Source organism: Amblyomma maculatum, chromosome 1 (genome assembly GCF_055883805.1).
Source record: "Amblyomma maculatum isolate TAMU_Amacu chromosome 1, ASM5588380v1, whole genome shotgun sequence".
Classification (NCBI taxonomy): Eukaryota; Metazoa; Arthropoda; class Arachnida; order Ixodida; family Ixodidae; genus Amblyomma; species Amblyomma maculatum.
Genome location: NC_139344.1, coordinates 418,377,033 through 418,446,236, shown reverse-complemented (window position 1 = coordinate 418,446,236; position 69,204 = coordinate 418,377,033). Strand labels below are relative to the sequence as shown.

General features: G+C 46.7%; 1 protein-coding gene across 2 annotated transcripts; it reads left to right on the top strand.

Annotated features, from left to right (window-relative positions):
* The first annotated feature begins 9,653 nt into the window (after nucleotides 1-9,653).
* LOC146209186 (protein SpAN-like) lies at nucleotides 9,654-42,445 on the top strand. Of its 2 annotated transcripts, XM_084596886.1 has the most exons (11): nucleotides 9,655-10,094; nucleotides 10,773-10,838; nucleotides 11,119-11,284; nucleotides 12,458-12,584; nucleotides 13,706-13,772; nucleotides 15,160-15,357; nucleotides 16,441-16,570; nucleotides 18,033-18,152; nucleotides 40,195-40,301; nucleotides 41,381-41,502; nucleotides 41,870-42,445. In XM_084596886.1, the coding sequence occupies exons 1-11, from the start codon at nucleotides 10,026-10,028 to the stop codon at nucleotides 42,006-42,008; spliced, it is 1,311 nt and encodes a 436-aa protein (XP_084453012.1). In that variant the 5' UTR covers nucleotides 9,655-10,025; the 3' UTR covers nucleotides 42,009-42,445. The 2 variants fall into 2 exon arrangements, with proteins under 2 accessions (XP_084453020.1, XP_084453012.1); XM_084596894.1 differs by lacking the exon at nucleotides 15,160-15,357 and having other exon boundaries at nucleotides 9,654-10,094.
* The last annotated feature ends 26,759 nt before the right edge of the window (nucleotides 42,446-69,204 follow it).

The following is a 69,204-nucleotide window of genomic DNA, read 5'->3' as shown; positions in this document are numbered from 1 at the left end:
TATGATCATCAAGTCACACACAAAGCAAAATTACCTTCTGTTAGAAACTAAACAAGCTCCACACTTCAGTACATGAAACGGGCAGGAGCTATACCCACGAGACATGGTCTCAGAAAGGGGGCCATGGAGACCAGGTTCGCTGAACTTGCCTAGACGCTTATGAATGGCACAGTCTCTGATGGCACGCTTGAACCCTGTCTAGTCATGCAGTTTCCTAAGGCTTGCGAACACTGAGAACCGCTATGGGAAAGGATCATCTCGCCACGCTAAGTGGTCCATCCTACGCAGATCGACCGCGGCAGCAATTTACGAAACGTATGTGGTCTGTTTCCGGCACATACGTGAAAGCAAATAAGGCAACCCGTATTCGAAGTTCATGCAAACTATTTAAACAGCATACGAAAATTAAAGGCCCTATACAAAGAGTTTCGGGTAGTCTTGAAGATATACTTTTTTTTCCTTAAAGTCAAAAACTGGAACAGTACCTTCATTATTGGAATTTTCGAACACTGGCCGATCTCTATTATGTTACCCATTGCCAAAGATACATGTTATGATAACGTTTTGTCCAACCTGGTTTTAGAGAAGAGCCACCACTATCCCTTCGAAGGGAAGGTGGTTCTTGAGCCGATAGCTTCACTACGGCGAGGTAAAGCCAAGGTCACCGTTTGCTTCGGATGACCTTGAAGCAAATTCGAGATTAAGAACTTAAGCCACAACCATCATCATTATCATAGACTGCAGGGCGAAGGCTTCTCCCATTTTTCTCCAATTAATGTAGTCCTGTGCTAGCTGCATCCACTTGACCCATGCGAATTTCTAAATCTCATCCACCCACATAATGTTCTGCCACCCCTACTATGCCACCCTTGAAATCCAATTCGTTACTCTTTGAGACCACCGGTTATCCTCCCTTCGAACTACATGTCTTTCCAATGCCTACTTCTTCTTCTTAATTCTGACTAGAATGGTAGTAACTTGAGTTCTTTCTCTGAACCACTATGGACGCTTCCTATCTCTTAACGTTACACCTACCATTTTCCGTTCCATGGCCCTCTGCGTTGTCCTCAACTTAAGTAGAACCCCTGTAAGGTAACGCGAAGGTCGGACTTGGGGAATCAGGCTTTATTACAGACCTGAAGCCTTGGTCGCACACTGCAGCCAAACACACTCCGCGATGACGATGGGTATCTACAAGAGGGAGCAGGATGAAGATGAAGCAGCACGTTCAGCAGTGTGGAAGATGAAGCGCCACACAGTGCTCACACCCCTTTCGTTAACCTCCTTGTTTCAGCCCCATAGGTCAGTGCCGCTAGAATTCAGCTGTCAAAAACTCTCCTCTTGAGTTATACCGGTAGGCTGGTAGTCGTTATGCTTGAGTACCTTCCAAATGCGCTCAATTCTAATCTCATTCTCCTAGTTATTTTTCGTTCGTGGTCCGGGTCTCCTTAAACTTATCTGCCGACCTCTTCCAAACCTTGACTACCTATTTTAAACTGCTGTTCCTTTCCCAGGCTTTTCACCACTACTTTAGTTTTCTGCCTATCAATATTTAGGCCTATCTTGCTGCTTCTCTTCTCTAGATCATTTATCATTAGTTGCAGTTGGTCCTTGAGCTACTTAACAAGGCAATGTCATCAGCGAATCGCAGATTACTGAGATGTAATCCATCGACCCTGATGCCTAGCTGCTCCCATTCCATGCCTGTGAATACAATCTCTCAGCAAGCGATAAATAGCACTAGGGAGATCGTGTCCCCTTGCCTAAACCTAAATGGAATTTTATCACTTTCTTTATCCAGAACTAAAGTTGCTGTGCAGCCACTGTAGATATCTTTCATTACTTTCACATGTGGCTCATCTACACCCTGATCTCTCAATGTGGGCATGACCGCTAAGATTTCGACGGAATCAAATTTCTCGTTGTCAATGAGTACTATGTATAGGGACAGGTTATATTCCGAGCACTTTTCATCACCCGGTTTATAGCGTGGATATGGTCGATGATTAAAGTCGATGACTGTCCTGATCCTATTACCGATTGCCTTGGTAAATACATTGTACGTAACTGACACAACCATTTTAGAGTTATTATGTTCCCATCAAATGTGAAGGTCAAATTCAAGGTCAACTACAAAGGCAAACTGACGTGATAAATTGCTTGCATGGCGAGTCACAGCATCATTGACGTCATGCTCGAGTAGATACAGAGGTGCGCCGCGCGCCTTGGCCGGAGCCACGCTATGAACTCGGAGAAAGAGCAACTGAGCTGGCGAGCTCGTTACGATCGTCGGTTAGCTGCATCGGATGGTCGTTCCGAGAGAAATTGCATTGCGAGCTGAAAGTTTCTGGGGTAGAAGATAAGGAGCTAATGCCAAAAAAGCGGCGGAAACGCCGGAACAGCGTGAGTAGTGTCTTGTAAAATGCCGCCGCGGCATGCTGCACGGCACGAGCGACGAGCAGCGCAGATGCCGCGCTCGCAGCCACTTCTGTATCAACACCTACAGCAACGACAATGGCCGATAAAGAATAAAAGGAACAACTTTCATCGATTCGATGAGTAACTATGCTTCAGCTATCGCTTTACACTAGATTTAATTAAAGCTAAACCTCAGCCATTTTTTTAACGTGCCTAAAGCTTTATATGGCTGATACATAACAGAAACGGGCGTAGTTGAGCGCGGACCTAAAAAACCCTGGTACCGAAGCCTCAGTTTCGTCAAGCAGGACTAGGACGTCATGGCACCAGACACCAATCAAGTTCTGTTTTGTTCGCATTTTTATATTACTGATCACTGTAATAATTTGTTTTTAGTCCGCTCCTGCCTGGGCCTCACGGCCTGCCGTATGTAATAAATTTCAAAAAAATGAATATCCGACACCGGATTTAAAATAGCTTCTCTGAATAAAAAAAAAACGTTTCATTAGATTAAAAAAGATCCGGTTGGAATATGGTAGAGTCAGAGTGGATTACGCATATGGTATGATTGAATTGTGCTGGAGGAAGGGTGGTTTCTGGTGGAGCGCAATAATCGTAGATTAAATTAAATTAGGTTAGATTGAAGTTAACTGAGGTGGATTAAGTGTGTATTATCATGAACTGTGGTAAATTAAAATACCATATGTTTGATTATGATGAAATTATGGTGCAATGCGTAATAATGGCGATAGTTGTAAATTGGATAAAGTTGCATAATATACGATTTGGGGTGGGTTGAAAGGAGCTCAGAATTGTATGTTCTGTGGATAAAATGTACATTGTTCCCCTTCACGGCAAGTATGTAGTTTTATGCGCCCTCTGTAGCTTTTTGAGCCAGGTCTTTTATTACTCAGTACAATGTCTTTGCAGCAGAATCTTGTTATGTCTAGGCTATAGCAGGGTGCATGTGAAAAAGTCTGCGCTAAAGCGATCATCTAGGTCGCTTTAGCGCGAACACGTAGGGACTAATGTCATAAGACCACGATGAATCGGGCAATACGACTGTGGAGACGCTGTCAATTGCGCCTGCTACCCAGCAATTCGCTCACCTTCAAGCCCTACACACCATTTAGCGAGAGCAAACCGGAGAGAAGAAAAATACTCTCCGACCAAGTTCATTGCGCAGGCCCACTCTTACAGTCCCAAGTTGGCTGTGCATTCGCACGCGTTATACATAGGAATGGAAATTTGCCGACAATTTTGAAGGTTGTAAAAAAAAAAGAAAACAAAAAAAAAAACAATATGTTTTTTTTTTCCTGACATATTGGAACAATTAGAAAAATATCAATTATCTTTAATAATCAAGAAGTGTAGCTGCATTAAAACACCAAACAGTCTTTTTTTTTTCAGCAGAGTGCTGCTCGTGCAAATTTCGCGGTGCTTTCCGACGGTTATAAAAAGACAAATGTCACCTGTGTTAGTTATAGAAGATTGCTGACATGTTTGTTGTAGCCTCCACTACCGCGTGTCAAAAGAAGTGGTCAAATTTAGTCTGTATGCATGCCTAGTGCAGGCAAAAGCCCTCGGAACATAGATCACAGAAGGTGTGTTCATTCATTCCAACATACAACTTAAAGTGTCTAGTTTGATGAGCGGGGCCGGAAAAGAGAGGAGCGACAATTCGTTGTAGTGCGTGTAAGCAAAGTTCTGTGTTGCCATGATTTGTTATTTCTAGCAAAATCTTATGCAGAGTTCAATATATATATATATATATATATATATATATATATATATATATATATAAATGCCCCCCATTCCCCCCCCCATATATATATATATATATATATATATATATATATATATATATATATATATGGGGGGAAATGAGGGTGCTCGTTATAATACATGATATGCTGCAAACATTGATATGATATATATGCTGCAATGAGAGTGCTCGTTATAAGGTTTGCAAACAACAAAGAAAAAAAAAGACCTAAAGTACCATCCCCAACGCTTTCCTTCGCCTCGCCGAATGTTGGCTTCTTTCCTTCAGATATATATATATATATATATATATATATATATATATATATATATATTTTTTTTTTTTTTTTTTCGCTGTAACCTATCATGTGGCGGTAAAATCTGGCGATGTTTCCGTGCTTTCTCCTTCCTGGTACTAGTCTAGCCTTTCTGTATTTTCATTCGAACGCGCTTATAGTCCTGTGAGTTACCTTGTAAGTTTGAGGTTTATCTCATTTTTCTTTACATTAAACACGGAACCATATCTACATGCAACATTTCTGTATGTTCATCGCGCTTTTCTATATATGCTTTTTCTTGCTCGTGTTTTTATTTTTCTCGTGCAAATGTTAACATGCAGTTCAAAGTTTACCACATTTATCTCCGAATAAGCTATACGCATAAATACGTGTCGAACCATTCTGCACTTTAAGCTGTACTCTACTCCTCTAATATCAATGGCTCCTTTCTTCATTTAACAAATCTTGGTAGTTTAACGTCTATCGTATTTCACGTTAGTACATTAAGGAATCTCACAAAAACAAATGCTCTTTTGCGTGTGTTCCCAGTTTATTCTTGAATTCAATACAAGCACGGGAACTGCCAGTTCTTTTCATTTTCTTGTAATGTTTGGTACACAGATTAAAGTTCATTGCATTTTTAATCAGATCATTGACAAACCAAGGCGCTCTAGTACTGGCGATGTGTTCGTGCTCTCTTCTTCGTAGATTGTTCTAATCTTGTCATGATGAGTTTCGGACCTTTTGTCTTCCATGTAATTTGTAGGCGATAAAATTTTATCATGTTATTTTTAAAAGGGCTTTGACACCGTGCTTTGAGGATTTATAAGCATGTTATGGGTTTTCTCTGAAGATGAGGTCACTCAGAGCCAAAATCTGAACGCAACAAATCATATATCTTAGTTCAGCTGCAAAAAGCCTTTAAATGCTCTTTCGCCCGATCGAAACGCATTGTTAATGCCATTTAATTTAATGATATATGAAGCTCATAAGTGTATCACTGAATAATAGTGACGTCACATCACAGTAACGTGACGTGCGTTACTGTGAATGGCGTAACGACGCGCGAACCCTGCCAGCTGCATTGGTAGACAATGGCATTATCGTCAAGAGCTTTCGCTGTTGGGTCGGCATCGGCACCCGAAAAGGATCTCCTCACCAATGAGGCTATAACTTGACTAGATTTTCTTTCTACTTTATTGAAAATTCGAATAAGAAGCAAATCAAGACTGCTCGCGTTTCGACACCCAGCGGAAGAGGAAACAACAACAAATTTGCAGCATTTCGGCATCTGAAATTGTTTTAAAAGTACTGAGCACGGAACGTTTTGAAGTAAGTCTAATTTATGCAACCAAAGCTAAATAACAGCAAATAAATTATATTCTTTCTGCAACATTTTCAGTGCTATTTCCTACTTAGAAGCAGCCACCTATCAATTAACTGAAATTTTCTTGTTTCTTTAAGGGAATCATGATTTATGGTTGCTTATTTCGGTTTTTCATGCCTCGAGAAAAAGGGAGAAAAAAGTTTTTTTTCTTTTTTTCAAAGTTTCATGATTTTTTTTCGAGCCCTCCCATTTCTAGTTATATATAGCAGAGCGGCCTTGCTCCTCAGTATTTTGCCATTAAAATGATCTAAATCATTTCATTAGTGCCGTGCTTGGTGGCAACATCATTGGAGAGCAATGCATGATTTTGGAGGGCACAAATAATCAAAGAAATCGAAGGCTGATTGCCGAGAGCGTATGCGGGAAACTGCAACTACAGTCAGAGCGAAACTTACATGTTGTTGCTTCACCGCTTTCTAGTAGATCCTCCATTAAATCACCTATGAACGTTTTCTGTAAACCGACCAGTGTCTTACCAACGACGGACACACTAATATGATACCCATTTCACTTCCTTCACCGCCTTAAATATGTACAGCGCGGTGCGACGGCCGTGCCTCCTGCAAGCCCCGCGCCAACGATAGGGTGCGCCCCTTGCCCAGGGTCAGAAGGGCGTGCTCAAATTTGTTATTTCCTTAAATAATAAACCGACGGCCAAAACCTAATCACCCTGGAGGGGAGTTGGCCCTTACGGTGTTGTTGATAGCAGTGACAAATGTAATACAAGGAAGTGTCTGCTCCCAGGAAGCTGCCGCCGTTACGCCGTGGCTAGTCGTTTGTTTCCACTCTGGCTCCGCTACACTGAATCGTCGACGATATTAAACGTATCTTTCTTTTATTACATGAGACAACGGTATTGAATGACAAGCATTTACTCTAGTGCTGAGCAACTCTAACGCACCATCCGATCTGCCATGCGAAACAGATTACGCCTAACGGCGACAAGGGAATAACGCAGTGCACGGCGAGAGCACCGTCCTCGGCCGTGCCAGCGAGCGGCGCCGCTCTAGCTCGCGGCATCCGCTGCTGTAAGCGTTCGGAACTACTCGCTTACTTCAATAGCGCAGCTAAGACCGTTCGTTTTTTTTTTTTTTTTTTTTTTTTTTTTTTTTTGACGTCCAGCTCAACACACGCCGCGGAAACGATGCTGCAACGACGCTACGGGGCTGCGCTGTTGCCGTACAGTCGTGCATATTTGAAGGCTGAATAAAACCACCATCGGATAATAAGCTTGTTTTATGTAAGGCTCTTGAAAAGTAATTTAGCGCAAGAAGTTGTCAAAGTGTTCGCACTCGGACCCCGACGAGCCAGAGATGCCAACACATCGCCAAGCTTGGTTCGGGATAGCAGCACTTAGATTCGTAACCGTGGGAGAACACTGCCCATTTATAACAAGCCCCAAATTTTTTAATGCGACATGAAGGAAGCGTAATGTCTAAAATGCACTTTCGAAGGAAAGAACAAGGCAAGATATTAAATCGGTCACACATCACGGTAAATAAGTGTTACAATAATTCGATAGCATCTCTCGTAGTAAATCCTGCGTTCGATAGCCGCCGTTCACTGTACGTTTATGTCTAAAGTTACCATCACAGTTGTGAAATATAATATGGAAACGGACACATTCCCATAGGTAGCTGTGACACTCATCACAAATGAAAGTTCAGCCTACGGAAGCGGAGCACAGTTCCTCGCGTGGCCGCTACTGCTTGTGCCAACAGTTTTCCGCCATGCATTAAGGACGGTGTGGTTTGGTGGTGCGCTCAAACAAAACGCGAGAAATTGTGAGGTACTTTAGCGACTAAAGCTGGAAAGGCGAAAGCCTGAGTGCCGCATTCTGCAACACAACTGCCACTGATTAGTAATTAATTATTCATTTTGATTAGTCAATTGTTAATCAATCAGTCATTAAGTAGGGAACTGATTATTTACTTGATCATTCAAATAATCAGTCAATAATTAGACAATTATAAATAAGTTAATTCGTCATACTTAGTGATTACCTAAATATTTAGTAATTGATTAGTTATTGCTGCTTGATTGGTAGATGGCCATATAAGGCACGCATTCATGAATACTGTGGTGGTACTCTCTGATTGGTCGAGACCTCTATGACGTCCTCCCGCCTCGGCCAATCAGAGCCGCCGCAAAAGCCGGACACATTTTGTCCACGACCGCATAAGGCTTTCGCCTTAAAACAGCACCATGATGCCGGACAGCTTACACGCGAAGTAGCCGTTGTATACACTGCCTCTACCATAACACCAATGGCGCACGCACAGCCCAAGATGGCGGCGAGTGGAATCTGTGCGGACTTTTCCCGTTTGGCTCATACAGGGCTCCACGATAAAATGAATATGGCTGCACCTAAGCACCAAAACTAAAATCGTCTATAGGATGTCATGTACACTCACTCCCAGGCCTCTCTCTGAGCATTATAAAAGCGAACCGTATGATAGCATCTATATTAAGACATGATTATGGAAGATTCTTCTAAAATCATACCGAGAATTCTGGAGAAGACGATTCTATGAATGAAAGAATTTTGTCGCCTATCGTAAATCTACTACATGACAATTGAATTTCCAGATAACTGATCAGTACGTTTACATTTTGCTGCTATGTTAGTGGCAAAATGATTTAAGGCAGTACAGAATGCTCGGTGCGAGTGAAGCACAAGCTTTCACAGCAAAATTTCAAAACACATTGAAATATTTCACTATTTCTATTTATATAACTCGCAACAGCAACTACGAATATTCCACAGAGGTATCCCAGTTAAAAGCAATCTCTAAGAAAGCTGGACGTGAAAATTTGTTGCGTCTATATGGAACAGACTAAACAACATGAAGGAGGCAGAGAGAGACTGCGCTCGCGCCTGTGAGCTAGGGCAGGGAAATTTCAGGGCGACACAAATAAATGAAAACAAATTTTCGATGTCGCAGTAGGAAAAAATTACAAGGATTCAACACTGCTGAACCAAATATTAAGCGCAAGCATTAGCTGCGGGTGACCGAGCATTCTTCTCTTTTTCTTCTTCGTCAGCCCACATATAAAGCCCCGCTTTAACCAAGCCGTATGAACGTGCCTTAGTGGCCTATAGGAGTAACGTGAATGCCAGGGTCTTAGCAGGCTGATTCCGACATAACCGTCCCATGTAAAACGAGAGACCCAAGTATAGGCAGCTCCTGCCAACCGCTTGAGTTGGTAGCCCAGCTCTCACCCTAGTGTCACGGGGGGTGTGACGTCACAGCGTCATGTGGGTAAGACGTGGCTACCGGCCGCGCTAGGCGGAAAGCTCGAAACCTTTTTATTTATTGCTTTCGCAATAAAGCAACTTCAGGGCTAATATTAAACAATATTTGCATCGCCTGTAGCATAGAGGGGCCTCAGTCTCACTACATACAGGTTCGTACTTCTGCTAAAAGGGTTGGCTTAGTGGTACCACCCCCTCTGTATTGAAAGTTACGTTTATTTTCGGCAGTTGTAGCATGGCCGTTGTAATGGCAGAAACAGGACATAACCCTCAGGTCTAGCGAAAGGCCACACACACACATAGCTCCTGCATGCAATCCCTCGACAAAATTTAGGCACTCGAAACGAGGCATTATCAAAGTGGCGAAATACTGGAACTACTAGCAGAAAGCAGCAGAGCTTGGCCTCCTCCACAACCAACCACTCGCCACTTATGTTCCGTCCCGACTTCCTCTTCTCGTCACCGGTTACTTTCCGGTGTGCCGAGACACCGCCCAGGATATCAGAGGGCTGTGAAGCTGCGTCGTCGGTTATCATCATCCTTACCATGTGTCTCACAGGAGGAGAAATATCGTTCCGGTCCCGTCTTTCGGGGTTCGATTCGCGGTCGCAACCACTCCGACATTCGCTTCCTGATGGACACTGTTATAAGGAGAAACCGACCGATGCCTGCAACGCCACTCAGCTTGATGAACGCACGCCTCGGCAGCGGAAATAAGCCAGCCGTTACCAAATACGGCTGAACGCTTGCTTCGGACAGCGCGTTGTTCTAAAGTTTGCATCAATATGTACATGGCTACTTGTCTTTTGGTGCTTTAGAAGTAGAGTATTCTTCCCCTGCTAACACCGACAGACTTCGCCTTCTCGTGTTGCTGCCGTCGACTGAGGATTTTACCCTCTGATAAAAGGCGCACCTTCCAATCATGATGGTACCGAGAGCTTCAGTCCTTTTACCCCTGTTATTAGGGTTGGCGTGGGCGCAGTACGAAGAGGTAAGCAGCTTTTTGCACAGAATTGCTCCTTTTCGAGGTTTTTTATTTGTTAGCAGCATGGTCAGCAAGCATGGCATTATTCTTTAACAAGCGCACGCAATGCGTGCCGAGTTTCCATGACATATACAGACAACCATATAAAATACCTCAAAGCTTTATATCTATGAGATATGACAGACGAACTCGCTTAAAATAAATGGCTCAGTGCACCAAGAGAGCCTAAAAGCCGAAGAAACATACGGTGGGACTGGGGTGGTTCTTCTGAGGGCAGTGCCACAACCTTCCCTCGTTACTGTTGGTATCTACAACCCTCGAAGTATCTAACAGGAACGATTCCCTTGACAATATTAGTTGTGAAGATTTTAGGTGTTACAATAATGTCCCCGTTTATTAAGGAGGGGTGATAAATTGTTTAGCGTGACAATCATTTCATAATAAGCCTTGAGAAGAAGGTGTCAGCTCAATAGTGATCTTTCACTCTCTCAAAGTAATGTCCCTGCTGAGAACCCTACACCAAAAACAAAACACAAATTTTCTAAACTATGATGGAAGGATTTGTAGGTCAGAATACTTCTCTACACAATTATTTAATGAAACAAAAGAACCTAAACGATGTTTCTTACCCACTGCTTTCAGTGAGAGCTAATGACATTACTTTAAAACATTTGCCCCCCGCAGACTATTGACCACCTTTTCCCAGCGCAGTCAGAAGTTATTCACGACGAAAGGGAGAAAACGCAAATGGTAAGCATCATTGTGGAATCCCTTTGTTTGCTTGTCACAGCTTGCGAGAGAACGTTTTGCAAAGCCTGCTGCGAGCGATATTATCTGTCAAATGTAGCGTCAATCCTTTGATACGTCAGCCGTTCAGTCAATCAATAGCTTGTCTTCTACGCCACCAACCCGATGCAGTGCTTCAAAACAATGTCATTCATTGAAGGAGAAACCAGCATTTTGCACACTCGCCTTTTCCGCGAGCATAGCGCCTGTTATGTCCAACGTTTTTTGTATACTCCTTTCGCAGTACGAGAAGATGATGGGTGAGATGCCGAAGATGGAAGGCGGTCAGGTGATGTTCCAGAGTGACATGATGATGACCGAGCGTGACCTGAAGGAGATGTACGCGCTGCAACCTTCTCGAGACATCACCTGGCCCGGAGGCATCGTTCCGTACAAGATCGATGAAAGCTGTACGTACACTGACGTCTTCTACCGAAGACACATTACTGTAAACGAAATGACAAAAGAAAAAGAAACGATAACGTTGATAGGTTGCGAACATAATAAAGCAGTCTATTAAAGTATCACGTGATCTATGGACACCAAAATTACAGTTATTGTGGCAGCAACCTAAAGTAGGAAAGCCTGAAATTTACAAATTCACTTTGTTTGTCAAATTCTCAATTTTCGTTGCCGCAATATCCTTTGCGAACAACCGTGTAATTGACTAATAGGACAACTACATTGAAATTTGTCAACAGCAGAGTAAGTCTTCGTTAAAACACATTTGTTCCAATTTTCAACATTAGCATGCGGTATCACATCAATGAGCCAGAGCATCCCCCACCCTCCCTCCGTACCTTAAAGTAACTTGGAACTATCACATTTAATCAAAAGTCATGGGCACCAGACGGTATGGCCGCCCCTTCGGCTTAGTCAGAGACAATATTTGAGCTGTTTAAGAGCACTGAGTAACACTTTCTTTTCCTTATTGCTTTTTCATTCACGTCAGCATGCGCAGAGCACACGTCTAGTCTCGTTATAAGTACACGAACGTAATGTACAAAAAAAAAAAACTACTATGACATGCGCAGTGAGTAAGATTGAATAATGAAATTACAGTTATCATACGCAGCGACCTCAAGTAGGAAAGCCTGAAATTTACAAATTCACTTTGTTTGTCAAACGCTCAATTTTCCTTGCCGCCGTATCCTATGAGAACAACCGGAAAATTGACTAATATGACAACTTCACTGAAATCACTCAACAGCAGAGTAAGCCTGCGTTAAACGCATTTGTTCCAATTTTCAGCATCAGCATGCGATATCACTTTAATGAGCCTCAGTCCCTAACTTAACTTTGAACTATTACTTTTATTCAAACGTCCCAGCAACGGATGGCATGATGGCCGCCACTTCGGCTTAGTCAGAGACCGTATTTGCGCTATTTAGGAGCACTGAGTAACACTTTCTTTTCCTTATTGGCTTTTGCTTCACGTCAGCGTGCGCAAAGCACATGTCTAGTTTCTTTATAAGTACCCGAACGTAATGCACACAAAAAACTACTACTATGGTATGCACAACGACGCACGCATGAATTCGCACGTGTGTTTCCGGTTTCTTGTTCGTGCGCCATTTTCGCAGCGGCCAACGAGGCGGACTTGATTCGACAGGGCATCGCGCACTGGATGGACAATTCGTGTCTCACCTTCCGCGAGCTTCAGAAGAACGACACCACCACGGACTTCATACTGTTCTTCAAAGGAAGAGGGTCTGTTTGCTTTGGACCTTTCACCCGTCTCTGTACCGAGGCCTGAAAACTGCTGAGCAGCATAGAATAATAGCCTTCTTTGTAACTCCACCTAATGGCTTGACGAGTTTAAACCTTGCACCATACAGACGTGAATAGCCGTCAGAAAACTCTGCTTGTATTGCCCCGGTGGATCTGCCTTGTTTCCGCGGTAAAACGTGGTAGAGCCATTAAATACACGCACAACTGCACAACTTCGCTTTCCCAGCACGTTTCCATACTGCGTATTATTCTATCGTACAAACGCACCACGGGTAGCATTGCTGCACTTTTTTTCACCCCTTGAAAAGTTAATTTGCTCTCGTATAAGACGCAGAAATAATAATATTGCTTTGTTTTTATTGTTTTTAAGAATCTGCTCCCCGGCTCTATGCTACTCGTTTTAATTTATTTAGTTTCAGCTCACTCTGGAATGAGGCACTGAATGAGATCGCTTTCTCCTCGTTTTTCTTTGCGAGTTACGGTAACGGCAGTAGCATTAAAGTTAACCTACAGTGTGACCCTCATTACAGGTGTTGGCATCGATGGCAGTGCAATTCTGCATTCAAATTTACGTGTCTTCAACTGGGGGCTTCATTTTTATATAAAACCTGATGCCCAGTCGAAACGTCAAGAAACATCGCTATGTTTTGAAGCGGGGATTTTTGAGTGACATCTCCAGTTTTTATTTTGCTGGTCGTTATTGAAGTTACTCTGATCTGCACTATAATAAAACTGTGCATCGCCGCTAATTTAATGCTCAAGGACTGCCGGCCAACTAGAAGACAGGATTGTTGTGCCCGCACTGTCATGGTTTGCGCACCTCGGTTACCGTGAGGAAGCGCAGCCTAGTATTTTTTAATTGTTCTTTCGTTCTCTCAGAATCGAAACCTGTCAAGTGCATACTATTTGCGATAGGGACTTCGATATGTTAATATGACCCCTCAAATGTCTTCGCTTATAGTTGGTGCTCGGGACTAAATTTAATGCCTGTGTGCGGCTTACGTCTCGTAATCACGTTTTGGTTATCCGGTCCTTTTTTGTGGCGCTTTGTTGTTATTACAATATACCTTACTAACGCACTTTGAATTGCTCGGACGCAGGTGTTGGTCTCGCTTCGGTCATGTCGGTTCCGTTCAGAATATCTCTATCGGTGAAGGCTGTACAACGGTAAGCTCCATAACTGACGCTCAAATGAGGGTTTGGTTGCAATTATACAAGTCTATGCGCTCTACTTTTTTAAAAACATGAAGGCTTTTGCACTTAGAAATATGAAAACGTGGCTCTTCGCATCTTGTTTCTCAGTTTAGCGCCGGCTGCACCATAGACCTTGGCAGGGCCCCAAATAGCCGCACGCCATAAACGGCGTGGCGTGTTGTAAGTTTTAAGAAAAAAAAAACGGGAGGGGCTCATTTCGTGCAGTGAGCTCGGCATCACGCCTAGAAGCCGCTACTCCAGTTTATCCATACAAAGCTGGCGCGGCGAGGAAAGAGGTATGCTGCGCACTACGGCGTGGTGTGGAGGTCCCGCACTCGAGATCAGAGGGCAATTGTACCCTAAACGAAAAAGTTATTAAACTTTATTTGCTTTCGCACGACAGTCAAGCATTAAATGTTCGCGTTACAGATTTTGTAACTTCCCTGTGAGACTACTAAAGAATCTTCCGGCCACCCGTATTTCTGATGCTGATCCCTTATAGCTGGAAGTCTGGAAGCTTCCCTTCAATATATCTCTTCGCATCTCCGTTCCGGATCACATCATCGCAATGCATTCAGCACAAATATTGGCGCTAAAAGTACTCCTGTGCCTGTTACTGGCTTCAGGTTAGTGCCAGGAAACAATCCAATCTTGTTGCAAAATAGGTGAAGGTACCATCAAAATAAGAAGCGGCAAACGTGCCTGTCATTTATATAATGTAGCTGGCAAGTTGTTTTCAAATCTCGGTGCTTATGTCACGGAGCAATATCACGACAATCCCATCATGTCTTGCAGTTAGATGAGTATGGCCTAAAGCTTGCCTTGAACACTGTGAATATGCCAGTCCATCTCAACTTTCCTCAACCACACTTTTGCTTTGCCACCAATAGGCACGCACTGCGGGGAAAGTCTCTCAGTGTAACTGTTACTTTTCCTTTATTTTTCTCCTAAAATTCAATCACGACAAGCATTAAAAAAATAAGCGCGTTCATTTCATTCATCTGTCTGAAGTTCATCCATATTGTACACGTTTGATCACTTGTATCACCCACTGCCGCATTTGGATGCCTTATGAAATTGAAATTGTTGGTCCCATAGTTGCCTCAGGCATTAAACAACCATAAAAATGTATCTGTAGCTTTCACATTGTTTCAACAATCAAAGACATCGCAATTCTTCATCCTTTTCGCAGAAAGTTGACTATATATGGCTATATCCGACTATTCCATTTTAGCCATTCCATGCTTTGTTCGTCATGAGGCTAGCCACAGGACAGCCTGCAGCTGTAAAGGGATTGCTAAGCCTTTTTTTTGTGTTCTCCTTTTGGCCAAAGTGTGACACACGTCATTTTTTTGTGTAGCTGAATACAGTGGTGCACGAGATAGGCCACGCCATCGGCTTCCTGCACGAGCAGTCTCGCGCCGACCGGGACCGCTTCGTAAAGGTCAACTACCCGAACATTAAGACAAACCACAGCAGCCAGTTCGACCCGGACCAGAACAAGCGGGAGTACGGAGCCCGCTACGACTACACCTCCGTCATGCACTACTCGCCAACGGTAGGAGTTGCACGTAAACGCTGCCAAGGAGACAGCATGACCTAGTTCGCGATTTGCGACTTCTGGACGAGCAGCTGAACGCCATAGCAGAGCGCGCTGTGAATAGCTGTCAAGTGGGCTTGCCCCTAGGTGTGCGTGTGCTGTGCGCGCCTGTTTTGCATCGGACATAGTCGTCACAGTCATTTAGAGTAGCCTTCCGGGCTCAACACGATCAAAAATTTCTGGTACTGATCGAGAAGTCACTCTATATTGCGTCCACCTCTGTAACGTTTGGCAGCTTTGTTATTAATTTGGTGGACAGTGGCCGGATAATTTTAGGCGTACAGGCGCCTGGAATATGACACCTCTTCACATTTATTCTAATCTGCACAGCCTGTCATTTAGGGTTCACATGAACTAAAATTTTCTTTTATAATGATTAGTTTCTTCTTTAGGCAAGCGCGATCTCGCGATTGAGTGACAACATATAATATAGAATACAGGACGACATCTCGCTCTGTGATCTTTCTGTGTGCCTTCATTAAGCGCGAACTTTTATGTGTTTACGACACAGAAACCAGCTAGCTCTACAAATCCTATCGACGCAGGCGCTGTAGTTATCATGACTGCAACCGCACAAAAAAATGGTCAAAAGACTAGGAAAAGAGCTGCAGATTCAAAGCTGACAGAAATATTCTGCGGGTCATTCCTCACTTTTCGCACTATACAGAAGCAATGAATTATTTCTGCATTGCGCAAAGCAAGTCTAGACTGGCAGAATAAACATTCTTTTAGTTAAATGAGTATTTTTATCTTGTAATTTTTACTACATACATGTTCGCGTAGAGTAACGCTTGTGTCTCTACTATGCTTCCCTACTTAAAGATGGCGGTAGCAATCAGCTTTCAGGCTTCATCCAGCTCTCAGTGACTTTCATACGCGTGGCATGGGAAACTGAAGTCATACATGAGCCATGATATATGCAGATGCTTGCTGTTTGCTTAAGATCGCCTCCTGCAAATTAACGCGCTGCGCCTTCCTCTAGTGAGCCAACAGAATGTTTTTGTAGGTGTTCAATGGCCCCTGTGAACTATGCCAACGCAGGCATTCGCAGCTTCGCCGGAGTTGAAGACACTCGTCCCGGTGAACCCGATGTTGACGCCGATTGTACGGCGACACAATGGACTGACGTTCCGTGACCGGCGCAAGGCCAACTTCCTCTACCAGTGCGACGGTGAGCCGACCTGAAGCCGTCGCTTACGCGGCCACAGATTTTATCAAGTTGCACTGAGAAAAGCATATAAAAATGTGATTGAAATATGTCGGCTCTTAAGGTTTCACTAGACCGACATAGCAGCGTAACACTTGTAATAAGCCTACGCAAACTTCGCTTCAACGTAGACACATCTCACGAAGTTTTATTTCTTCCCTGAAGCGTTCTCGCATTCGCTTGAGACAAACAGAAACATTAAGCGTTGTATTAAGGGTTTTGAATGCGATGAAGAGTGGCCAATCTTTTCTGTAATATATATTGCGGCCCTGTACACACGCAGCGTTGTTGTTGCAGTGTATAAGAATAATATTGTTGTAGCTGTTAGTATCCGCGGCTTTCATTATGCATTCATTTCATTAGGAGGTGAACTTATCCATGCCTATCGCATTACTCCCGATCGAGAAAAAACTGCATATATTGCACGGGTTCACAAGACAGTGGGCAAATATTACTCATGATCAGTTTCTTCACTTCTTATGCCAGCATAATATATATCCGGGAGCTGCATATCAGAGCCAGCCTAGCCACAGTAGCTTAGATATTGGAGCGCACGCTGCTGAATTCAAGGTAACCGAATCAAATCCCTACCATGGTGACCACTTTTCGAAGAAGGTGAAAAGCAAGGCACCGTTTATTATGTTTATTATGCGATATCAGTGCAAGTAAAAAAACCGCAGGTAGTCGAAACTTCTGGACGCCTCCACTTCGGCGTTCTTCACAGCATGAGTCACTTTAGGACTTAAACCGTATAACTCATAAAGCAAGCAAACCACCATCAGTGTAGTTTTCATCGCTGCTTTCACGAACGCAAGGCCGAGCGCCTGCAAACGCTTGCACCGTCCTTTTAGCATCCAGTCTTCTTTTTCAAGTGAGAACGACAAAGGAAGATCAAGTAATATCTGTAGAACCCATCGGATGGCCACATGCTCGTGCACATTCAGTTGTGTACGTTCTAAGGAGCTGATCATTGTAAATCAGTTCGCACTCGAGTTACTCATTTCGGAAAACAATACTAGGCCCCGAAAAGCAAGGTGCCTTTGTAATCTATGTTCTTTCATGAAGAAGTATATTGTCAAAAAATAATGCTAGATGTTAAAAAAAATAGAAAAACAAATCATAGCTCTCAGCAGGCTGACAGTATGTCTGCACGTTCGGATCAATACATTGGATAGAATTAGAAAGAATGAGAACGAATCAATGGCAACAAAGATTCGGTTGCAAGCAGTGCTTGCTACAGACAATCCCACGAAGTTTCAGAGCGACAGCTGGAACTACATCTTCTCACAGGGAGCTGATGCATTAACAGCCATCTGAACCGAAAGGCCGGTAGTCGTGTGAAGGTTTTGTGAACAAAACTGACAGCGTCCAAATAAACTGCTTACGTATTTAACAATTTGACCTGCTTTATATTCCTGCGACGCAGCGGCGTGCACCAGCAAGCCACGGTGTGAAAACGAAGGGTTCGTGGACAACACCTGCAAATGTGTCTGCCCGCCAAACACTCGAGGAAAGCGATGTGAGAGGCTCCGTCGATCGTACTACTGTGAGTACATGCCAAAATTAACTTACACTTTCGGCTCGATTTCATGATCTGATGGATTCAAGCCTTCTTTTTTTTTTTTTTTTTGTAGAAAACGTTGCTTCATTATTTCAAACCGTTCAGTTTGTATCTGTGGAATTTAGAGCCGAGCAGCTCAATCGCAATGCTGGCCATCAGTAACAACAGCCATGGTACGTTTTAGTTCCCAGTGCTTCAGCATCACACTGCCGAACAACTGTACAGGAAAAACATTGCTTACAGTCGGTATTTCTGCAACCTTTAGAGGCACTGCAGGAGACAAGGAGCCACCGACACGACGCGAATGAGGGAATTCGGCAATAATTACCACCACTTACACAAGTGACAACTCTAATCCACATTAAAACACCAATGCTCCTCATCTGTGTTGCAACCTCTGTCTTGCACAAAGCTGTCATTATGCATGCTGAATATCTGTGTATAACTTGGTATCACTCCCGGGTGGTAAAAGAGGGGTCTCTCACTGGACATGGAGTCATAAAGAAAAACCCTACTATAAGGCCAAGAGGCAAATCCACGGCATGCGTATCGCAAAGAAGGCGCTTGTGCGGCTTAATACCTTATCCACATTACCGAGGGGAGGCAAGGGCTGCTTATGTTGAAGTACATATTTATTTGTCTGGGAAGACTGCAAAAAGTGATGCGATTGCAAGAACAATTATATAACTTCCTAAGCTAAGAGGCTTGAAGGAGCTATACTAAAAACTGTCGCTGAACGGACGGGTTGGTGATACATTTTTTAATACAGCAGCGCAAAATACGAGGCAAATCCTTTCTGTGTATTTTCTTCCCAGTACAATTACTACTACCCGTACTACTACTAATGTTAGTAATGGCACGGCCAGTCTCGAGCGGAAGCGCGCGCTCTTCTCGACGGCCTTCTCAATCGCCGCGGAAGCAATGGGGGCGTTTCTCTCTGAGTTATGCTCTCCACCACCGCAAAGGGCGCGACCACCTCCCATTACCCTCCGCGCCTGTTGCAGCGGCGCCTGGTGGTTTTAGCCTGTTTGCGCACTGTCAATCCGCTGTTTTTTATTATGCGTAGCACCGAAATGAAATAAAAAAGCACAGTTTGTTTCAGTTGCATGTCACCAGTGTATTCCACATGTTATTGAGGTCTTTATAACAAAATCTGCCAGTTAGAACCGTTAACAAGATAACTCATTTTGCGTTTCCAAAATTATGACGAGAATAGGACAGATCCATTCTTTGCAAATGTCCATACCGGATTGGGAAGTACTATAAGTAATTGAGTTTGTTAATGGAAGGTTTTCACGGTCCCGTGTATATGGTATTTAATGTCCGAAGGCAAATCAGGCTATGTGTGAGGAGCGCCGTAGTAGAGCTCCTGCAGATTTCGGTCACCTGGTTTTTGTTAAGGGGCACTCCATTGCGAAGTACACGTATGCGTTGACGGTATCGCTTCCAACGAGACGCGGCTGCTGTGGCGGGCATCGAACCCGAGAAAAATGAAAACCCCAAATTTCAAAATTCGCGCTCCTAGATATCAGCGTGTAAAAATATCTAGTACGACTACCGCCACCGTATTCCGTTTTTTTTTTTTTTTTTAGTTTTTTTAGATTTTTTTTTGCCACGCAGGAAGATGGTAATTTTATATTCTAGAGTATGCATGCTGGAATTTGCTGTCAAAATTGGCTGGTTTTAATGCACACATTATTTGCGTTTTTTTTTTTTTTTTGAGATTCATCGCTGATCCGAAAATAGCTCTTTGGAATAACTTCAAGAAATGGCAGTATTTATTTCAGGGAACAAAATTTTTCTGAGGTTGACGTGCTTCTCCTGTTTAGAACTAGAACGGGAAAATAAGGCGATAACTACCCTGTTGCGGGTGTGTTTCTTTAAAGGTTTTCAGCTCAATATAATCTGCTATGCGCTTTTGGATATGCTATATCGACACGTCAAGAGCTCGCCAGCGCTATCATGTGCTCCACGCCGAGTTGCTTTCAAAACACTCTAAAGTGACAGATGCGACGGCGTCGAAGGTGCAACTCTACAACGGCTCCTGCCACAGATCGTACTTAGCTAAGTGAAAGAATGGACATAGCTTCAGAGGAAAGCTCAAGTATTTAAGGGGGTGAGTCTAATTTTCTGCTTTCTTAAATTTCCTACAAGAAGGTTTAGTTATGAAGGGGAATGATTTTTTTTCGTCGCTCCTCTCCTCGCTTCTGCACAGCATGTATTCGTGTCCGATGTCTTGATCAAAAGTTGTGTCGGTCGCAAGAGTACACACTCTTTCAACCGACTGATATGTTCTCAACCTAACGCGTATACGACCCAAAAAAATAAGTGTACCGTATTGGGCAGCCATTTGCAACCGTGAGTAAATTTTTGCTTTTTACTCGAAATCTCTGAAGCTGTGGTAGTGGAAGCGCCACCGGTTGTATATGCTACACTTACTGACACCTTGACTGCTGCCACTACCAACACTCCTGTTTCTGTTTACTACATGTAGTATTAGAGCCGTAATAGTACTATTACTGCCGCTTGTGCTTGCAACTGCTACCAGCACCACCATCCATAATACCACATACAGGGTCTTGAATATTTGGGGGCTGGGATTTAAAAAATTCCTATGCAAAATCTACTGCCCCATTCGAGCTGAAATAACGTTCACAAAGTAGCAAAATATAGTCTCCGTTATCTGATAAGTGATTCAGCATCGGTACTTGCCTAGATGTTCCGAAATCGAGAAAAAACTGCTCTCGGCGGCGTGCACAATTTTCGCAGAAGAGTCGAAAAGCTGTTTTGACATGGTGCGTCATCTGTCGGGCAGCGAGGCAAGCGCGCCAACGGCCGGGATGGAGCTTGTCTCAATGCTCGACAGATGACGCACCATGTCAAAACAGCTTTTCGACTCTCTTCTGCGAAAATTATGCACGCCTCCGAGAGCAGTTTTTTCTCGATTTCGGAAAATCTAGGCAAGTACCGATGTTGAATCACTTATCAGATAACGGAGACTATATTTTGCTACTTTGTGAACGTCATTTCAGCTCGAATGGGGTAGTATATTTTGCATAGGAATTTTTAAAATTACAGCCCCCAGATATTCAAGACCCTGTATATAACGGCATTAGAAGTACTGCTAACAAACAAACCTAACGATTCGGCAATTCCTGCAAGTAATAAATACTACCTCTCCACGCACAGTTTGGTAGGAGCAACAAAAGCACCTTTTTTTTTTTTTTTTTTCATTGAAGGCACCAAGCACTGGTTGGGAGCTCTCAGTCCGTTTAGAGAAACCGGTACCTTTCCTCACTCTGTTCCTCTTATTTCCGCCGCCGAGGTCAGCAACATATCTCGTTTATTTCGCCTTGCAATGAAGCCGCCATTATTACTGTTACTAATGCGACCAGTGCAGAGGAAGGCAGCTGGCGGCACGCAGTAAAACATCCATGATTTCGGCCGCACGCGATTAGGACTTATTATCCTGCCGCGAGTAAACGCAGAGTCAAGTATTATTTTCAGCTTCTTAGGGTCCAACGTACAACGTGTGTTCCTTATAGATACATCGTGTCGTTTATCCCGATGATTTCACTGCCACTTGCGCCAGCCATTAAGAGTGCTCTTCAGTGTTATTTGCTGTAACAAGCAGGGATGGTGGGTGTGCCACAAAGAACAAAACAATTAGCTGTGGTTTAGCTTGTGGTTAAACCTGTAGTTACGCGAGAGCAATTTCTATGGCTGCGCTTAGGTTCGGCTTGAAAGTAAAGGCATGGTTTTTGCAAATAGTAGTTTACTGTATGGTTTCAGCTTTACTTATCCCATAGGGGAATCACTTCATGTATGAGCACTCCTTGCCTCTCGTCGCTCACAATTCTCATTTGGATGTAGAAGATTTCTAGCGGTGTGCCATCGTCTGTACGTCGAACTCCGGGGCACACCACCATCACAACGTTCGAAGGAACCTTCTGTCCTAGCAACTCGCAGTTGTCATTCGCCTGTACCCTACCAACTATGTCAGTGGCTTGCAACATGGGAGTTTATTGAGGTACTTGGACAGTGCAGATCAGCGACGAACACAGCGACAGCGAACACAGTCGGGTCCAACATGCGCATCGATCATGATGCCACTGACTGGAATGTTCCTCGTGCACTTCGTTCTCTTCACAATTACCCGCGGAACAAAGAGGAGACATCCTGGCGACTTACGGCGTGAACAAGACGGCGGGGTCATAATAGGGTTTGAGGCGCTGGATGAGAACAATCGCGCGTCCGCGCCGGCGTAGATCATGAGACGGCGTAAGAGGTTCCACCACACAATTAACCGGAGAGGTGCGCTCCAGAACACGGTATGGGCCATGGTATTTAGCAAGAAATTTTGAAGACGGTCCAGGAGCATTGGAAGTTACCCACAGCCGCACAAGAGTGCCAGACGAGAAGTCCGGTGTCGCGTTTTGGTTGTCATGGTTGGATTTATGGCGGTACTGGGTGTTAGCCGTGAATGCGCGGGCAATTTGTCGACAGTCTTCCACATGCTGGGCTGCTTGAGGCGCAGGAGTATACTTGGATATGTCTGGCTGATACGGGAGTATGGTGTCGATTGTAGCAGAGGGGTGACGGTCATAGAAGAGAAAAAAGGAGAGAGGCCAGTGGTAGACTGCGTTGCGGTATTGTAAGCGTAAGGGACATACGGAAGGACGAGATCCCAATTTGAGTGAATAGAGGCGACGTACATAAAGAGCATGTCGCCAAGGGTACGATTAAAACGCTCAGTGAGGCCATTAGTCTGGGAATGGTAGGCGGAGGTGGTTCTATGAATAATGTTACACTTTGTGAGGAAGGCTTTCACAAGCTCACTCAAGAAAACGCGTCCTCTGTCGCTGAGCAGCTCTCGAGGTGCGCCGTGGCGAAGAACAAATCGCTACAAAATGAAGGAAGCTACTTCTGACGGTGTGGCAGATGGAAGTGCGGCGGCTTCTGCATATCTCGTCAGATGATCAATGGCTACGATAGCCCAGCGGTTGCCGGCTGCAGTGTAGGGAAGCGGCCTGTAAAAATCAATGCCGATGCGGTCGAAAGGGTGTGGTGGGTTGGTTAACGGCAGCAACTATCAGCAGAACGTTGAGGCTTGCGACGTTGACAGGTGAGGCATGAGCGAACGTACTTGAGTACGAAAGTGTACATGCCCCGCCGGTAAGAGCACAGTTGTAGACGAGTGTATGTCTTGAGGACGCCCGCGTTACCGGATTGTGGGTCAGCATGGAACTAATCACAGATTTGCGAACGTAGCTGCCGGGGAATAACTAGCAACTACTTGCGGCCATCTGCGCAGTAGTTGCGGCGGTAGAGGAGGTTATCACGAATGGAGAAGATGGGAAGCATGGCGGCGGAAAGCACGCGATGGATAAGCAGCTGTAGGATTGGATATAAAATCGAGGAGAGAATTTATCCAAGGATCTTACCGTTGCGCTGACGGCATGTCATGGAGGTGAAACGATGACGAAGAATTGTTGGAAGAGGAAAGGCTCGCGACCTCAGCTGTAAGGGGGCAGCGGGAAAGGGCATCGGCGTCGTGATGCTTGCGGCTGGAGCAGTAAACAATGTGGACATCGTACTTCTGAAGGCGAAGAGCACATCTTACCAGCCTGCCGGACTTGTCTTTCAATGAGGAAAGCCCGCAAAGCGCATGGTAGTCAGTCACTACCTCAAAAGGGCTGCCATAGAGGTAAGGGCGGAATTTAGTAAGACCCCAAATAATCACTAAGCACTCTTTTTCAGTAACAGAGTAATTCGATTCAGCCTTCATGAGTGTACGGCTAGCATAGGCGACCACGTATTCAGTATAGCCTCATTTGCGCTGAGAGAGCACAGCGCCGAGACCAACACTTCTGGCGTCCGTGTGGACCTCGGTAGACGTTTAGGCGCCGAAGTGACGTATGACAGGCGGTGCCGTGAGGATGCGGCGCAAAATATTGTAGGCATCGTCGCACATTGGCAACCACGACGAAAGTTCGGAACTGCCGGACAGAAGTTCTGTCAAGGGAGCAGCAATAGAAGCAAAATTTCTAATAAAGCGGTGAAAGTAACAGCACAGCCCGAGGAAGCTGCGTAGATCTTTGATGGAAGTCCGTTTGGGAAAAGCTGCTACGGCACGAAGTGTGGCAGGGTCTCGAGATACACCTTCTTTGCAGACAATGTGGCCGAGAATGGTGAGCTGGCGGGCGTCAAAATGACATTTTGTTCAAATTCAGCTGCAGTCCGGCATCATATAGGCAGGTCAAAACGTGCTTCAGATGGTAGAGGTGTGTGTCCAAGTCAGGAGAAAAGACGACAATGTTGTCGAATTGTACAGGCATGTCTTCCATTTTTGACCACGACAAATGGTGTCTATCATCCGCTCAAATTTTGCCGGAGCATTACAAAGGCCAAACGGCCTAACTGTAAATTCGTACAAGCCATCTGGAGTTACAAAGGCAGTTTCAGGGCGATCCGCTGCTTCCAGGGGAACTTGCCAGTACCCGGAACGTAAATCTAGGAATGAAAAGAGCTCGGCGCCTTGCAAGCAGTCGAGAGCGTCGTCGATGCGCGGGAGAGGGTAGACGTTCTTGCGCGTAATCTTATTAAGGCGGCGGTAATCGACACAGAAGCGGATCGAACCATCTTTCTTTTTTACGAAGACTACAGGTGACGCCCAAAGGCTTCTTGGGGGCTGAATCACGCCGTTCTAGATCATTACGTCGACTTGGTCTTCAATAGCGTTCGGTTGCAGACAAACAATAGGGGCGCTGTCGCAGTGATGCGTGGGTACCGGTGTCGATGCGATGAGTAACTGTAGAAATTTGACCTGAAGAACTTTGATGAGAGTCGGAAGGAGGAGCCACAGTCATGTAGCAGGTTCAAAAGCAGAGTGCGCTACACAGGAGGAAGATCAGCGTCGATGGAACGCAGGAACAAGTCTGTAGAGGGGGGAGCAGGCACATGTGAAGGCGGGCTGAGCGCAGTCATGGCAGAAAGCGGCGCGTCGTCAGGTTCCTCAGAGATCAGAAGGGATGCTACTGGCTGGATACTGCCGAGGCATTCACCATGGCGCAAAGCAGTAGGGGTGTTAAGTGGATTACAAACCCATAACATGGAAAGGCCAGCGGAAATGGCGAGCACAGCATAGGGCAATGGAAGCCACTTGCGGCGCAGGAAAGCATGGGCTGGTGTGAAGGGAACGGTGCCATCAATAACAGAGGCACAAGCGACACGAACAAGCACAGAAGAGCAGGGAGGAAGGTCGATATATTCGGCAACGAGGACTTTAGCACAGGAATTCGATGGATCAGCGTCTTTCAAGGCATCGGACAAAGTCGAGAACCCCACTTCAGCTCGAGCACATTCGATAATAGCAGCGTGAGCGACAGGAAATCCCAGCCTAAAATTACAGCGTGTGAGCAACTTGGCAGCACGATGAACTCAATCGTATAAAGGCAATTCTGGATCACTACTCGAGCGGTGCACGCTGCTGAAGGCTTGATATGCTGAGCGCTGGCCGTTCGCAACGAAAGTCTCGCAATTGGCGTCTTCACTTTCTTTAAAGAACAACAGTGCTATGCGTCCATTACTGAAATCGCAGCACCAGTGTCAGTTAGAGCCATGACAGCAACACCCTTGACGAAAACTTCAACAAGGTTGGCTGGCGACAGATGACGACTTGGGAAGTTCGACGGGGTCGGATTTCTCGCCTCAGGAACTGCGGCCTCCAGTTTTCCTCACCTGAAGCGTTCTGTCGGCGTCGCATCAGAGAGATAGAGCGGCGTCTCGGTGACAGTGAACGGTGGTCGGACATGGCTGAGTGGTCTGGGGAGAAAAGACCGCTGGCTGGAGCCTCAGTAGGCGCGGAATACTGTGGCTTCGAAGACTAGTACTCAGAACCATGAGCAGGTGGTGCTGACACTGGGAGACGGTTTCGGCAATGACGGGAAATATGCCCAGCCAGCCCTCAAGTGTAAAAAATTGGCCGGTTATCTGTCGTGCGCCAGGGATTGCGTGACCTTGGAACCGGTCGAGTAAACTGCGCAGGTTCTCGAGCAGGAGAAGGAGGCGGCTGAACGTAGGCAGGTTGCGGCAGAGCCTATGTAGGTGGTGGGCGGGCAGCAACAGCCGCATATGTCAACGGGGCTGCGACAGGCATGGATTGAGGGGCTGGCGGAAGAGATTCAGCTACTTGTTCTTGAATAATCTGCCGCAAACTGGGAGCTAGGTGTGATGAAGGCTCTTCATGGCAGGACATAAGGGAGAGCTGTCGAGCAACTTCTTCCCAAATGAAGCTCTTGATTTGTGGCAGGAGCACGGAATGTTCACCTGCATCTGTCAGGCCAGCAAGCGACTCAGAGTGCATGGTGCTTGCTGGAGTTATGGCCCTTTGTTTGCGGAGTTCATCAAACCATTGACACAGTGTGACAACTTCCGCGACGACGCGGATATCTCGAGTCGTCAGCATCTGAAAGGCGTCGTCATCGATGCCTTGCAGAATGTGCTTGATCTTGTCGGCCTCTGACATCTGAGCTTTTACGCGCTTACACGAGTCGATGACGTTCTCGATATAACTCGTGAAATTCTCGCCAACCTGCTGAGACCTCGCACGCAAGCGCGGTTCAGCGCGGAGTTTCCCCAGAGCCGGACGGCTGAAAACTTCAGAGAAGCTGGCTTTGAACATGGACCATGATTGAATGTCCGCTTCACGGTTCCGAAACGAAAGATTTGCTACGCCGGTGAGATAGAAAATAACGTTGCTGAGCTTCGTTTCCGCGTCCCATTTGTTGTAAGCGCTCACCCGCTCATAGGGTGTGAGCCAGTCCTCGAAGTTAAATGGTCGTCAGAGCCACTGATGATGGCGGGGTCTCGCTGGCGGAGGCAGCCGGGACAGATGACGGGCGAGCCAACACGTACGCCTTGGTGGTTCCTGTCTTCAGGCATCGCAGGAGATGGTAACGTGCGGCTGCGGAATTCCAGGGCGAGAGGATAGAATTTACCCGGCACCTCCACCAAATGTTAGATGGGGTTTTTTGAGGTACTCGGACAGGGCAGGTAAGCTGCGAACACAGAACACAGTCAGGTCCAACACGCGCAGCGATCACGATGCCACTGACTGGAATGTTCCTCGTGCACTTCTTTCTCTTCAGTCTTCTTCTTCTTCCTTCTTCTTCTTTTCCTTCTACTATTTCATCTTCTCACGGACAGGCACAGACAGGCAAGGCAAAATGAGGAGACTTAGCTACAAAAGACGAGCGCAACCAAAAAGAGGAGGCTCGTTCTAACCATTGAAACGTGGTACCAATCAGGTAGCTCCACCGTCAGTAATTTAGTCATTATGTACATAGATGATGAAAATCGTTAATCAAGTGCTTTGACGGGAGCTTTGGACAGTTACCTTCGCATATAAGGCGTGAAGTAGAATATTTGAACTTCAGTTCAGTTCAGTCGTTCAGTCGTGTCCGACTCTTCGTGACCCTATGGACCATATCACGCCACGCTTTCCGGTCTCTCACTATCTTCCTAACATCACATAACTTCACCTGCAGCGCCTAGAGGATGCAATCTAACCATCTCGTTCGCTTCCAAACCCTTCTCCGGCGACCCTCAACCTTTCCCAACCTCAAACCTTTCTCCAGCGACTACTCTCTCTTCTCATCAGATGACCAAAGTAGCTGAGCTTTAACTTTAGAATTTGACCCTCCAATGAGCAGTCAGGGTTTATGGTCGACAATATCGACTGATTTGGGCCGTCCAAGGAACTCTCAAGATTCTCCGCGAGCACCACAATTCAAACGCGTCAATTCTTCGCCGGTCAGCCTTCTTCACAGTCCTACTCTCGCATCCATACATCACAAATGGAAATACCATAGCACGAGTTACGCGGATCTTGGTTGGCAGACTAATGTCTCTGCTCTTTACTAGGCGGTCAAGGCTAGCCATGGCTCTCTTTCCCAGGAGTAGACGTCTCCTAATTTCATGGCTGCAGTCTCCTTCCGGGGTTATCTTGGAGCCCAAGAAGAGAAAATCTGTCACAGCTTCCACTTCTTGTCACTTGATGCTCTAGGACATGATGGGGCAAGACGCCATGATTTTTGTCTTTTTAATGTTAAGTTTAAGCCCAAACTTCTCACTCCCTTCTTGTACGCGCATCAGAAGTCTCTAGAGTTCCACTTCACTTTCTGCCATTAAAGTGGTATCATCCGCATATCTAAGGTTGTTGATAGGTTTCCCAGCAATCTTCACTCCAGCTGAAGACTCGTCCAGACCGGCCTTTCTCATGATGCACTCAGCATATAGGTTAAATAGGCAGGGCGACAGTATGCAGCCTTGTCTCACTCCTTTCTCAATCGGAAACCAATCAGTAAAACCATGCCCAGTTCTGACAGTGGCCTCTTGCCCTTCATACAGGTTCATGAGGAAATCGATGAGGTGATTTGAAACTCCCATCTCTTGGAGAGCTTGCCACAATCTGCTGTGATTTACGCAGTCAGACGCTTTCGCATAATCAATAAAGCAAAAGTAGATAGGTTTTTAGAACTCTCCTGCTTTTTTCGTGATCCAGCGAAGGTTGGCAATCTGGTCTCTAGTTCCTCTGCCTTTGCAAAACCCAGCTTGCACGTCCGGAAGCTCCCGATCCCCATACTGCTACAGCCTACCTAGGAGCATTTTCAACATCACCTTGCTAGCATGCGAAATAAGCGTGATCGTGCGGTAGTTGGAACAATCTTTGGCACTGCCGCTCTTTCGAATAGGGATGTAAACTGATCTCCTCCAATCCTGTGGCCACTGCAGAGTTGTCCAAATTTGCTGACAAAATGTATATAGAACGTTAACAGCGTCATCATGGTTGAGGTTTTGAAGCAACTCAGCTGGAATGCCATCAACTCCGCTAGATTTGTTCTTAACAAGTCTGGCTAAGGCCCATTCAACTTCTCACTTCAGGATGCCCGGCTCGAGGTCAGTAATCACAGCCGTCTTATGTTGGGTTTGCACATCCGGGTCCTTCTTGTACAGTTCTTCTGTGTATGCCTGCCACCTCTTCTTTATCTCTCAGGCTTCCGTGAGGTCCCTGCCTCGTTTGTCCTTTATCACGCCTAGCTTAGCACAGAAGCTTCCTTTGATATCCCTGATTGTCTTATACAGAGCTCTTGTGTTCCTTAATTGGCTGTTGTCCTTAACTGCTTGGCACTGTATGTTCAGGAAGGCATTCTTATCTCTTCTTGCGATTTTCTGAAAATCCGCATTGAGAGCCTTGCATCATTTTTTTCCCCACATAACTTTTGTCATCCTCCTTTCCTCAGCTATTTGCAAAGCCTCTTCTGATAACCAGTTTGCCTTCTTGCATTTCTTTTGCTTTGGAACTACCTTAGTAGCAACTTCTTGTATTATATCACGAACATCAATCCACATCTCTTCAGGCTCTCTCTCTTCTAGATCTAATTCTTGAAATCGATTCCTCACTTGAACAGCATATTCTGATGGAATTTGATCCAGATCATACCTGAAAGGCCTTCTAGTTTTTTGCGTTTTCCTCAATCGAAGCTTAAATTTGGCAACAAGAAGCTGATGATCGGTGCCACAATCGGGCCCAGGCCATGTTTTTACTGCTTGTATAGCGCTTCTCCATCTCTGCCGGCAAAGAATATAATCAATCTGATTCCTGTACAGACTGTCCGGTGAAGTCCATGTGTACTGGCGCCTCTTGTAATGTTGAAAATGAGCATTCGCTATCGTCAGGTTGTTTTCTAGACAAAACTCTACTAGCCTTTGCCCAGCTTCATTTGGCTCACCAATACCGAACTTGCCTCTAATTCCTTATATATCTTCACTCCCCCCTTAGCATTCCAGTCTCCTTTGAGATAGATGACGTCTGAGGATGGATTACGGTCTAAAAGGCATTGTAGGTCCGCATAAAATCTCTCAACGTCAGCTTCTTCAGCAGTAGTGGTCGGTGCATAGACTTGGATAACTGTTATGTTGAAAGGGTGACCTTGGATCCGAAGTGAAATCATTCGGTCGTTTTTGGGGTTCTACCCTAGCACTGCTTTGCCCATTCTTCTGTTTACTATGAGAGCAATCCCATTCATTCTCTTGGATTCGTGCCCACAATAAAATACATAATGGTCGCCGGAGTTAAATTCTCCCATTCCGGTCCACTTGAGCTCGCTGATACCCAAGATATCAATGTTCAATCTGTCCATTTCTCGCTTGACGATATCCAGTTTACCTTGCGTCATAGATCTTACATTCCATGTTGCTATGTGATATATCTCCTTGCAACATCGGACTTTCCGGTCGCTTCCCGACACATCCACAACTGAGCGTCCTTTTGGCTTTAGCCCAGCCGCTTCATTCGTCCTGGAGCTACTAGGAATCGCCCTTTGTTCATCCTCAGTAACATGTGGGACGCCTTCCAACCTGGAGGGCTCATCTTCCGGCGCCATATCATTAATGGTATTGTGACTGGCCATAGGGTTTTCTTGGCAGGAAATACTGGAGTGGGTTGCTATTACCTTCTCCAGTGAATCACATTTTGTCAGAACTCTCTGCCGTGACCTGTCTATCTTGGGTGGCCCTACACAGCAGAGCTCCCGACTTCATCGAGTTTCGCAAGCCCCTCCGCCACAACAAGGCAGTCATCCATGAAGGGGTATTTGTGCTCGGTCTTCGTTTATTGTCCTTCACTTCGTGCCTGAGGTTCACATCATAGACTTACATCCTAACTTCACGCAAGCTCTCGAAATTAGTACATGGGCTTCTCGTTTGTACTACCGCCGTCATACGCTGAGCATCAAAAGCAAAACTAGGAATGTTTGGCACACACCATTAATTTCCTCTAGCTTACCAAAACCTCTTCAGCGTGGAGTAAGGAAGAACGTTGCACATCTCCAGCGGTAAGAAAGCGAAGGAAAAGAAAGCCACTAGCGTATATAGGCCTTTTTAGTTTCGATGCCTGGGTGCAGCCATCTTAGTCTGATGGTGGCGCCCCGTATGAGCCCAACTGGGAACGTCCGCTCCGGCTCCTCATGACGACATCTTGGGCTGTGCTTTGCGTGTTGATGGTGCGTTGTGGCAGTGTAAAAGTGCTGTTTCGCGGTGCACGTGAAAGCTATCCGACACCTTGGTGCTATTTATGGTTTCTGCGCGCCAGCAAACAGTATACCATCCGTTTGGTAGCGGCGGCGGCGACAGAGGCTGTTGGCTCATACGCATCTTCTGCTATTCACAGGAATCGTCAATCACTGCATGCTGTGCGCCTTATCACCTGTCCCACCGACCGACCGACTGCTTTGGCATCGCTGAAGAAACTGCCATGCGCAAGACTGACGCTTCCAAGCTTCACCGCCAGGCCCCAGAAAAGATATAAAAGCCCCGCAACAAGCCCCAGCCAGCACTTGGTAGCGGCGGCGGCGACAGAGGCTGTTGGCTCATACGCATCTTCTGCTATTCACAGGAATCGTCGATCACTGCATGCTGTGCGCCTTATCACCTGTCCCACCGACCGACCGACTGCTTTGGCATCGCTGAAGAAACTGCCATGCGCAAGACTGACGCTTCCAAGCTTCACCGCCAGGCCCCAGAAAAGATATAAAAGCCCCGCAACAAGCCCCAGCCAGCACTTGGTAGCGGCGGCGGCGACAGAGGCTGTTGGCTCATACGCATCTTCTGCTATTCACAGGTCTGATTTATTGCTGTTTATTAGCCCCAATAATCTTGCTTGTTGCTGTTGCCGCTGCCAAGTGCATTTGAGTCAAGTGTGTTTGATAATATGCCGCGGGAACTTGAAAAGTTGCGGGATGAACTGAGAGATGAATTTCAGAAGGGCATTGCTGCATTGCGAAGCGCAATCGAAAGAGATTTCCGCAAAGACCATCGAGAACTGACTACAAGCGTCGAATATTGTAGCTCCCAGTTTGATGATCTGAAGGCTGAATACTCTGCTCTAAAAGAGGAAAACAAGGCGTTGAAAGCTGAAAATGCAGCACTGTCCACTGAGCAGGTTTCTTTGAAAAAACTGCTAACTAGCTACGAGCAGCGCCTAACTGAGCTTGAACAATATTCAAGGCAAAAAAATGTGGAAATCAAGGGTCTTCCTTTTGATCAGAACGAACATCTGCCAGAGATACTTCTGAAAGTTGGCGAAGCTATCAAGGAGCCGATAACAATGCAGGATATAGAAATTTGTCATCGAGTCCCGACAAAGAATAACCTATGCCCAAACATTATCGTACAATTCCGAAATCGGTCAAAGCGTGATGCTGTACTTGATAAAGCCCGACAATCAAAGATTACCACTGACAGTCTTCACCTTGAAACAGTTGCACAGGCAAGCGCTGCCGATGGCAATTCTAACTCCGAAGTTGATTCAAACGGCAGCCCGTCCCGGACTCGTGCAGCAATTTATGTTAACGAGCACCTTTGCCCCACATTGAAAAAACTGCTGGGAATGACTGTCACTCGAAAAAAGGAGAAAAAATGGAAATTCGTCTGGACGAGAAATGGACGCATTTTCGCGAGAAAGGATGAATCGTCCGATGCGATCCGCATTGCCTGTGTAGGTGACCTAGATAAAATAGTTTAAGGAGAGCTCGTTTCCCGTTGATTTTGTTCCACTTCACCATGGCCAAGCAGCTCTTCTTGCCCGCTGATGTTTCTAATTTACATTCGAAAAACAAAAATGTCACTTCTTTTTTTCATTTGAATTCTCAGTCATTGCGCAACAAAGAAGATGAGGTCTTTACTTTTCTCAAGTCGCTAAAATTCTCATTTGATGTAATTATGATAACAGAAACTTGGTATCGAGACGATGAAGAAGTTCTAACCCTCGAAGATCACAATACATTTTCCCAGCATCGAGTTAATAAGAAAGGAGGTGGTGTGATGTTAATGTTAAACAAATCTTTTAATGGCTGTGTTATTCCTCGTTTCTCCATGGTAGTCGACGACTATGAAATACTTTCTTATCGCTGTGGCTCAGATGTGTTTTCAGTGGTTTATCGTCCTCCCGGTGGAAATGTGTCTTGTTTTCTTTTGTTTCTTGACGATTTTTTGTCCTGGATAACTGACAATGGGCTGAACCTGATATTAGGTGGCGACATCAATATAGATTCTTTAACTTCATCTCATGAACAGCGTGAATTAAATATGGTTTTGGATTGTAACGGTTTTCGAAACGTCATCTTGGAGCCAACAAGAATGTATACAGGCTCATCTATCGATGTTTTTATCACCAATGTTCAGTGTACATTCACACAATCTGGTGTAATCTGTGCTCAACTGAGTGATCACTTACCAATTTTTCTCTTTGCTGATCGTGCAAACAAGCGTCAACGAAAGAAGCAAATAGTTCAAACATACCAAACGATAAACCCAGATACCTTAGAACTATTCAGAGCCAAACTTAAGGAAGTGTCCTGGAAGTGCGTGTACGAAATTAATGATCCAGATCTAGCGTATGATACTTTCATAAAGATAATTACAAGCATATATTTAGAGTGCTTTCCTGAAAGAACTTGCAAAAAGTCAAGGAAAGCTCGTAAACCGTGGATCAACAGAGACTGCCTCGAAATGATAACAAAGAAAAACAAACTCTGCAGCCGTTTCCTTTCTTCAAGAGCTCCCGATGACCTTAAAGCTTTTAAAAATTTCAGAACTCAGGTAACATCATTTCTTCGCCAAGCAAAGAAAGATTACATGAATAAGCTATTCAACTCCAATACAGTAAGACGAAGCGATCTTGTTTGGAAGGAAATTAACAATATCTTAAACCCTCAAAGAGACCCCCAAACTTGTGCATCGATCAAAATAGGCGACTGCGCGTTATCCGGAAGGCAGCTGGCCAATCGCTTCAACGATCACTTTATTTCAGTTGTGAGGAGTGCTCATGATCAACGCTCTGCAGAATATCTAAAATTTCGTACCACTGAAACTGCGTTTCTGTCGCCGACAGATAAGCATGAGATTCAAAGTCACTTCGCAACCCTCCGTAATAGCAGGTCTCGTGATATAGATGGCTTCCAGGTGCAACCCTTTAAATATGTCATTGATATTATCAGCCAAGTTTTAGAGTACATATTCAATATCCGCCTAGAAAACGGAGTATTCCCAAAGCGGATGCAAATGGCTAGGGTTTCTGTTATCTATAAAAGCGGTGACAGAAACGACCTCTCTAACTATCGTCCATTATCGATACTTCCCGTCTTCTCAAAATGTCTAGAAAAGGTGATGTTTAAACGTATTGATAGCTTTAGTAAAAAACACAACGTAATAACTACATGTCAGCATGGTTTCAGAGAAGGCAGGTCAACAGAGAGCGCCCTTCTTGTGCAGAAAGAATTAATACTGGAATCATTTGAAAAGAGGGAGCTTGTTCTGGGCATATTCGTTGATTTTTCAAAAGCGTTCGACCGGATCAACTATGAGACTTTAATAGCCAAGCTAGACATATACGGTTTTCGGGGCGTCTTTCTTCAGTTAATCCGATCTTACTTAACCTTCCGTTGTCAGCAGGTCAAGATTGACAATCAGCTTTCCGATATACAGGCTCTACGAGCTGGTGTTCCTCAAGGCAGCATATTGGGTCCACTGCTATTTAATCTTTACATAAATGATGTTACTAGTCTAGATAACAAATGCACATTTTTAATGTATGCTGATGACACCAGCCTATTTTTTAAATCAACTAATGTATATGATCTCTTTGGGCAGGCGAATCAGTGTTTGCTTTCCCTCCATGAATGGACAGCCATTAACTCCTTGGAAATTAATAACAAAAAAAACCAAAGCAATGCTTTTCCGTCCCAAAAATAGGATCATTGATTTCCTGGGATTATCGCTGTGGCTGGGTTCGGTAAAAATTGAGCTCGTCCCGGAATTTAAAAGCCTTGGAGTGTATTTTAATGAACATTTATCATGGAATAAACATGTAGATACTACGATTATCAATATAGCTAAGGTAGTGGGTATTCTTTCCAGGCTTCGGTATTGCTTACCGCAATCTGTAAAAAAAAATTATCTTTCAGTCCCTATTTTCTTCTGTTATAGGATACTGCTTTTTGGTTTGGGGGACCACCACCTTTTCGAATGTTAGCAAGCTTCATAGATTACAAAAACGAGCCCTTAGAATCATCGTCAACGTTTCTCGAGACGCACCAACAGAAGCGATTTTTTGTAAATTGAATATAATTCCTATCCCGCAGCAATATGAACAAACTTTATTAAGGCGCTACAGGACTACAGCCATAAACACAGCTATCTTCTTCAAAGAACTCTACAGACTTGAACGCAAGTCTCACAATTACAGCACTCGTACAAAAAATCATTTCGTCATTCCAGAAACCCGAACAAATTACGGACGGCAGAGCATTAGTTACACCTTGCCTCTTCTTCTAAACACAATTCAATAGTTACAGTGTGCAGATAACGCTATTATTTTTATTACCTCACTGAAAGTGTGCATTTCTGTAAATATGTTTTCCACACTGCGTGTATGTTTTTTCTTCCTTGCTGCAATCGTATGTCACCTTTTCTACAGTATTTAGTTAAACATTATATGAAAGTGCCATTTCGCCCTGTTGTTTCTGTTAAAATTATATTTCATTGCATAGTCAACTCATACGCCGAAGTTAGCAAGTTTTTGTGAGGGGCGCAGCCCCTCGTCAAGCCGTTAATAGGCTTTTTGGCTGCGCCCCTAGCATCATTGTGATGTTGAAATAAAGATGACTTGACTTGACTTGACATAGCGGCAGCTGTTGGAAACAGCCCTAGCGGCCGGGGTGACTGCGAAGAACTGTGCTCCACTTCCGCTGTGAGGATGTATCTGTTATATCTTTCACAATGCATGTATTTTCATTTATATTTCATAATCGTAATGGTAACTGAACACACCAACACAGCGAATGAACCGCACGGGCAGCTACCGAACGTGGAATGCAGATACTGCGAAAGATGCTTTCCAGTTATCGCCACATTGAAGTGCGACCCATTTCGATATAGGATCGAGCTGTCCTGCTTCAACAATGTATACTTTCAAGTTAAACCACGGTTCAAGACCAGCACATCACAGAAGTAGTGTCTAAAGTACCATCCGTCGACGTTTTTATAAAGCCTTGGTGTTCGTCCTGCGGCGCAACAACATCGCATACCACCGTCCCGAACCAGCATTGTTTGCACGACGTATTGTTGAGCAAAACATCTAAAAACGTGCGCTCTCAGCTGCGCCATGAAAGAAGACAAATTCGCACCACATACAGCAGCGCTTACGAAAGCGGTGCCACCCGCTGGCGCGGCGAACTATGGCACTCTCGTCGAGCGCTACTCCCTAATCGTCGCTAGGCCTAAATTGTTTCGCATCGAAGGCACATCCGACGACGCTTTGTAATTCCTCAGGGCTAGAGTAAATGGTCTCTCATGGAACTACCTTACTGCCAATCCCATAGTATCAGTAAAAGGAAGATGCAAATTTCAGTGACGCCTTAGCAGCGGAGCCAGCGTGCAGACGATGAGCTGCGCGCCGCACCAGTAACAATGTGTTGCGTAACTTATTTGTGTTTCAATTATCAATCACACGGTATGGGTCACAAATCCGAAAGAAAGATTTTTTTTTTCTTGCGGTCGGTTTATTGTTTAAGTGAACAAATTTTAGCACGCTCTTGCTTTGGCGGAAGCGATCCACCGTATCGTTGGCACGGAGGGCTTGCAGGAGGCACGGCCTGCCTAGCGTGCGTGGCTACTACGGCGGAGTGAGTGAAATGGGCATCATACTCGCGAGTCTGTCATTGGTCCTAAGCCTATCTGGCTTACATAAGACGCTCATAGGCGAATTAAATAAGGATAGACTGGAAAGAGGTGAAGCAGAAACATCACAGCCGTACTCGGACTGTAGATGCATGCTTCCCGCACAAGCTTTCAGCAGTCATATTGCGATTTCTTTGATTGTTTGTGCAGTCAACGATCACACATTGCTGTCCCGATGACATTACTACTAAAAGGGGCGCTAATTAAGGTAATTACGTCTCTGAAACCAAAACATACCGAGGTGCAAGGCGGCTCTGCTATGCGTGAAGTGTGCGATTGCACAGCCCACTCGGTACTAGCAATAATGGGCGGCGCTAGGAGTCTGGTTAGAGAGCATTTTCCTCCACTCCTGCTTGCTCTCGGTAAAAGAGTGTATATATATATATATATATCCGCTCGCCATTTGGCAGGAGGCTTTAGTTTTCTCCCAATGACAAATGAAATATATTACCTTTCAGTGAAGCTGTGTTCGAAGAGTTGCTCGTGTCTAGGAAAGCGGTGCTTGAGATCATCAATATCAGAATACATTTACCTCTAAATGTCGCTGTTGGGATATTATATAAGGGGGCGAACAGAAAATCATCTCGCAACACAGTGAGACCCGTAAATGTAAAAACAGATGAAAGACGCAAGCAAGACAGTATTGCGCGTATTTCAGTAATCTAATAGAACAAATGCTTTGAAGCAAAGTATTCAACACGTAAACAAGCCTATAAAGAGTGCAGGGCCTATCCGCCAAATTAATGTTCACTTCTGGTAATAAACAAACATTCTGATAATCACGGTTGAGTTGTATTAAAAATTGGAAAAAAATATTTAGAGGCTGCTAAGAAGGCAAAATTCTCCTTCTTTATGCTATGATGTCATGGTTAATAGATTGATAGAATGGTTGTTGTTATAAATGTTCAGCGGCAAGGTATATTTAGGTGCAACTAAACGATCATCCACATATTTTATCACTTCTACTACCTTTATTAAGTAGGATATATATATATATATTAAGTAGGATATATATATATATATATATATATATATATATATATATATATATATATATATATATATATATATATATATATATATATATATACATATATAAATTGCTTCAGTTCAGTTCAGTCGTTCAGTCGTGTCCGACTCTTCGTGACCCTATTGACCATGTCACGCCACGCTTCCCGGTCTCTCACTATCTTCCTAACATCACATAACTTCATCTGCAGTGCCTCGAGGATGCCATCTAACCATCGCGTTCGCTGCCTACCCCTTCTCCGGCAACCCTCAACCTTTCCCAACATCAAATCTTTCTCCAGCGACTCCTCTCTTCACATCAGATGACCAAAGTAGCTGAGCTTTAACTTTAGAATTTGACCCTCCAATGAGCAGTCAGAGTTTATGGTCGACAATATTGACTGATTTGATCTTCTGGCAGTCCAAGGAACTCTCAATAGTCTTCGCCAGCACCACAATTCAAACGCGTCAATTCTTCGGCGGTCAGCCTTTTTCACAGTCCAACTCTCGCATCCATACATCACAACTGGAAAGACCATAGCACGAGTTATACGGATCTTGGTTGGCAGACTAATGTCTCTGCTCTTTACTAGGCGGTCAAGGCTAACCATTGCTCTCTTTCCCAGAAGCAGGCGTCTCCTAATTTCATGGCTGCAGTCTCCTTCCGAGGTAATCTTGGAGCCCAAGAAGAGAAAATCTGTCACTGCTTCCACTTCTTGTCCCTTGATGCTCCAGGACTTGATAGGGCAAGACGCCATGATCTTTGTCTTTTTAATGTTCAGTTTAAGCCCAAACTTCTCACTCCCTTCTTGTACGCGCATCAGAAGTCTCTAGAGTTCCACTTCACTTTCTGCCATTAAAGTGGTATCATCCGCATATCTAAGGTTGTTGATAGGTTTCCCAGCAATCTTCACTCCAGCTGAAGACTCGTCCAGACCGGCCTTTCTCATGATGCACTCAGCATATAGGTTAAATAGGCAGGGCGACAGTATGCAGCCTTGTCTCACTCCTTTCTCAATCGCAAACCAATCAGTAAGACCATGCCCAGTTCTGACTGTGGCCCCTTGCCCTTCATACAGGTTCCTGAGGAGACAGATGAGGTGAATTGGAACTCCCATCTCTTGGAGAGCTTGCCACAATCCGCTGTGATCTACGCAGTCAAACGCTTTCGCATAATCAATAAAGCAGAAGTAGATGGGTTTCTGGAACTCTCTTGCTTTTTCCATGATCCAGCGAAGGTTGGCAACTTGGTCTCTAGTTCATCTGCCCTTGCGAAACCCAGCTTGCACGTCCGGAAGCTCCCGATCCACATACTGCTGCAGCCTACCTTGGAGGATTTTCAACATCACCTTGCTAGCATGCGAAATAAGCGCGATCGTGCGGTAGTTGGAACAATCTTTGGCACTGCCTTTCTTTGGAATGGGGATGTAAACTGACCTCCTCCAATCCTGTGGCCACTGCAGGGTTGTCCAAATCTTCTGACATAATGTATGCAGAATGTTAACAGCGTCATGGTTGAGGTTTTGAAGCAACTCAGCTGGAATGCTATCAATTCCGCTAGCTTTGTTCTTAGCAAGGCTGGCTAAGGCCCATTCAACTTCACTCTTCAGGATGCCCGGCTCAAGATCAGTTATCACAACCGTCTTATGTTGGGTTTGCACATTCGAGTCCTTCTTCTACAGTTCTTCTGTGTATTCCTGCCACCTGTTCTTTATCTCTGCGGCTTCAGTGAGGTCCTTGCCTCGTTTGTCCTTTATCACGCCCATCTTAGCACAGAAGCTTCCTTTGATATCTTTGATTGTCTTATACAGAGCTCTTGTGTTCCTTAATTGGCTGTTGTCCTCAACTGCTTGGCACTGTATGTTCAGGAAGCTTATCTAGCAACTATTGCTTAGTGCTGTTCATATGCGACTTTCCAACTTCCGCCTAATGGAACCGAATAATTTAAAAATGTTTGCCGAAAGTATGAGGATGTGGTATCCCCCGGTTAGACGACTCTTTAATTGGACCCCTATGTGAAAAAGATCCTTTTTTAAAAAGTGCCTCGAAAACGAACAGCTACTCAAGTTTACTGTCTTGCGGTGATTTCCGTCGCGATAGACGTTTTCGATAAAATTATATATATTTTTTGCAGAATATAAAACAAGTAAATTTGAAGCAAGCTGTCTGTGTGCTGAAAAAAACGTTGTCAAATCAAGGTCTATCTCGTGGTGTACCGCAGCTCGACCCAACTGCGGCGGACGCGTGATTCGTGAGACGACGATCGCATCTCCCGGATACCCGAACAACCAAAGGCCGCAGGACGGCCTTTGTGTCTGGTGGATACAGGTACAATCCCTTTCTTACTGTCTTCCCTTGTGCTCAGAGCATTAAGCACTGTAGTGACTAATGAACATAACAATGGATTGGCTTGTCCGGACATGAACTGTAAACTATTTTGTAGCACGTATTTAGATGCCCGCGGAGCGTTACAGTGAGAAATTCCCCAATATATTCTTTATTTCGCAACTTCGATGCTGAAACATTGTTCTAGTGGCTGAAGCATAGCGCTCGCTGTTTAGAGGTATATAAAGAAATGCGAATAGCGAGATGCCTACACGCTCAGCTGTTCAAACTAGTGGTCTTCCATTATTGCATCTCGGACTCTCTAGCGTGTTCTTGTTACACTTAGCTCAACCACGACTAAATAAATTCTAACCGTGAAGCGCGTAGGCGCCGCGCAGTCCGCATTTCTTTTCACCGTGATAGTGTGTATCGACCTGCATTTCTTCGCCTATCACGACAGCCTGCGAGCAGATTTTCAATGTACCGGATGTTGAATAAATAACCCAATAATGGAATGTCTTCTCTCTAGGAGACCTATAGTCATTCTTTAAGGTAACTGAGTGCGACATGAATGAAAGGAAATTGTGAGGCGAAATCACTGTTGCTTGCACACAAGAAGTGCACGCTAGTGAAAGGGGTAAAAATGTAAATAGATCATTACAACGGTAAATGAGAAAGCTCTGCAGTAGAAGGTTGGGTGGAGCTTAACAAAGCTATGCTGCATTCGGATATAGGAAGGAACTCTTCTTCCTTGCACAATGATATCCACTTGAAGCATTTTTTTTACTGCATGATTAATGACACTTGTAGCTGAAAAATTGAACAATCACCACCACATTGGACTGTTGTGATTATTTTCAGCGCTTACGTCCTGGCAACTCATTCTTGCTGCAGAAGTTTTGAAAACCGAACTATTTCTGAGGAGCTTATGGTTTCACGTAGCCGCTACGTTTTTACGCAGTTGTCGCTAAGGTTTACAAATTGGAAAAGTAGTTGAGCGCGCTTTTCCCTAGTAGTATGATGAAGAACGTGGAAGTTTGCTTTCGTAGTTTGCTTCATCCTTGCCTGCAACTTCATTGCAGGCTCCAGCCAACATGAAAGTACAGCTCACGTTCCCAGAATTCGACTTGTACGACCGGATTCGCGGGTTCTGCATCTACGACCGGCTCGAAATCAGACTTCAGTCGCTGTATCGGGGAGAGACGTGAGTACGCGCCGAAGTGATGGCCGCTTTCATCCTATTGCGGGGCAAACCAGCAGAGTTGGGTAAAAGTACTCGCTTACAATAAACAACAGTTTAAACCTTCTGGTGCACGCCAAACTTCAGGAGACAAGTAATGCAACAAATGACACTGTGACCTGCCTCAAGCTCACAATCGTAGTAAACTATTCCTTCCTACATGCATGCAAACGTAGCTGTGTAGTTACGCAGCGATGATAGGGCACTGATAATGTGAAGCCTGTGGCGGCATGCAAGAAGCGACAAGCACAACAGGACTGCACTGCACTGCCGCTAGTAGAAGATTGCTTACTTCTCATTAGGTTCCACTAATCATCTTTTACTCGCGCAGGTTCTGCAGCAATGAAATCGGGCCTAACAACGTGTTCACTTCCGTGGGGCCCTACGTCATCATCGAGTACCGGCCATACACCAAGTTTAAGCGTGGCTTCTCTGCTAAAGTCAAATTTGTTCCAGCTTACAATAACTAAGATGTTATATTTCTTGCGAATATATCTGACATTTCTGTGCTACCTGTCTAGGTGAATCTGGAATAGCGAACAAATTATGGCAAGGTGGTTTTAAGTCACTTGATAGCATATCCACTAAATTCATCCACTGCACTTATCTTTTGTTAAAGATAACATTATGCCTCAATATATCATTCCTCAAGCCAGCACCCACACAATGAAAAAAATGTAATGGTAATGTGGATCACTTTCGCAACTAATTACCTCCACTTCAGAAACTTCCGGCGATGTTTGAGAATAATGTATATGTTGTGGCCTCGCGGCAGTCCTGTCATGTTTTGTTTCATAATTCATAAATATCTCCCTGGAAAGAAGCATATTTTTCTCGTGGAAAAGCGCAAAAGTGAAAGTGCGACATGTATGCGAAACATATAATAAAGGTATCTCTGGGAGATCAAAAAATACCTTCATTTCGTCTGTACATTATTTTGGATCATGAGCTCTTATGAGCACACTCTATTCTTGCACTTCAAGGTTTGATGACTCCGCTAGATGACGCCGCGATTGATGACTCCGCTCACATCCGGTAGCGAGAGTGAAAACTGATTAACGATGTTCATTGCGGAAATAACTTCTCGCCGAACAGAAGACCAGAGATCCGGATCATAGCTTCAACTTTCTGTCGTATTGTGGCGAAGACATGCTCTAAGCAGCATGAAGTACTACCACCGCTCACGACCTGCGCACGAAAGGCTTCCTCGATAACGGACACCTGTCAAGTGTCAGCTAAACACTGAAGCTTGTCCCTGATTTGTTTGTATATGCTATCGCACTCATTATAAGTGTAGAGCTCGGTTACAGTGTGCTGAATGACAAACTGCTTTAAACAGTTATGTTTACGGCAAAATGTTCTAGCATTTTGTCGATTTTACGATCTCTCTTCCGCTTCAAGAACCTAGAATTCATTCGGAAACATTGGTCGGATCAAATCCCTCAGAATAGCACTACATATCTCTTTCTCCAGATCAAGAAAAGGTACGTCGTCCAGGTTTCCTTCTTCTCCACATTCACCATCAGCGTAATCAGGAGGGGGTAACTCAATATTTTCAAGATGGGCTATCGTTTCATTCCTGCCACTCACACGATTTGCCATAACGATGGACGGTCACCGGCACCGCTGTCGGGTTGGCGTCGTGTCATGCTAATGCATCTGTATCAAAAGGTATTGCAGGCGCACTTAGAGACTTAAACTCTTCTGTTAATGGTACGATACGATAGCGTTTCATACACACAGCAAAATTTATCATTCCATTTTATAATTTGGTTTTTTTATTTTTTTTTTCTCATAGTTTGCCGGGCGATAACGTTACCGGTAAGCTCAGACGCCGCTTGAAACTTGATGCATACCAGTGCGCGTTGTGAGAAACGAGCTGTTTGCGTTCGATGCAACAACAAAGGACACTTACGTACCACATTAAGGGTATCATGCGATAACGTGTCACACATACGTATGATCTTTTATCATTTTCAATTTCTTTTTTCTTACTTTTTATACACCGACACATAGCATCAGCAAGGATTAAGTTTCCGGTCTGAACACTGTGACACTTTTGAGCGTTCCTTTTTCTAATGTTTCATTTTTCAATTGTTTCAAATAATTGATCTATTGCACACTCTAATTTTCTAACTTACCATCATCAAGCATTGGCATTTTGTTGTGAGCATACTGACACCTTTAAGCCTTTTTATTTAATTTTTCATTTTCAGAGTTATTTCAATCAATTATTTTATCAAATACATACCTTACAATTTCTTAACTAGCATCTTCAAGTATTCGCTTGTCGTTCTGAGCATTTTGACATTTTTGAACCTCTTTTCAATGATTTATCATGTTTATTTTTTTAATATTATAGAATATATAATTGCAATTATTTCATTACCCAGTTATCGCTTCTCGACACCAATTACTCATCAACCACTAGAACCACAATTTATCTCCATACAGTTTTTTTACGCTGCCCCGGATTATTTCCAGACGGAGTGCCGATAACCACCTTGCCGACGGCTTTTCGGCGAAACGAGCTGTATAAGCTATCACTGAACAACAAAAAAAAAAAAAAACGTGTACCGCATTGATGCAAGCATGATCGTAGGCTGAACACTATCTCTAAGCTTTAATAAGAACAGCGTTCGCGGCTCGGAGGGATTTTAGGTGCCACGCCGTTTTCTGCGTGTACTGCTGTGCTTGACGGACTTCGTTGGAAAGGAGGCATCGCGTCCCATTCTATCCGTTAGTCGTCCAGTAGCCTCTGGAAGGCAAGAAAGCAATTATAGCATGCAAATGTAAATTCCCACTCCAGGCACATTCATTTCTAAAGAAATTCGACAACATATTCTGATTCAATTTTCTTTTTATTTTCTTAAAGTGTGCAGAACCGATGAGACAAAGCTATGAATTTGAAAATTGTGGAAACCGCAATGCGAAATTTGAGCGCAACTGCATATGTATTGGAGCCATACGCGATTGCGTGCGATACATGCTGTGCTGAGCGGCTGCCGCATGGTTCTTGTCCTGGGTCCTTTCCCACTGCTCGGCAGGAAATCGCACCATTCGCCGCACATGGAGCATGACAGTTTCAATCACTCTTGCAGTACTCTCCTCCACCTTCACTGCCAACGCTCCGCTGAGAGAGGAGGAGGGAGAGATAGAGGGAGAGGGAGTATAGTTACCGGGTCTTTGTGGAAAAGCCAAGTGGCCTTTATCTGGTGTCTTGCGACGACTTCTTCAGCGCGGTTTACGGCGCCCCATTGCATATTGGTGTTCGCGTTGCGCAGCCCTTCTTCCGAGGATTCCGGTGAGGGAGCTTCTGTGAGAACCTTGGGAGGCGGGTCCTCTGAGCAATCCAATAGGATATGATTAAAGTCGGCTTCTCCCCCCCCCCATACCCTCCCCCTTGTGCAGAATGAGCTTATACTGTCGGGAAATATGTGTGCGTAAACCGCAGGGTTGGAGATGACTTTGGTTGGTAGTTTGCTCCAGACAATTTGTTGTCGTGTGGTTAGTGATATGTGGGGTGGCGGATATACTCTACTAGAGAGTTGGAAGTATTGTGCAAGGTTGCTGTATGTGATCATTTTTTTTTTATTTAGAGTTCCTCGGCATTAGGTATCACCGCTCGGATGAAGAAACCTCGAGCACGTTGATGACCAGCCTCATTGCCTCGGTTCCCTTATAGTGGGCGGGTGTCCATACGAGTTCTGTCACTCTGTCGAGTCTGATATCCGCGAGGGTGTTCTGGTAATAGTTGATATTCTGCCACCTGAGATGTTAAGTATGGCAGTTTTTGAATCACTGACAATTATTACCGCATGTGTTATAGCGATGGCGGAAGCGATTGCGGTCTTCTTTCGCTTGGTCCTAGTAGCGGACTTTGACAGACGCGGCTGATACACATTTGCTAAGGTTACCGGACACAAGTAAGAAGTGCGTGTTTCCGGGCTACTTGGTTCTGCATAATAAAGATGTAGTGCTAACATTTGAACGCAGACTAAAGAAAGAAAGCACGCACGATTGACAAGCTCTACTACCAACTGTTATTGGGGTTTAACACAAGGAATATAAAAGAAAATATGAGCATGTGCAGACAAAAGAGGCCCACACGTGACACAACTGCAATCCATGAGGACAAAAAAGAATTAGGAAAGGCACATTCAGCGTCATAAATCCGCAAAGCACTGTCACTCGCACAGCGATCAGATAACTTTTTAACATGGAAGCCCTATATCACAAGCCGAGATTTTACTTTAGTGATCCAGCTGCCTAAAATGTTCGTATTCTCAAATCGTGCGCTGCACGAGCTGACGCAGGAAGAAACATGCAGTACAAGTATAGAGCTTTTGTAATGCAGCGGCCTGTTTTGCCCACATATGAAACCTCACATGAAAAGGATATGCTATATGCCACTCCTGTGCCGCAGTTGACATGGGAGATGTTATGCCTCTTTTTACAGCCCTCCTCGCAAACACCAGAAATGCGGCCGCAAAGCTTTGATAGCTTGTTGGCGACAGAAAACACCAGTCGTACATGGTGCCTGGCGGCCACTTTCTTAAGGTTCTGCGACATCTGGTACATACACGGAACCACCACCGAATTTGAATACTAGAGATCAGGACATCTTTTTGGGCACCTTTTTGTTTTTGCACGAGGGTTTCAGCGGCTGCTGATATAACCGGTTCAGGGAAGCTTACCGCCAACAGACGGGAAACCTGATTATTTAGACTACCTTCTATTCTATGAGGGCACGATTTGAAGTGCAGATTGCAAAAAGGGGGGAGCAATAGCTCTTTTCACAACCCTGGAGTGTGATGACTCAAATCTCAAAGACCAAAGACCTCTTAGAGCCCTATGTTCTTGCACGCAGCGATGTTTTCACGCCTTGAACGACAGGATTTATTCAGTGAGCGCCGATAATGTTAAAATGGCTCAATAAACGGGCTGGGATTGCGGAGTGCTGCAGTTTCCGAATCGTACTGTCGACTGCGCCAGTAAAATCTCAGGTTGTGTTCTTCAATCTTCTTGAGTTCTTCAAATTCCTCTGCACCTCTTCAAGGTGCTCGTCGATTCAGCAGGCAACGTGTAGATCAGACACACACACAAGGAGACGAAGGACGAAGACTTGCAATAAAAGACGACTTATTAATTATATGACACAAACACATGGTATAGAAAACCTAGTTACAAAAGAGAGGCGACTATACTATAAGGGAGGCTGAACAAAAACGAAGCGCAGCACCACGAGATGACCCACCAACTGCAACCTGGGCGCGTAGCTTTTGTCACGGTTTCTCAGTCTGGGCGTTCCTGCTACCGCTAGCTTCATCGAGCGACCAGAATCAGAACTGCCGATGGCCGTTCTGATTCGTCGCGACTTCTAAGCGCGGAGGAGGAGCGGAAACAACTTAGCGCTGCCAAAGCTATGCTTCCTCCCCTGGCTCGCTAGACAGGCCTGGAATCTACTAGAGCCATCGTTTACGCACGCGGCCTTCTCAAAGACGAGAAGTTGGGAGGAGGCCCAGGGCCGTGCCAAGGAATACACGCGTTCGTTAGCCCATGTCGACGAGGGCGAGGAGGTGCAGTGCGGTGGCCGGGATTGCGCAATCGGAGAGTCGCCGTCTGGAAGCTGATCTAGCTTTCCATCGCTGCTCCCTGCGGCGCGCCAGCAGCAACATTAGAGAATAGGCCACCAACAATAGGCCACACCGTAATTGCGGCTAGTAGTTCAGTTCAGTTCAGTCGTTCAGTCGTATCCGACTCTTCGTGACCCTATGGACCATGTCACGCCACGCTAGTAGTCCTACCCACTAAAAGAAACTTAACCATGAAGATAACACATGCGCAGTATGTGGTAAATGTACAAAACCAATTAACCATCCTATACTCTAATGTAATGGTATCCATCCGGCAGTCGATGCAGGCGCACTCTTCCTGAGGCCCTGGGATTTGAGATACCAGTGGCTCAAGTGGGTCAAGGAACCTGCGGTGGAAGCTAGCAAAAAATATTGGAAGATTGGTGGCTTAAAAGCAGAAAAGTAAGATAACGTTAGTAATGTAGAAACCAAACATCAATAAAATGATGGTACAGTTAACCGGTCTAATCAAAATTTAGGATAGACGAAAACATTAGAGAGTCTCTCAGATGTCTCTCAAAAGGAGAATGGCGAGAGCCTACCCTCCCTATCCTATAATTTGCCTCCCATCGTTAGCCTCTTGTCGGCATTCATTTCAGTGCTACATATAATTATCATTGGTGTAAAGGAAACGAAAGGCGCAGTGTGTGTGTGTGTAAAACCTTTATTGGGAGGAAGCTTGAGGTAGCCGGAGCAACCTCACGCAAACACTAGGTGGGCTCCTCATTACAGGAGCCCATTGGCGACCGCTGCGGCTAGGGCTCGGTGAACCAGGGCCTTCTGGCTTGCCAGATCGGAGCAGCCGAGCAGGGCTGCCTCCCAGTCCTCCCGGGTGGGGTTGGGTTTGGGGGTGAGGTTCGGGGTTCACTGACATGCCCACACCATATGGAAGATGTCCGAAGACTTCTCCGCACAGTGCGGGCACTTTCCTGTACAGGCAGGATCAAAATGTTTTAAAACTGCCTGGCACAGCAGCGTTTTGGTGTAAAGTATCTATCACACTTTCTCCTGCAAGTGTGTTTGGGCAGTACACCAGCGCTCCAGTTACGTGGCGTTCGTGGGCGCGTATTCAAGTGTGGCGTTGCAGATGGCAGGAACGCTAGACAAGATAAGACTTTTTATCAGCGTTCGTTGGAGGGCTACATATAATTATAATTGGTTTACAGGAAAAGGCACAGTACCTATCACACTTTCTCCGGCAAGTGTGTTTGGACAGTGCACCAGCGCTCCTGTCACGTGGCGTTCCTTGGCGCGTATTCAAGTGTGGCATTGCAGATGGCAGGAACGCCAGACAAGATAAGACTTTTTATCGGCGTTCGTTGCAGTGCTACACATAATTATAATTGGTTTACAGGAAAAGAAAGGCACAGTATCTATCACACTTTCTTCGGCAAGTGTGTTTGGACAGTACACCAGCGCTCCTGCCGCGTGGCGTTCCTTGGCGCGCATTCAAGGTGGTGGTGGTGGTGAAAAACTATATTTGGGAGCCTTAAGGGATTACATGCTAATGACGGGTCGGCTCTCGGCTGCGTGTTGTGGCCGGAAGCTGGTGCTTCCTAGCGACACCCATAGCCCAGTCCGTCAGCCGCTTTTGAACGGCCGGATCAGAGCTGGACACCGCAGCCTCCCATCGCTCGAGGTCGGAGAGTTGCCATGTGGCTGGAGGGTGGAATTCCGAGCATTTGATCATAATATGCTCAAAATCAGCTTTAGGTGCCCTACACAGGTTGCACTGCGGCGAGAACAGTCCTGGATGGATCAAAGATAAGAAAGCAGGGGATGGGAATGTACGGAACTGAATTTGGCGCCACGTCACCTGTTGTAGCTTAGTCATAGATTTATGAGGAGGAGAGTAGATGGTTCGTTGATCACGGTAATGGAGGGATACTTCGTGATAGGATACCATGCGCTCGCGAGCATCCCCCCGGCAGTGGCAGTTCCTGCTAGGCTGACGTATCCTCGAGCAAAAGAGTGAGCTGCTTCGTTGCCTGGGTGACCCGTGTGAGCTGGCACCCATACCAGTTGAATAGGGTGTTCGGGTGTTCGGGTGGGGAGGGAGGCGAGTAACCGGAAGACTGGGGTAGAGATCTGACCGCAGGCTAAGTTCCGTACGGCGGATTTAGAATCGCTAAAGATGGTTGCGGCTCGGGTGGTAGCTATGGCGAGGGCAACTGCCGCCTCCTCCGCCTCCAGGGAAGTGGAGGCAAAAGTTGTACCGGCCGCGACCAGTTGCACAGAGTTGGAAACAGCGCTGAGGGCGAACGCTGGGCGGGAGGGGTATGAGGCAGCGTCTACGTAAACGGCCTCGGGCTGGAAGCCATAGTGTTTGTGAAGAGCTTTTGCGCGTGCCTTGCGGCGAGTGACATGGTGCTCTGGGTGCATATTCTTTGGCAGGGGATGCACCTTAAGAACGCGGTGTATCGCAGGGGGAAGTGTATGTTGTGTAGAGCAGTGACCGGGAGGTGAGAGATGGATGCGAGCAAGGATGTTCCGGCCGGTGAGGGTAGATGATAATCGCTCCAACTGGGCTGAGCGGTGGGCTTCCGTGAGCTCAGTTAGGGAGTTATGGATGCCCATGTGAAAAAGGCGTTCATTGGAAGTGTAGCGGGGTAAGTTGAGGGCGGCCTTGTACGGCTGTCGGATAAAGGCGTTAACCTTGTCTTCCTCCACCCGCGTGAGGACAAGGTCGGGGAGCGAGTACACAACACGGCTCAGGACAAATGCCTGTACCAGGCGTCTGAGGTCATGCTCGCGCATGCCACGATGGCGATTGGCTATGCGGCGAATGAGGCGGATTGTTTGATGAACCATCGCCGTCAGTTTAGTGATGGTTGCGGTATTCTTGCCATTGTTTTGTATCAGAATACCAATAATCCTGGTGTTGTCCACTTCTGGTATCCGGGTGTTGTCAACTCTCAAGAAGAGGGGGGAGGAGGGCCTTTGTCTGTACGACACCTAGGAGGTCGGAGTATGAGAAGCTCCGATTTGGTAGGGGAACAAGCCAAGCCGACATTTGCGGCAAATGATGCTACAATGTCTGCTCCGGCCTGTAATTTATCTTCCATGGCGCCAATGTTACCTGTGGTGGTCCACAGTGTAATATCATCGGCGTATAAGGAGTGGGACAGGGCAGGGATTTGGTTGAGGGCGTGTGCGAAGAGGATAAGGGAAATATTAAAAAGCAGTGGAGAGAGGACAGAACCCTGTGGGGTGCCAATGCTACCGAGGTTGAAAGATGGAGATGAGAGCGAGCCGATGGTGGTAGGTGGTGGTAATAACTATTATAACAGAGGAGTTTGGTGCATGTATGCCCCTGGGCCCCCGCACGGCCCCACTACACTCAAACGTTCATGTTTCTATGGTTCATGACGTCGGCAGCCCAGTCTGTGGCGATCTTATGCTACAATGTCTGCTCCGGCCTGTAATTTATCTTCCATGGCGCCAATGTTACCTGTGGTGGTCCACAGTGTAATATCATCGGCGTATAAGGAGTGGGACAGGGCAGGGATTTGGTTGAGGGCGTGTGCCAAGAGGATAAGGGTAATATTAAAAAGCAGTGGAGAGAGGACAGAACCCTGTGGGGTGCCAATGCTACCGAGATTGAAAGATGGAGATGAGAGCGAGCCGATGGTGGTAGGTGGTGGTAATAACTATTATAACAGAGGAGTTTGGTGCATGCATGCCCCTGGGCCCCCGCACGGCCCCACTACACTCAAACGTTCATGTTTTTATGGTTCATGACGTCGGCAGCCCAGTCTGTGGCGATCTTCTGCCGAACCGGGTCCTCAGAGTGCAGCAGGGTCCCCCAGTCCTCCCAGGTGGTAAGGTGCTCTAGACCCCGCGGGGGAGGATCCGCCGGGCATTGGAACGGGATGTGGGCGAGGGTGGCAATGGAGTTGTTGCAAAGGGTGCAGGAGGGATTGGTGAGGGTGTGGTGGTAGCGAGACGCACTATAAGAGGACGGGAGGGTGCGCGTTTGTAGTCGTCGCCAGAGCCTCTGGTGGTAGTTGTCTAAAGATGGGTCAGGTGGAGGATAGAGTAGTCGCTCGGCCCGATAGGCCTGCGTTAGCTCACTGAAGGAGTGCATGCGATCACGCGTGAATCCCGGATCGGAGGCCGCCGGCGCCCGGTTTAAAGAACCTCGGGCTAACGCATTGGCTGCCTCGTTACCGGGATTCCCGGAGTGCGCAGGCACCCATATCAGCTCCACATAGCGGGGTGGGTTAGCGGCGGGCGAGCTCAGTATACTGAATGCAGAAATGTGAACTCTACCACGCGCAAAATTTAGTAGCGCAGTTTTTGAGTCGGAAATTATGTAGCGTGCTTCCGTGTGTGCAAGCGCGTAGGCGATGGCTGCTTCCTCGGCTGCCTCCGAGGAGGTGACCGAGGGGAGGGGGACAGTAGCAACAGGCTGCAGGAAGGAATTTGTGACGGCCAATACCGCTCCCTCATTCGTGCATGCGGCGTCCACCCATACGGCGTCCGTTTCGGAGCCGTAGTATTTGTGGAGCGCCGCTGCTCGGGCTCGGCGGCGTTGCTCGTTATACTGGGGGTGCATGTTGCGAGGGAGAGGCTTGATGAGAAGGTCTTGGTGGAGGAGGCGAGGTATGGGAAGGAGGGTAGGGTCATTCGCTGGGACACGAATGTCTAAAGTCTCCAGGATATGGTGACCGGTGGAGGTTTTGGTGAGACGCAAGTATTGGGCTTGGCGATGGGCCTCCACAAGCTCCCCAATTGTGTTGAGGAGGCCAAGCTGTAGAAGGCGTTCTGTGGAAGTATTAATTGGGAGATGTAGGGCCGTCTTGAACGCCGTGCGCAACATGATGTCCAAGGCGTCCGTTTCCTGCCTGTTGAGTCGGAGATAGGCGACTGAGTATAAGAAACGGCTGAGGACGAAGGCGTGAATTAGACGACATAGGTCGTTCTCCTTCATGCCTCTGTGATGGCCCGAAACTCGTCGGATGAGGTGCGATATCGCGCCTGTCACCCGCTTTAGTTTCTTGAGAGTTAATGTGTTTTGCCATTGTTCTGGATGTGAAGTCCCAGAACCCGGAGCGTATTCACCTCTGGGACGGGTCGGCCATCGACTTCGATGACAATCGGTGTGGTGGGGCATCCGCGGGTCGTGGGTCGAAGTATAAGTAGTTCAGACTTGTCTGGGGAGCATGAGAGTCCTATGCTCTGGGCGTGTTCTTGTGTGAGGGATGCGGCGTTTTGCAAGGTACCCTCTATGTCGCCATCACTACCGTGTGTGGTCCATAGTGTGATGTCGTCCGCATAAAGGGTATGTCTAAGTTGAGGTATCGTGGACAGTTTCCGGGCGAGTGGAATGAGCGTGGCGTTGAATAGGAATGAAGAGAGGACGGAACCCTGTGGAGTACCGACGCTCCTGAGGGTGTAGGGTTGGGACGTAAGGGGGCCGAAATGAACCTCAGCCATGCGGTCCTTTAAAAAAGCCTGGATATAAGTGTACATCCGTACACCTATGTTCAGAGGAGAGAGGGCAGTCATGATCGCCTGATGTTCGACGCGATCAAAAGCTTTGGACAGATCCAAAGCCAGGACTGCCTTTGAGTGGCCCGGGATAACCGGGTCGAAGATGTCGTGAGTGAGCTGCAGCATGGCGTCCTGAGCGGAGAGATGAGGGCGGAATCCCACCATGCTGTGTGGGTAAAGGTCGTTGCCCGTCATGTGAAGTGTCAATCTCGCAAGTGCAACGTGCTCGAAAAGTTTCCCGAGACACGAGGTGAGCGAGATTGGGCGCAGGTTTACTAGTTTAAGAGGCTTGTTCGGTTTTGGTATAAATATTACCTTGGCGTGTCGCCAGGTCTTGGGGAGGGTGCCCTTCGCCCAGAATTTGTTGAAGTAGTCTGTAATCTGTGTGATTGATTTGTCATCAAGGTTGCAGAGTATAGAATTCGAGATTTTGTCCAGTCCCGGTGATGAATTTGTGCGGAGCGTCAGGAGGGCCGCTCTTACCTCCGTTTCCGAAATATCAGCGTCTAATTCCGGGTTAGGTTTTCCTGAGTAGGGGGACATGGGGTCGGATGTGCCGGGTGAGGTGTATGTTCGCTGAAGTGGGTCAATTAGAGCGTCCGGGTCACTGTTGTGTGTGTGTACGAGGCGTGTAACATGGTGTTGTGTAGCGGATTTGGACTGTGTTGGATCTATGAGATGTCTCAGAAGTTGCCAAGCTCGCTTGGTGGACAGTTTTCCGGCGAGTCCGTCGCAAACTTGCCTCCAATTAGAGCGGCATACCTCCTCTGCGTGTTGTTGTACCTGCGTCTGCAGTTCGGCCAGTCGCTTTTTAAGCGTTCTGTTTAACTTGTTGCGTTTCCAACGCTCGAGTAAGCTGTGGTACGCCTCCCAGAGGTGGGCGAGGCGGGAATCTATAGTGGGGGTGTCCTGTGTGGTTGTAATTAGCCGGGTATTCTGTTGGACATCGGTCATAAGTGATTCTACCCACTCTTCGATGTCCGTGATAGTTGTGTTTGTGTCGTTCTTCCGCAATTCGCGGATGGCGTCCCATTTCACCAGTTTGTGGGTGATGTGTGTGTGGCGGGATTGTTTAACGGAGAGCGAGATGTTAATGATGTAGTGATCGCTTCCCAGTGTGTGTTGTGTTCTTGTCCAGGTGACGCCACCGAGGAAGCGACTGAGCGTCAGGTCCGGACTGGTGTCCATGCTGACGCTGGTGCCGATCCGCATGGGTGTGTGGAAATTGTTGTGTGTAGTGAGGCGCAGCTCCTGGACTAAGGACCAGAGGCGTCGACCACGGCCCGTAGTATAACTGTACCCCCAGTCGATGTGTTGGCAGTTGAAGTCCCCTCCGATGAGGAGAGGGTGCTTGCCAGCGAGTCGGTGGAGGCCCCGCAAGAGCGTCTCCAGGGAAGACATTGGATGAGATGTGGGGTGGTATATATTGGCAATGAAGATGGAGGGCAGTGTGTGTGGGTGATGCATTATTTCCGTGATAACGCAGGGTGTCTCTGACGTTATAGTGTGTGTTTGGTGGGTGATTGAACGGTGAATAAGAGTGGACACCCTGGGTTTGTCCGTGGTATCTGAGTGGTAGGGCATAAAACTAGACAGTGATGCTCCAGTGGCCGTATCCTTAGAAGGATGATTTGGGGTGGCGGGGTGAGGATGGGAACGAGTAATTGGAAAGGCGCACGCTTGCCCCGGAAGCCGCGGCAATTCCACTGGAGAATGGGTAAATTAAGTTGCTGCCCCGCCATAGTGGAGAGATTGGGAGCCAAGTGCACTAGGCGTTCAAGAGGGTGGTGGTTGCGAGGGATGAAGAGGAGGTAGCTGGAGATTGATGTGCTTCAAGATAACGGTTGGTGTGCGCTCTAAGGCTTGAATGCGGGTGTCTATGCTGGTCATTCTCATGTCAAGCGTATGAACCAAGCGTGAGAACATCGAGTCAATTTTGTTTTCGAGTTGGGTGAAGAGGGAGTCGATTTTGGAATCTATCCGGGCTTCTAAAGCCTTTAGCTTTGATTCAAATTTTGCCTCAACTTGCTCAAGGGCATCATGTGTGACAGGTGGGGGTTCTGATGTACGTTTCTTTTTGGGCGGTGGTTGCGTGGCTGGGGATGTTGGAGAAAAGGTGGGAGGTACAGCTTGGGAAGGGAGGGTGGATGAGGAGGGTTGGTGTGGGGTCTGTATAAGGGAGGAAAGGCGGCTTACCTCTTCCCGCAGGGCCCTGAGCTCCTTGTCGCGTGAATCCTCCTGATGTGACTGGGGTGGCGGGGTTTGTTAGAGATGACTTCAGCAGCTCGGTCGGCCCATGACATCTTTTGTGGGTCCTTTGCGCGTTCTCCTTTGCGGAGCGACGTGGATCGAGTGGCGTTGAGTGCTATCTTCCGAGTAGTGTCTCCGGGCGGCTTGTCCTGACGAGAGAGGTGTTGAGTTGCAGGGTTGGTCGCAGGTCTTCGCCCTTTAGCCTTGCATCTCCCTGTACCCGTCATGTGTGCTTCTCCGCATAAAATACATTGCGGAGTGCAGGAAGGGATAGTCTCCTTGGGATGTGGTTTCCCACACCTCGGGCAGTTATTCGTACGTGGCAGCGTGCACACATCTGTCCTGTGGCATGGCTGTCTGCAGTTGATACAAGCGTCCATGTGGCCTCTGTAAGGGGTGCATCTGTGGAGTCCACCGCCGTAAAGAACTGTGCGAGGAACCGGTCCTTCTCTAAAAGTAATTAATATTGATCGAGTGGCACCCATGCGTCGAGCGTCCACTATTGGAGCACGGGGATTGCTGTTCACGAGATCATCCAGTAGCTCCCTGGGGGTTTCATTCCAGTAAGCGTTCGAGATTACTCCTCTCACCGCGCCGTCCGGGGGAGCAATGTAAGCTACTACAGAGTAGTCGGTGCCTTGGTAATTTTGGTGATTTGTACCAGCATAAGTGCGTCGTTTTGGTGTGGCGTGCTCATTGTACACGTGTTATTGGTGGGATGAACGCGTAGCTGGGTGCGGGTGGGCTCCTCGAGTGAAGCGGTGGCGTTCAAGATTGAGACGCGCAGCTGTCGTGGCGGTACTGAGGTGAGGTGAAGCCCTCCACGGGAGCGGAAAATCACCTTGTAATCTTCAATCGGTAGTGGCGGCTGCTGTCGTGACCTTTGTGCGGCAGCGCGAGCGGTGCGCAGCTGCTCGGATGCCTGGGCCTTGATAGCATTTGGGGTGGCAGATGATGCCGCTCCAGCGTCTGTGGTAGGCTTGTCTGCCTGATCGGTCTGCATAGTGGAGATCTGGTGAATCTGCTGTTGCTCCTGGGTGCGGGCGGACACGCTGAGGATGTGAGTCCAGTCCCGCGGATTGAAGTCCCGAGGGTCAATAGCTTCGCCTGGCACTTGCACCTTCATGATGGCTTTATGCTTGGAGGTCGCGTTCAGAGTAGGCCTAGCTCCCAGCGGAGCGAGGCCTAGCTCGGGCGACGCGGCGGCTCAAGGCGAAATGGGCCGTGGGGGCCCGAAAACTGGCCAGATCGGGCCGAAAATTGGTATGGGCGTGGCGCTCACCTTCACAGGGCTCTTGTTGGTGAAAAATAGGCCACTGGTTCGGGCTACTGGCGAATTTTGCCGTCTTCGCACGGAGCCGACGTGAAGCGCGTCCGCACTCCAAGCGATGACTAAGAAAGGCGGATATGTACTGGGGCCGAATCCACGAAAGAGTTCGCTTTCTCTCTCGCCGCCTCGCTCCATTGGTCGCGTGTCGCCACCGCTGGCGGTGACGCCATTTCACGAAGGCGGGACCACGGATTTCATTGACGTCACGAGACATGTCAATCAAATGAAAGCGAACGCGTTCGGTCGCTGTGTGTCGAACTCGGTAAGTGGCGTTCGCTTCAGCGCGAGAATCATGCCGTATGTGGGCCGCCCGTCGCCGCGCTGTGGTTCGAGTGCTCAGCGAATGTGATCGGCGGCTTCGGCGGTCGCGCGCACATGATGATCCTTTCGACATGCCTGACGATGCCTTCCGAAGGCACTTCAGACTGTCGAAGGGGCTTGTACGCCGGCTATGCGAAGAGCTAAAACCCCAACTTGGCCCAACTAGGAAAAGCGCGCTCACAACAGAGCGAAAGTACTCGGCGCGCTGCGGTTCTTCGCTACCGGAGGCTTCCAAGCGGCAGTCGGCAGATAGGCAGCTAGGCAACTATACGGCTCCCGCAGTCGTCGGTGAGCCAGACAATTTTGGCTGTCGCTCAGGCAATCCTGCGTGTCGGCACGTGGAAAAACTGGGTGTCGTTTCCTCCGACTCCCGAGGAGAAGGCCCGCGCCAAGGCAGATCATCCGAGATGGGACCGCCCAGCAAAGCCGATTGGCTGTTCTCTGCCCCCAGCGTTTATCCCATCCGTCTGCCCCCGATGCCTACGTCAAGTTGACGTCACAGCAAAGCGAACGCGTTCCAAAGCGAACTCTTTCGTGAATTCGGCCCCTGGTGGACACGCGAGCCGGCTTGAAGCTATGAGAGAGCATCTAAAATGGCTGCGTGATGGACATTATCAAAGGCCTTTGTGAGATCTAGGGCAAGAATTGCTCGGGTGCGCTTTGCGTGGCGGGGGTGAAGGACATCTTCTGACAGTTGCAGCATAACATCCTGTGTGGAGAGATGTGGCCGGAAGCCGACGGTTGTGGTCATCTATGTGGTTCTGGAGGCGTGCGAGCACAACATGTTCAAAGAGTTTGCCAAGACAGGAAGTTAGAGATATGGGTCGGAGATCATTAATGGCGAGTGGTTTGCCGGGTTTAGGGATAAATGTGATACGGGCGTGTGTCCACTGGGCCGGAAGGGTTCCCGTGCGCCAGCATTGGTTGAAGAGGTCCGTGACCGCATCGGCAGACGGGCCATCCAAGTTACGAAGCATCTTATTTGTGACTCGGTCCGTCCCCGGAGCTGATGTCGTCCTGAGGCGGTGCATCGCCGCCCTGACTTCAGCTGAAGAGATATCCTCATCGAGGGTAGGGTTGGGAGAACCGGTGTAGGAAGGGAGTGGGGTAGAAAGGGTTGTAGTGATGTACTGATCTTTTAAGGTCTGAAGGAGGGCGTCATCGTCTAGGGGAAGCGGATGAATAATGCGGGTAATATTCTTACGCTGCGTGGCCTTGGTGTGCCCCGGATCAAGGAGGTAGCGTAAAAGCGACCAGGTGTCTTTAAGGCCTAGATTACCGCTCATGCGATCACCGACCTGCCCCCACTGCTGGTGAGCGAGGTCCCTTGTATGAGCTTCAATTTCTTTTACAAGGCGGGAAATTCACCGTTTGAGGGTGCGTTATGCTTTTGGGACAGCCAGCGTTTCTGAAGGCTGGCGTGTGCCTCCCACATGTGGAGAAGGCGACTATCCGCAGCCGAAGTGTCCTCTGGTTCCGGAATAGTGGATGTCGCCGACTCCACATCCTGTGTGAGAGAATCCACCCAGGCCTCCAAGTCCACAATGGTGTCCGGGCCTTTTGTCGGATGCGGTGAAATCGATCCCAATCGACCACGCAGGCCCGATTGCGTTTGGGTGGGGTGAGGGAAGAGATGGAGAGCTCGGTGAATAAAATGTAGTGATCACTGCCTAATGAGTGAGTGGTATTAGTCCAGCGGCTTTCTCGAAAGCCCTTTGAGAGAGTCAAGTCTGGGCTTGTGTCGTGCTGAACGCTAGATCCGATTCGGGTGGGATAGGACGTGTCGTTGAGAATAGAAAGCCCTTCCTCCTGAACGAAGGACAAAATTGCCGTACCCTTACGGCAGTTCTTTCGGTAACCCCAGCTGGCATGGCTAGCATTGAAGTCGCCAACCACTATAGGGATCCTCCCGCGCTAACTGTGAGGGCTTTCTTGATTGCGCCACTGAGGGGGGGCAAGAGGGCTCTTGGGAGGGCTATAGAAGTTGAGAAAAAAAAGGGTGTGTGCTTTTCGTGTGCGGGGTAGGAGTTCCAGCAAGAGACCATCCACGTCATCCACCTCAAGAGGGTATTCGACCGCGGTAAAGTTGCGGTGCAACAACGTCGCTGCCCTGGATTGAGGCGGGGTGGAGGGCTCGTAAGTAGTATAGTCGCGGAGCTTAACCGAAACAAGCGTCTCCTGCAGCGCTATCACTGCCGGTATCTCGCTAGGGGATAGGGTAGATGAGTGAAGTTGCAGATTATTCCGCTTTGTGCGGAAACCTCTGCAGTTCCACTGCCACACGCTAATTCTGTTGGGGTGTGCCGCCATTTTGGGTGCTGCCAGTAATAGCTAAAAGGATGGGTAGTCACGGTCGGTTTTGAGGGAGAGCGCGTTTCTCTCTTCTCTTACGGCCTCTCCAATGGGGTCTGTTTCTACCGCACGCCGCGCCTCGGTGGGGTCGCCACCGCCCCACTGCTGCTCCTCCGCTACAGCCGTTCACGCCCAAGGGAAACGCGCGCTCGCTCTTCGCTCCGCCCGCATCGGTTGCAACCGGCAGGTCCTGATATTTCACCCCTCATGGCTTATAGGAAGAAGCCGTAATCAGCGTCTGATTTATCGTGTATGAGCAATAAAATAGTCAATAATGCGCGTGCGCGCGAGAGCGCGCGCGCCTTCGTCAGTGCTGTCGCGCACGGTCGAATGAAGTTTCGGGTGCACTTACATCAACACTTTTTGCCCCTAAATTTTTCACAAAACTATATGTACCATTTTATGCAGTGTGCCTTTGAAAGCTGTAAGCAGGTATAGCGCGACCTGACGCTAGTGCATGGCAAACTGTGCAATGGATGTTCTGTCAACCGCTGCCGTTTTCGTTTAGAGCAAAAGATCTGGCACTGACGAAGATTCATAGCACGTCTCAGATTCAGAGTAAGGAACAAAAATTTACGCATACAGTTAAAATTTCAGTTGTCTAGTGAAGTGGGCTGTTCTAGCTTCGTTTAAAACAAATCAGTAGGTTGAAAGACAGCAGATGTATATACGTAGTCTCGCGACTGACGCACACGTAGACAGTCGTAGTCAGATTAATACAGTGATAAAAACAACATTTAATCAAGGAAATGGGCCTAAACAGATATGCATAATTGAAAAGAGCAGCAAGCAATAAACAAAATGTCCTTCAAAGTTAACACATTGCGCTCATTCATCAAAACGGTACATGCGGCTAGAAAATTAAAGTCCCAAAATCTTTCTGGACGGTTTGTGCACATAAGGAGCTAGCCTTTCGTTCCTGTCTGTCCCCTTCTTAGCATAATTGACAAGAAGGATTCTGAAAAATTTCTCACATATTAAAGAAGCGGGCCTTATAGCATGGCTATTGTCAATGCCTTCCAGGCAACTCAGCAAAGGTGAGTTCTCAAGTGCTGGCTGGATTAAGATTTGAAGGACTTCATTTGTGTGTGGTAGGTGCACGACAGCTTTTTCAAAAAAAGACACAACCTTGTCCAAGAGGGCTACAAACTCTGGTTTGGGGTAATGCAGTCCACTAGAATCTTGTCCTCGCAGAATAGTGTACATGGGGCTGCTTCTTTCGCTGGTTTCAAGAAGGATAGCACAAGCGTCACACCCGATGTCACTGATTAACTTCGCAATTAATGTATCCAGCGACGTAAGCTAAACCATAATACGTGACAGTGGGTAATGGGATGACAGGAGATACCATCACTTCTTTCAGTTCCTCGGTTACTGATTGCAGCAGAGCTGAAATGATTTCGTCGGTGTCGACACTATGTGCCTAGGCGCGCAATACAGCGCAACATACAACTCCTATATAGTCACCTCTGAATAAATAGCACAGAAAAAAGCTTTTATATCAATTAGTGAGGAGTGTCTCTTGAGTAACAGTGGCGAATGTGTAATAAGCAAAGCATTCTACCAAAATAATCGGGCAGCGATTGCTTCTAAGGCAGGTAGTTACACACAGGTAGTTGCTGCACAGATAGTTACAAGGAACTATTAGTTCAAAAACATACTACAAAAAGAAAGAAAATAGTGCTAGGAATTAGTGCTCGAAATAAATTTCCTGTTTTTTCATGAAATAATCATGATATTATGTAAACATTTCATTAAACCAACGTTTATTTGCAAAATTAAAATAATGTTTATAATACAACATAAACCATTTGCTGGTCTATAAATTATAGCAAAATTGAAAACAAAACTTAAAAGCGTTTACTCTTACGTTATACTAATACTTTAGGTCATGTAAGCATTGTGCAACTTACATTACATTTTTACAAAATTATTTTCATCTTCGGTGTTACCTCGATGGTTTCTCATCTAGCGCTGAAAGACGGTTTTGCCATTGTTGCTGTTATGTTTGCCTTGAAGAAGCTTCGATGTGATCACTTTTTTTATTCATCTTCTTGTACAGGCTTGGGAAAAAATTCAGATTAAAATGAACAAAAGTAGATACCATGCCGCAATACATGTCATATGCTTGCCGAGCGTTTGCTGAGCGACAGTGTTTTTTAATATAAAGACTCCATTCACGTGTGTAGCACGCTGACAGGATGCCGCTGCAGCATCTACCTTCTGTAATCGTTCATTTAGGGGCTGCACTCACCACGAAACCCGCGGGCGACAGCGCGAAACCAGGCAAATGCCACCCGCCGCCACTGAAGCAGATGCGGAGCGAACAGTGAGCAGGTCGCGCCCCTTGCGGCGGCGGAGAGCGTCACTCAAGTAGAAAAGTTCCCATTGTTCACGCGGCGATTGAGAAGGCCGTAAGAAAGAGCGCGCGCTCTCTCCCTCGATACCGGCCGTGGGGTAGTACAGTGCAACCTCTGGGGAGAAGCTCACAAACTTGGGTTTGGATTTGAGGAAACAAGGCTTCTTGAGTACTTTGACGTTTCTCAATAGCCTCTAGTCGTTTTGCGGCGTTCGTCATCCAGTTCTGGGTTTCGGCGCGGAAAGATTGTATAAGGAGGGCAGTCTGGTCTGGCATTGATGGCTCGGAAAGAACTATCCCAGTGGCTATCTTGCGTTTTGCGGGAACGCCACGAGCAGGCGACGTAGCGCGAGAAGAGGACGCGGAGGGTGCAGAGTTTGAAGGAGTTTTGGAAATGGTGGGAGGTGCTTGGGTTTGAAATACTGCAGGGGACTGCTCTCGCCTTAAAAGGAGTTGTACCTGCCGTTTAAGCTCGGCAATTTCTTCACACTGTGTTTTTAACTGAGCTTTAAGTTCCGCGTTCTCTCGCTCGAGCGGGGAAGACTGCGACCTCCAGCTCACCTGTTTCGTGGATTCCTGGACTGTTTGGCCCGGGAGTGGCGGGAAGGACCTCGAGCGGCTTCTGCTGTGGCCATGGCGGGATCCCGTCTTGGAGCGGCTGCGCGTCTTCGAAGACGATCGAAACCGGCTTCTTGATGGTCTAGATGATTTGAGAGTTGTCTCAGGAGGTCGAGCGTCAGAAAGCGTTATCGGCGGGGTGGATTTTTTTTTTTTTTTTTGATGACTTTCCGGAGCGTTCGAAGCGCACTTAGCAGCGTTTGGTCCCCGTGAAGTGGGCTTCACCGCATAAGATGCACCTGGGCGTGCCGTCCGGTGTTTGCTTGGGTGGATGGGCAACGCCGCAGCAGGAACACAGGTCAGTCTTCTCCTTGGGACAGACGTCGGCACGGTGTCCAGGCTTCCGACAGTTGAAGCAAGCTTCAACTTTTGCCTTGAATGGGTAGCAAGAATAAATAGTGCCGTAGAAGTTCATTTGACACGGTACCTCCGCGGTGTCGATGAAAGTGACTAAAATTGACTTGGTCCTGCCGAGCTGCCGGGCGTCAGCGATGGTGAAGTACTTGCTCTGATTAAGGGCCACAAGGTCTTGGAAGATATTTCATCTTGCGTCCGATTGTAGACGGCTTTGGAAATAATGCTTCTTACGGCGTTGTCGGGGGCCGCGACATAAGCTTTCAGGGGGTACATCTGTTCGTTGAGGCGAAGTCCTTGCATGCGGACAAACTGTTTCATTCGAGTTTCAGAAGGTGTGCTCACCGTGAAAGAGTTGTGCGGGTTGATGCGCAACTTGTCGTTCATTCTCGCTTCGTGGTAGTCGACTAATGCTTCAGCACAGATCAGAGGCAGAAGTGCACCTCCATTTATTAGGCGAAGATCAAAGCCCCCGCCCGGTCGGAAATCAACCTTGTAGTCCGATGTCGGCAACCGGGGAAGAGGAGCATGTCTCTTCAGCTTGAGAGTGGAAGTCTTGCCTTTCGGCGCGGGAGCAAGGTTGTCCAAACTTGTTGAGGCTCCAGCAGACGCGGACGCGCCGCTGTCCAACGCTTGCTTCAGGTTGGGGTAGAGCTTGTTCCGGGCCCGCACCGCACGGGTCCAACGAGGATCGTTATGAAATTCTTCTGGTGAAATATCTTCTCCTTCTACACCAACCTCCATCTTGAAAGATGAAGCAGTAAAGGAGTTTGGGCGATGAGCAGCCGGCGGCGCTAGGCCTGACCGGCAAATGTATGAGCCCTTGGTGAGCTAGGCCTTACGAGACGCGCTCGGCACAAAGACGAAATCTTCAAAATATGGGCAAATATGGACGTAGATTGTCCGAAAATGTCTTAAACTTGCGCGGAGCACCTTCACTAACCGATTTGATGGCGATCAGGTCATTTCAGGTCGTAATTCAGCCACGTAAGTTGAAAACCACAGGAGCCGATGTGAAATACGCCCGCAGGCTCCGAACGCCGCGCGGTGGTCCCGCATTCAAGTGTGGCATTGCAGATGGCAGGAACTCTAGACAAGATGAGACATTTTATCGGCGTTCGTTGCAGTGCTACATATAATTATAATTGGTTTACAGGAAAAGAAAGGCACAGTATCTATCACACTTTCTTCGGCAAGTGTGTTTGGACAGTACACCAGCGCTCCATTCGCGTGGCATTCCTTGGCGCGCATTCAAGTGTGGCATTGCAGATGGCAGGAACTCTAGACAAGATGAGACATTTTATCGGCGTTCGTTGCAGTGCTACATATAATTATAATTGATTTACATGAAACGAAAGGCGCAGTATCTATCACACTTTCTCCGGCAAGTGTGGTTGGACAGTACACCAGCGCTCCTGTCACGTGGCATTCCTTGGCGCGCCTTCAAGTGTGGCGTCGCAGATGGCAGGAACTCTAGACAAGATGAGACATTTTATCGGCGTTCGTTGCAGTGCTACATATAATTATAATTGTTTTACAGGAAAAGAAAGGCGCAGTATCTATCACACTTTCTCCGGCAAGTGAGTTTGGACAGTACACCAGCGCTCATGTCGCGTGGCATTCCTTGGCGCGCATTCAAGTGTAGCATCGCAGATGACAGGAACTCTAGACAAGATGAGACATTTTTTTCGGCGTTCGTTGCAGTGCTACATATAATTATAATTGATTTACAGGAAAAGAAAGGCGCAGTATCTATCACACTTTCTCCGGCAAGTGAGTTTGGACAGTACACCAGCGCTCATGTCACGTGGCATTCCTTGGCGCGCATTCAAGTGTGGCATCGCAGATGACAGGAACTCTAGACAAGATGAGACATTTTTTTGGCGTTCGTTGCAGTGCTACATATAATTATAATTGGTTTACAGGAAAAGACAGGCGCAGTATCTATCACACTTTCTCCGGCAAGTGAGTTTGGACAGTACACCAGCGCTCATGTCGCGTGGCATTCCTTGGCGCGCATTCAAGTGGGGCATCGCAGATGACAGGAACTCTAGACAAGATGAGACATTTTTTCGGTGTTCGTTGCAGTGCTACATATAATTATAATTGGTTTACAGGAAAAGAAAGGCACAGTATCTATCACACTTTCTCCGGCAAGTGAGTTTGGACAGTACACCAGCGCTCATGTCGCGTGGCATTCCTTGGCGCGCATTCAAGTGTGGCATCGCAGATGACAGGAACTCTAGACAAGATGAGACATTTTTTCGGCGTTCGTTGCAGTGCTACATATAATTATAATTGGTTTACAGGAAAAGAAAGGCGCAGTATCTATCACACTTTCTCCGGTAAGTGAGTTTGGACAGTACACCAGCGCTCATGTCGCGTGGCATTCCTTGGCGCGCATTCAAGTGTGGCATCGCAGATGACAGGAACTCTAGACAAGATGAGACATTTTTTCGGCGTTCGTTGCAGTGCTACATATAATTATAATTGGTTTACAGGAAAAGAAAGGCGCAGTATCTATCACACTTTCTCCGGCAAGTGAGTTTGGACAGTACACCAGCGCTCATGTCGCGTGGCATTCCTTGGCGTGCATTCAAGTGTGGAATCGCAGATGACAGGAACTCTAGACAAGATGAGACATTTTTTCGGCGTTCGTAGGAAAAGAAAGGCACAGTACCTATCACACTTTCTCCGGCAAGTCTGGACAGTACACAAGCGCTTCTGTCACGCGGCATTCCTTGGCGCGCCTTCAAGTGTGGCATCGCAGATGACAGGAACTCTAGACAAGATTAGACATTTTTTCGGCGTTCGTTGCAGTGCTACATATAATTATAATTGGTTTACAGGAAAAGAAAGGCGCAGTATCTATCACACTTTCTCCGGCAAGTGAGTTTGGACAGTACACCAGCGCTCATGTCGCGTGGCATTCCTTGGCGCGCATTCAAGTGTGGCATCGCAGATGACAGGAACTCTAGACAAGATGAGACATTTTTTCGGCGTTCGTTGCAGTGCTACATATAATTATAATTGGTTTACAGGAAAAGAAAGGCACAGTACCTATCACACTTTCTCCGGCAAGTCTGGACAGTACACAAGCGCTTCTGTCACGCGGCATTCCTTGGCGCGCCTTCAAGTGTGGCATCGCAGATGACAGGAACTCTTGACAAGATGAGACATTTTTTCGGCGTTCGTTGCAGTGCTACATATAATAATAATTGTTTTACGGGAAAAGAAAGGCGCAGTATCTATCACACTTTCTCCAGCAAGTGAGTTTGGAGAGTACACCAGCGCTCATGTCGCGTGGCATTCCTTGGCGCGCCTTCAAGTGTGGCATCGCAGATTACAGGAACTCTTGACAAGATGAGACATTTTTTCGGCGTTCGTTGCAGTGCTACATATAATAATAATTGTTTTACGGGAAAAGAAAGGCGCAGTATCTATCACACTTTCTCCGGCAAGTGAGTTTGGACAGTACACCAGCGCTCATGTCGCGTGGCATTCCTTGGCGCGCATTCAAGTGTGGCATCGCAGATGACAGGAACTCTAGACAAGATGAGAATTTTTTTGGCGTTCGTTGCAGTGCTACATATAATTACAATTGTTTTACAGGAAAAGAAAGGCGCAGTATCTATCACACTTTCTCCGGCAAGTGTGTTCGGACAGTACACCAGCGCTCCTGTCACGTGGCGTTCCTTGGCGCGCATTCAAGTGTGGCATTGCAGATGGCAGGGGCACATGCCGCCGCGGCCAACCAGAACGCAGTAAAAGCGGAACGCACTTTGTCCACGACAGCATGAGCAAATTAAAGGCTAACGCCTTAAAACAATGTACATTGATAGCAACTGCTACCACCCCGTTTCAAAGGGGACGCTCCTATATTCCACACATCCATCCATACCTTCGTGCCTGGTGCAGAGGCGGCGGGTGGTTTTCGCCTGGTTGCGTGCTGTCATCGGCTGGTTTCTTAGTATGCGCAGCACGGAAATCAAAGACTACAGAGCATAGTTGTTTTAGCTGCAAGCCGGTGTGAATGAAATCTTTATAATAAAATCTGCCCATTAGAACCATCAACAAGATGACTCATTCTTCTTCTCCAAAAGTATGACGACAATATATGACAGATATACTGCTGTCTTGTGTGCAGTAGGTGGTGTATTGATTCATTCTTTGCAAATGTCCATACTAGACGGAGATATGGCCATGGACAGGACACGTAGTGCGAAGAGAGGATAACCGATGGTCGCTTAGGGTAACAAACTGGATTCCAAGGGAAGGAAAGCGTAGCAGCGGGTTGCAGAAAGTTAGGTGGGCGGATGAGGTTAACAAGTTCGCAGAGGTAACGTTTATGCAGGTAACACAGGGCCGGATTAATTGGATGTGGGAGAGGTACTCTCCTTGCAGTGGGTATAGTCAGGACGATGATGATGATAATGATAACAGATTGGCAAGTACTATAGGTAATACAGTTTGTTAATGCGAGGTGTTCACAGTGGCGTGTGTATGGGGTTTAACGTTCCAAAGGCTCTCAAGCTTTGAGGGGTACCGTAGTGAAGCCCTGGAGATTTCGGTCGCCTCATTTTCATTAATGTGCACTGCATTGCTAATTACGCGGGCGCGTTGGCGGTATCGCTTCCACCGAGACGCGGATGCAATGCGAGGATAAAACCCGAGAAAAATGCAAACAGACTTCGCAAAACCACGCTAATAGATATCGCCCTGTAAAATTATCTAATACGACAACCACCACAGAATACCGTTTTTTTTTTTTTTTATGGCCACACAGGAAGATTGTAATTTATATTCTAGATTATGCATGCTGGAAGTTGCTGTCAAAATTGGCCAAATTTTTGTGCACCGATTATGCGCGTTTTTTTTTATGACAAAGCCTAAAACCCAACACCCCCAACCCCCACCCCTCTCCATACACGTGTCCTGCTGCTGGTCTTTTAGGTGAAATAATAGGCATAGCTTTAAAGTCATGTTTAGGCTTTTAAGGAGAGTCTGATTTTCTCATTTCTTAAATTTCCTTAAAGAAGGCCAAACCGCGGAAATAATGTTCACTTATGGTTTTAAGCAAACATCATAATGATCACGATTAAGTTGTAGCAGTAATTGCAAAAACTTAAGTATACCTGTTGAAGAGGCAAAACCTTCCTTTCTTATAACGAGACGTCAGGTTTGCTAGATTGATAGAATATTTGTTTTTAGAAATGTTCAACTACGAGGTATATTTTGGTGTAAATAAATGAGCATCCTGATTATCGCTCCTACTATGTTGACTAAATATTCTTGATATATCTTTCTAATAGCCTTTTCTAGCAACTGCCGTTCATTGCATTTCATATGCGGCTTTTCTAACTTCCGCCTAGCGGCACCGAAAACGTAAAAACGTTTGCAGAAATTATGACGATGTGCTATGACCAGGGTAAATGAGTCGTTATTTAAACACCTATGTCAAAGAGGTCTTCTTTTTATAGTTTATATGCGTTGCGGCGAAGAAGGCCAAATGCGTGACCAGCCTTGTTTAGGGTACAGTCGACATGGAGATGCCAAGATGCCAATTTAACTCTGGGATAAAATACACACCTAGAAACTTCCACTCAAATACATGTCATAAAATGAATAGTTTATGGTTTAGGAGCGAAAATGAGGAGGTGTGTGTGTGTGTGTGTGTGTGTGTGTGTGTGTGTGTGTGTGTGTGTGTGTGTGTGTGTGTGTGTGTGTGTGTGTGTGTGTGTGTGTGTGTGTGTGTGTGTGTGTGCGTGCGTGCGTGCGTGCGTGCGTGCGTATGTGTGTGTGTGTGTGTGTGTGTGCGTGTGTTGTGTGTGTGTGTGTGTGTGTGTGTGTGTGTGTGTGTATGTGTGTGTGTGTGTGTGTGTGTGTGTGTGTGTGTGTGTGTGTGTGTGTGTGTGTGTGTGTGTGTGTGTGTGTGTGTGTGTGTGTGTGTGTGTGTGTGTGTGTGTGTGTGTGTGTGTGTGTGTGTGTGTGTGTGTGTGTGTGTGTGTGTGTGTGTGTGTGTGTGTGTGTGTGTGTGTGTGTGTGTGTGTGTGTGTGTGTGTGTGTGTGTGCGTGCGTGCGTGCGTGCGTGCGTGCGTGCGTGCGTGTGAGTGAGTGAGTGAGTGAGTGAGTGTGTGTGTGTGTGTGTGTGTGTGTGTGTGTGTGTGTGTGTGCGTGCGTGCGTGCGTGCATGCGTGTGTGTGTGTGTGTGTGTGTGTGTGTGTGCGTGCGTGCGTGCGTGCGTGCGTGCGCACCATATATGGTGTTGTGTTCAGATTTTGTTTCATGCGCCATTTTGTGCATGATGACGATATTTTGTCGAGATCTTGTTGAATTGTATAGGCGTCTATTTCGGAAATGGTTATTCTGTGGAGCTCACAATCATCTGCGAAAAGCTCACATGGGATTCAATTCCATCAGTGATGTCATTAACGTAAAGTAAAAATAGTAGTCGCCCGAACACGAATCCTTGTAAGACACCGAATGTGACCTCCGCCCCCGGGTTGTTGAATTGTCAAAACTGCTGTACAAGCTCTATCAAGTGATAGTTATATCCCTCCAGACCGACCGCCGGCCGATTCAGCCAGCTAACATTGCGCCATATCGACTGAACACGACGCTTTAACCAATCGAATTACCACGAAAGACACGATTTCAGCTCCATCTGCATAACAAGCAAAGGTACTTATTTTTGCTTGTATGCTCGTTTTGTGATGTGTGAAATTCTCGCCGCTATACATTTTGAGAATGTATAGAGTGAAACTTGTATAAAGCCTTCTAGGGGTATATAGCTGAACTTTAAAATCTTGGTACATAATGTAGTAGCCTGCAAAACCTCCGGCAATGTTAACATACATGCGACCAGCCATGCAGCCGTGCTGTTGGCGTTACTATTTTCACGGGCACAGTTTTTGACAGAAATCCACTTACGCAACGAATATTTCGCATGC

What these genes read in the sequence shown, in the direction of transcription:
- LOC146209186 (XM_084596886.1), top strand. Translation starts at nt 10,026, where the DNA reads ATGATGGTACCGAGAGCTTCAGTCCTTTTACCCCTGTTATTAGGGTTG. An exon ending in CGTGGGCGCAGTACGAAGAG is followed by an intron (nt 10,095 to 10,772) that starts GTAAGCAGCTTT and finishes TGCCCCCCGCAG; the next exon opens with ACTATTGACCACCTTTTCCC. An exon ending in CTTCCTCTACCAGTGCGACG is followed by an intron (nt 16,571 to 18,032) that starts GTGAGCCGACCT and finishes CCTGCGACGCAG; the next exon opens with CGGCGTGCACCAGCAAGCCA.